Source organism: Pelophylax lessonae (assembly GCF_965119305.1).
Source record: "Pelophylax lessonae genome assembly, chromosome: 2".
NCBI classification, from domain to species: Eukaryota; Metazoa; Chordata; class Amphibia; order Anura; family Ranidae; genus Pelophylax; species Pelophylax lessonae.
The window spans coordinates 609,162,970-609,226,532 of record NC_138769.1 but is presented as its reverse complement, the minus strand read 5'-3'; the positions used below and the strand labels follow the sequence as shown (position 1 = coordinate 609,226,532).

Sequence of the window (63,563 nt, the reverse complement as noted above, 5' to 3'; positions counted from 1 at the left end):
TGCAATAGGCTGCGCACACCTATGGGCGGTGTAGGTGGAAGCGGCGGTGGAGGAGGACCAGGGCCGGATTAACAGCATCATGGGCTTGGTGCTGAGGATTTTGAAGGGCCTTAAGGGCCGTGCCTTGCCATGCACCCAGAGGAGGAAGGGTGCAGCCATGCATGCCTAATTCAACATGGGATGCTGTCTCTGAAGCCCATAAACACATCCATGCATCGCCAACTGTCCCTCCTTGTCCGGCCTTCACGCTGTGTGGGGAGGTTCTGAGGGTGCTGCCTGGGGAAGCGAGCATAGAAGCCAGACTTCTGTGTTTACAAGTGACAGAAGAGCGGTAACAGTGAATATGGCCAACCCGGGGCCAATATAAAAGGTAGGGGCCTGGAGCTGCAGCTCCAATAGCCCCTACATTAATCTGGCCCTGAGGAGGAGGACGAGGTAGCCAACACTGCTTCTTTTCAAAAATTTTAAATGAGGGTACACCCCAAAAGAGTGAGAAAGAGCAAAAATGGAACAATGGGTGGGTAAGGTCGGTATCCATTGCTATTCTGCATAAGGTACGGAAAAGTCCCGTGGGATCCATGCCTGGTTCATTTTAATGAACGTGAGCTTGTCCACATTGTCTCTGGACAGGCGGCTGCGCTTGTCTGTTATAACGCCCCCAGCCGTGCTAAATACCCGTTCAGATAATACACTGGCTGCAGGGCACGCCAGCACCTCCAAGGCGTAAAGGGCAAGCTCAGGCCATGTGCCCAATTTGGAGACCCAGAAGTTGAAGGGGGCAGACCCGTCATTCACTACATGTAGGCGTGTGCACACATACTGCTCCACCATGTTGGTAAAATGCTGCCTCCTGCTAAGACGTTCCATCTGAGCTGCTGGTGCTGCTGTTTGTTGTGGCGTGCTGACAAAGCTTTTCCACATTTCGGCCATGCTAACCCTGCCTTCTGAGGTGCTGGCGGTGCCCTGGTTGCGTTGGCGACCTCCTCCTCCTCCTCCTCTGCCTTGTGCTTCCACTGTGGCCCCGCTGTCAGATGGGAATGCCAGCAGCATGGCGTCTACCAGCGTGCGCTTGTACTCGCGCATCTTGCGATCGCGCTCCAGTGAGTGAATTAAGGACGGTACGTTGTCCTTGTAACGGGGATCCAGCAGCGTGGCCACCCAGTAATCAGCACAAGTTAGAATGTGGGCAACTCGGCGGTCGTTGTGGAGACACTGCAGCATGTAATCGCTCATGTGTGCCAGGCTGCCCAGAGGCGACGAAAGGCTGTCCTCTGTGGGAGGTGTATCGTCCGTGTCCTCTGTATCCCCCCAGCCACGCACCAGTGATGGCCATGAGCTGGCCTGGGTGCCACCCTGCTGTGAACATGGTTCCATCTCCTCCTCCAGCTCCTCCTCCTCCTCATCCTCCTCATCCTCCAGAACTGTGCCCCTGCTGGACAATTGCGCCCCTGGCGTTTGCGTGTGCAGGAACCCACCCTCGGAGCCCCTTGCGAATGACTGCCCTGAAAGCCTTGGAAATGTTACCTCTTCATCCTCCTCCTCCTCCTCATCCTGTGCCACATCCTCTTCCATCATCGCCCGAATTGTTTTTTCAAGGAGGCATAGAAGTGGGATAGTTAAGCTGAGAACGGCGTCATTGCCACTGGCCATGTTGGTGGAGTACTCAAAACAGCGCAACAAGGCACACAGGTCTCGCATGGAGGCCCAGTTATTGGTGGTGAAGTGGTGCTGTTCCGCAGAGCGACTCACGCGTGCGTGCTGCAGCTGAAACTCCACTATGGCCTGCTGCTGCTCGCACAGTCTTTCCAGCATGTGCAAGGTGGAGTTCCACCTTGTGGGCACGTCACATATGAGGCGGTGAGCGGGAAGGCCGAAGTTACGCTGCAGCGCTGCCAGGCGAGCAGCAGCAGGGTGAGAACGCCGAAAGTGCGCACAAACGGCCTGCACTTTCTGCAGCAGCTCTGACATATCGGGGTAGTTTTTAAGGAACCTCTGCACCACCAAATTCAGCACATGCGCCAGGCAAGGGATGTGCGTCAAACCGGCTAGGCCCAGAGCTGCTATGAGATTTCGCCCGTTATCGCACACCACCAGGCCGGGCTTGAGGCTCGCTGGCAGCAACCACTCATTTGTCTGCTGTTCCATGCTCCTCCACAACTCCTGCGCGGTGTGTGGTTTGTCCCCCAAACAGGCAAGTTGTAAAACTGCCTGCTGTCGTTTACCCCTGGCCGTGCTGAAGTTGGTGGTGAAGGTGTTACGCTGTCCGGATGAGGAGGCGGTAGAGGATGAGGAAGCGGAGTAGGAGGAGTTAGGAACAGGAGGCAAACTGAAGCGCCCTGCAATCCTCGGTGGTGGAAGGACATGCGCCAAATTGCTATCCGCCTCAGGCCCATCCGCCACTGCATTTACCCAGTGTGCCGTTAGGGAGATATAACGCCCCTGACCGTGCTTACTGGTCCACGTACCCGTAGTTAGGTGGACCTTGGCACAGATGGCGTTGCGCAGTGCACACCTGATATTTTCCCCCACTTGGTTGTGCAGGGAAGGGATGGCTTGCCTGGAAAAGTAGTGGCGGCTGGGCACGACGTACTGTGGGACAGCCACCGACATAAGGTTTTTAAAACTGTGCGTCTCCACCAGACGGAATGACAGCATTTCAAAGGCCAATAATTTTGAAATGCTGGCATTCAGGGCCAGGGATCGTGGGTGGGTAGGGGGGTACTTCCTCTTCCTCTCAAGTGTTTGGGAGATGGAAAGCTGAACGCTTCCACGGGACATTGTGGAGATGGTTGTTGGTGACCCAGGTGGTGGTGTTGCTGACAGATCGTCTGTTTGCGGGGTGGCAGGTGCCGGTATCACTACAGATGTGGCTGGAGCGGCCGAGACTGCAGCAGAAGAGGAAGCAGGATGAGCCAGAGACGTTTCTTGGTTTTGAAGGTGTGTACTCCACTGCAGCTCGTGCTTTGCACTTAGATGCCTGATCATGCAGGTTGTGCTCAGGTTGAGAAGGTTTATGCCTCGCTTCAAGCTCTGATTGCACAGGGTGCAAACCACTCGTGTCCTGTCATCAGCACATTTTCTAAAGAACTTCCACGCTAGAGAACTCCTTTGAGCTGACTTTGGTGCGCTCGTTCCCTTGCTGCGTTGGGCAGTAGCGGGCGTAGTGTCTAGGGCACGGCCGCTCCGCTTCTGCACCCTGCTCCCTCTTCTGCTGTGCTGGTGGCTCTGTGCGACCACCGCCTCTTCCTCCAAACTACTCAGGTCACCTGCATGACGTTCATTCCATGTGGGGTCGAGGACCTCATCGTCCTCCACATCATCTTCCACCCAGTCTTCACCCCTGCCCTCCTTGTCGGTCTCCACAATGCTGAACGCCGCAGCAGTTGGCACCTGCGTTTCGTCATCATCGGAGACGTGCTGCGATGATCCTTGCATGTACTCATCTTGAGAAATAAGTGGTTGGGCATCGCTGCACTCAATCTCTTCCACTTCTGGGGCAGGGCTAGGTGGATGGCCCTGGGAAACCCTGCTGACAGAGTCCTCAAAAAGAATAAGAGACTGCTGTATGGCTTGGGGCTCAGACTGCTGGCCTGATTTGCAAGGGGGTGAGGTGAAAGACGGTTGGACATTGGCTGCAGGTGCCAACTCTGACCTTTCTGCAGTAGACTGGGTGGGAGACAATGTGAAGGAACTGGAGGCACTGTCAGCAGCAAACCAATCTACTATCGCCTCAACTTGTTCTGGCCTCATCACTTCTAGGGGCGTTTGATGCCCTACCAAATACTGATGCAGGTTCTGTCGCCTACTCACACTTGAGGAAGGTGTTTCACTTGTGCGTGTAGCTGGCACAGATCGACCACGTCCTCTCCTTGCAACAGGAGCTCTACCAGCAGCACCACGACCCAGGCCACAGCCCTTATTTGACGGTCTCCTCATATTTCTGTAATTTAAGATCTTGCCCTAGAAAGGTTTTTATTGAATAGCGGAATAGGAAATATGATCCAAAAAAGTGTATGTATCTCGCAAGTACAAAACCACACTAGGCCCCAATTACTATTGTTTCTACCCCTAAAAGGATGGATGAGGAGTAGGAGGAGTATGGAACAGACAGCACCCTCAAATCTTCAGAAGTATGAGATGAACCCCAAAAACTTGGAAAGGTGGATCTCACACGTACCGACACAGACTATCCCGCAATTCAATTGATCCTCAAAGGTTTTTATTGAATAGCGGAATAGGAAATATGATCAAAAAAAGTGTATGTATCTCGCACGTACACAACCACACTAGGCCCCAATTACTATTGTTTGTACCCCTAAAAGGATGGATGAGGAGTAGGAGGAGGAGTATGGAACAGGCAGCACCCTCAAATCTTCAGAAGTATGAGATGAACCCCAAAAACTTGGAAAGGTGGATCTCACACGTACCGACACAGACTATCCCGCAATTCAATTGATCCTCAAAGGTTTTTATTGAATAGCGGAATAGGAAATATGATCAAAAAAAGTGTATGTATATCACACGTACACAACCACACTAGGCCCCAATTACTATTGTTTGTACCCCTAAAAGGCTAGATGAGGAGTAGGGGGGGTATGGAACAGGCAGCACCCTCAAACCTTCAGAAGTATGAGATGAACCCCAACAACTTGGAAAGGTGGATCTCTCTCACACGTACCAACACAGACTATCCCCCAATTTAACTGATCCCCAAAGGTTTTTGATTAAATAGCGGAATAGAAAATATGATCCAAAAAAAGTGTATGTATATCACACGTACACAACCACACTAGGCCCCAATTGCTATTGTTTGTACCCCTAAAAGGCTAGGAGTAGGGGGAGTATGGAACAGGCAGCACCCTCAAACCTTCAGAAGTATGAGATGAACCCCAACAACTTGGAAAGGTGGATCTCTCTCACACGTACCAACACAGACTATCCCCCAATTTAACTGATCCCCAAAGGTTTTTGATTAAATAGCGGAATAGAAAATATGATCCAAAAAAAGTGTATGTATATCACACGTACACAACCACACTAGGCCCCAATTACTATTGTTTGTACCCCTAAAAGGCTAGGAGTAGGGGGAGTATGGAACAGGCAGCACCCTCAAACCTTCAGAAGTATGAGATGAACCCCAACAACTTGGAAAGGTGGATCTCTCTCACACGTACCAACACAGACTATCCCCCAATTTAACTGATCCCCAAAGGTTTTTGATTAAATAGCGGAATAGAAAATATGATCCAAAAAAAGTGTATGTATATCACACGTACACAACCACACTAGGCCCCAATTACTATTGTTTGTACCCCTAAAAGGCTAGATGAGGAGTAGGGGGAGTATGGAACAGGCAGCACCCTCAAACCTTCAGAAGTATGAGATGAACCCCAACAACTTGGAAAGGTGGATCTCTCTCACACGTACCAACACAGACTATCCCCCAATTTAACTGATCCCCAAAGGTTTTTGATTAAATAGCGGAATAGAAAATATGATCCAAAAAAAGTGTATGTATATCACACGTACACAACCACACTAGGCCCCAATTACTATTGTTTGTACCCCTAAAAGGCTAGATGAGGAGTAGGGGGGGTATGGAACAGGCAGCACCCTCAAATCTTCAGAAGTATGAGATGAACCCCAAAAACTTGGAAAGGTGGATCTCTCTCACACGTACCAACACAGACTATCCCCCAATTTAACTGATCCCCAAAGGTTTTTGATTAAATAGCGGAATAGAAAATATGATCCAAAAAAAGTGTATGTATATCACACGTACACAACCACACTAGGCCCCAATTACTATTGTTTGTACCCCTAAAAGGCTAGATGAGGAGTAGGGGGGGTATGGAAAAGGCAGCACCCTCAAACCTTCAGAAGTATGAGATGAACCCCAACAACTTGGAAAGGTGGATCTCTCTCACACGTACCAACACAGACTATCCCCCAATTTAACTGATCCCCAAAGGTTTTTGATTAAATAGCGGAATAGAAAATATGATCCCAAAAAAGTGTATGTATATCACACGTACACAACCACACTAGGCCCCAATTACTATTGTTTGTACCCCTAAAAGGCTAGGAGTAGGGGGAGTATGGTACAGGCAGCACCCTCAAACCTTCAGAAGTATGAGATGAACCCCAACAACTTGGAAAGGTGGATCTCTCTCACACGTACCAATACAGACTATCCCCCAATTTAACTGATCCCCAAAGGTTTTTGATTAAATAGCGGAATAGAAAATATGATCCAAAAAAAGTGTATGTATATCACACGTACACAACCACACTAGGCCCCAATTACTATTGTTTGTACCCCTAAAAGGCTAGGAGTAGGGGGAGTATGGAACAGGCAGCACCCTCAAACCTTCAGAAGTATGAGATGAACCCCAACAACTTGGAAAGGTGGATCTCTCTCACACGTACCAACACAGACTATCCCCTAATTTAACTGATCCCCAAAGGTTTTTGATTAAATAGCGGAATAGAAAATATGATCCAAAAAAAGTGTATGTATATCACACGTACACAACCACACTAGGCCCCAATTACTATTGTTTGTACCCCTAAAAGGCTAGGAGTAGGAGGAGTATGGAACAGGCAGCACCCTCAAACCTTCAGAAGTATGAGATGAACCCCAACAACTTGGAAAGGTGGATCTCTCTCACACGTACCAACACAGACTATCCCCCAATTTAACTGATCCCCAAAGGTTTTTGATTAAATAGCGGAATAGAAAATATGATCCAAAAAAAGTGTATGTATATCACACGTACACAACCACACTAGGCCCCAATTACTATTGTTTGTACCCCTAAAAGGCTAGATGAGGAGTAGGGGGAGTATGGAACAGGCAGCACCCTCAAACCTTCAGAAGTATGAGATGAACCCCAACAACTTGGAAAGGTGGATCTCTCTCACACGTACCAACACAGACTATCCCCCAATTTAACTGATCCCCAAAGGTTTTTGATTAAATAGCGGAATAGAAAATATGATCCAAAAAAAGTGTATGTATATCACACGTACACAACCACACTAGGCCCCAATTACTATTGTTTGTACCCCTAAAAGGCTAGATGAGGAGTAGGGGGGGTATGGAACAGGCAGCACCCTCAAATCTTCAGAAGTATGAGATGAACCCCAAAAACTTGGAAAGGTGGATCTCTCTCACACGTACCAACACAGACTATCCCCCAATTTAACTGATCCCCAAAGGTTTTTGATTAAATAGCGGAATAGAAAATATGATCCAAAAAAAGTGTATGTATATCACACGTACACAACCACACTAGGCCCCAATTACTATTGTTTGTACCCCTAAAAGGCTAGATGAGGAGTAGGGGGGGTATGGAAAAGGCAGCACCCTCAAACCTTCAGAAGTATGAGATGAACCCCAACAACTTGGAAAGGTGGATCTCTCTCACACGTACCAACACAGACTATCCCCCAATTTAACTGATCCCCAAAGGTTTTTGATTAAATAGCGGAATAGAAAATATGATCCCAAAAAAGTGTATGTATATCACACGTACACAACCACACTAGGCCCCAATTACTATTGTTTGTACCCCTAAAAGGCTAGATGAGGAGTAGGGGGGGTATGGAACAGGCAGCACCCTCAAACCTTCAGAAGTATGAGATGAACCCCAACAACTTGGAAAGGTGGATCTCTCTCACACGTACCAACACAGACTATCCCCCAATTTAACTGATCCCCAAAGGTTTTTGATTAAATAGCGGAATAGAAAATATGATCCAAAAAAAGTGTATGTATATCACACGTACACAACCACACTGGGCCCCAATTACTATTGTTTGTACCCCTAAAAGGCTAGATGAGGAGTAGGGGGAGTATGGAACAGGCAGCACCCTCAAACCTTCAGAAGTATGAGATGAACCCCAACAACTTGGAAAGGTGGATCTCTCTCACACGTACCAACACAGACTATCCCCCAATTTAACTGATCCCCAAAGGTTTTTGATTAAATAGCGGAATAGAAAATATGATCCAAAAAAAGTGTATGTATATCACACGTACACAACCACACTAGGCCCCAATTACTATTGTTTGTACCCCTAAAAGGCTAGATGAGGAGTAGGGGGGGTATGGAACAGGCAGCACCCTCAAACCTTCAGAAGTATGAGATGAACCCCAACAACTTGGAAAGGTGGATCTCTCTCACACGTACCAACACAGACTATCCCCCAATTTAACTGATCCCCAAAGGTTTTTGATTAAATAGCGGAATAGAAAATATGATCCAAAAAAAGTGTATGTATATCACACGTACACAACCACACTAGGCCCCAATTACTATTGTTTGTACCCCTAAAAGGCTAGGAGTAGGGGGAGTATGGAACAGGCAGCACCCTCAAACCTTCAGAAGTATGAGATGAACCCCAACAACTTGGAAAGGTGGATCTCTCTCACACGTACCAACACAGACTATCCCCCAATTTAACTGATCCCCAAAGGTTTTTGATTAAATAGCGGAATAGAAAATATGATCCAAAAAAAGTGTATGTATATCACACGTACACAACCACACTAGGCCCCAATTACTATTGTTTGTACCCCTAAAAGGCTAGATGAGGAGTAGGGGGAGTATGGAACAGGCAGCACCCTCAAACCTTCAGAAGTATGAGATGAACCCCAACAACTTGGAAAGGTGGATCTCTCTCACACGTACCAACACAGACTATCCCCCAATTTAACTGATCCCCAAAGGTTTTTGATTAAATAGCGGAATAGAAAATATGATCCAAAAAAAGTGTATGTATATCACACGTACACAACCACACTAGGCCCCAATTACTATTGTTTGTACCCCTAAAAGGCTAGATGAGGAGTAGGGGGGGTATGGAACAGGCAGCACCCTCAAATCTTCAGAAGTATGAGATGAACCCCAAAAACTTGGAAAGGTGGATCTCTCTCACACGTACCAACACAGACTATCCCCCAATTTAACTGATCCCCAAAGGTTTTTGATTAAATAGCGGAATAGAAAATATGATCCAAAAAAAGTGTATGTATATCACACGTACACAACCACACTAGGCCCCAATTACTATTGTTTGTACCCCTAAAAGGCTAGATGAGGAGTAGGGGGGGTATGGAACAGGCAGCACCCTCAAACCTTCAGAAGTATGAGATGAACCCCAACAACTTGGAAAGGTGGATCTCTCTCACACGTACCAACACAGACTATCCCCCAATTTAACTGATCCCCAAAGGTTTTTGATTAAATAGCGGAATAGAAAATATGATCCCAAAAAAGTGTATGTATATCACACGTACACAACCACACTAGGCCCCAATTACTATTGTTTGTACCCCTAAAAGGCTAGCTGAGGAGTAGGGGGGGTATGGAACAGGCAGCACCCTCAAACCTTCAGAAGTATGAGATGAACCCCAACAACTTGGAAAGGTGGATCTCTCTCACACGTACCAACACAGACTATCCCCCAATTTAACTGATCCCCAAAGGTTTTTGATTAAATAGCGGAATAGAAAATATGATCCAAAAAAAGTGTATGTATATCACACGTACACAACCACACTGGGCCCCAATTACTATTGTTTGTACCCCTAAAAGGCTAGATGAGGAGTAGGGGGAGTATGGAACAGGCAGCACCCTCAAACCTTCAGAAGTATGAGATGAACCCCAACAACTTGGAAAGGTGGATCTCTCTCACACGTACCAACACAGACTATCCCCCAATTTAACTGATCCCCAAAGGTTTTTGATTAAATAGCGGAATAGAAAATATGATCCAAAAAAAGTGTATGTTTATCACACGTACACAACCACACTAGGCCCCAATTACTATTGTTTGTACCCCTAAAAGGCTAGATGAGGAGTAGGGGGGGTATGGAACAGGCAGCACCCTCAAACCTTCAGAAGTATGAGATGAACCCCAACAACTTGGAAAGGTGGATCTCTCTCACACGTACCAACACAGACTATCCCCCAATTTAACTGATCCCCAAAGGTTTTTGATTAAATAGCGGAATAGAAAATATGATCCAAAAAAAGTGTATGTATATCACACGTACACAACCACACTAGGCCCCAATTACTATTGTTTGTACCCCTAAAAGGCTAGGAGTAGGGGGAGTATGGAACAGGCAGCACCCACAAACCTTCAGAAGTATGAGATGAACCCCAACAACTTGGAAAGGTGGATCTCTCTCACACGTACCAACACAGACTATCCCCCAATTTAACTGATCCCCAAAGGTTTTTGATTAAATAGCGGAATAGAAAATATGATCCAAAAAAAGTGTATGTATATCACACGTACACAACCACACTAGGCCCCAATTACTATTGTTTGTACCCCTAAAAGGCTAGATGAGGAGTAGGGGGAGTATGGAACAGGCAGCACCCTCAAATCTTCAGAAGTATGAGATTGTGTTCACTGTACCCCACAAAGATTGAGTTCACTGCACCCCACAATGATTGTGTTCACTGCACCCCACAAAGATTGTGTTCACTGCACCTCACAAAGATTGTGTTCACTGTACCCCCCAAAGATTGTGTTCACTGCACCCCACAAAGATTCTGTTCACTGTACCCCACAAAGATTGTGTTCACTGCACCCTAAAAGGATGTTGTTCACTGCACCCCACAAAGATTGTGTTCACTGCACCCTAAAAGGATGTTGTTCACTGCACCCCAAAAAGATTGTGTTCACTGTACCCCCCCCAAAGATTGTGTTCACTGCACCCCACAAAGATTGTGTTCACTGCACCCCAAAAAGATTGTGTTCACTGTACCCCCCAAAGATTGTGTTCACTGCACCCCAAAAAGATTGTGTTCACTGTACCCCCCAAAGATTGTGTTCACTGCACCCCACAAAGATTCTGTTCACTGTACCCCACAAAGATTGTGTTCACTGCACCCCAAAAAGATTGTGTTCACTGTACCCCCCCAAAGATTGTGTTCACTGCACCCCACAAAGATTCTGTTCACTGCACCCCACAAAGGATTTTGTTCACTGCACCCCAAAAAGATTGTGTTCACTGCACCCCAAAAAGGATTTTGATCACTGCACCCCAAAAAGGATGTTGTTCACTGCACCCCAAAAATGATTTTGTTCACTCCACCCCAAAAAGATTGTGTTCACTGCACCCCACAAAGATTGTGTTCACTGCACCCCAAAAAGATTGTGTTCACTGTACCCCCCAAAGATTGTGTTCACTGCACCCCACAAAGATTCTGTTCACTGTACCCCACAAAGATTGTGTTCACTGCACCCCAAAAAGATTGTGTTCACTGCACCCCAAAAAGGATGTTGTTCACTGCACCCCAAAAAGGATGTTGTTCACTCCACCCCAAAAAGATTGTGTTCACTGCACCCCACAAAGATTGTGTTCACTGCACCCCAAAAAGATTGTGTTCACTGCACCCCAAAAATGATTTTGTTCACTGCACCCCAAAAAGGATTTTGTTCACTGCACCCCAAAAAGGATGTTGTTCACTCCACCCCAAAAAGATTGTGTTCACTGCACCCCAAAAAGATTGTGTTCACTGCACCCCACAAAGGATTTTGTTCACTGCACCCCAAAAAGATTGTGTTCACTGCACCCCAAAAAGGATGTTGTTCACTGCACCCCTAAAAGGATTTTGTTCACTGCACCCCAAAAAGATTGTGTTCACTGCACCCCACAAAGGATTTTGTTCACTGCACCCCACAAAGATTGTGTTCACTGCACACCAAAAAGGATTGTGTTCACTGCACCCCAAAAAGATTTTGTTCACTGCACCCCAAAAAGATTGTGTTCACTGCAGCCCAAAAAGATTGTGTTCACTGCAGCCCAAAAAGATTGTGTTCACTGCAGCCCAAAAAGATTGTGTTCACTGCAGCCCAAAAAGATTGTGTTCACTGCAGCTCACACACAGAAAAATGGATGTGGATCACTGACACCTGCCTATCTCCAATCCCACACCACACAGCAATATCGATTGTAGTTTGTAGAACACAGTTTCCCTAAAATTCAGCAGACTCTGTCCCTAACAGGATTGAGAAGAGATCGTAGATCAGGATTGAGTGCAGATTCACCCCACCCCCCACACAGCAATATCGATTGTAGTTTGTAGAAGACACTGACCCTATAATTCAGCAGACTCTATCCCTAAAATGCCTACAACTCGCCCTGCCTAAACACTCCGACCTGTCCCTCAATTCTATCCGGACACAAATGGTTTTTTCCTGCCTATCTTTCCCTAATCAGCAGCCAGCACATTGATGTGTGCTCTGTCCCTTAGCTAAGCAGCAGAATGACGCTGCTGCGGCGGCTGCCTCGAACTTATAAAGACTTGGTCACATGCTTCAGACGGCCAATCACAGCTACTAAGACATTTGCAGGCATGGCTGGGATGGCTTAAGGCACACCAGTTAAACGATTGTTGATTGGCTGTTGAAAGCCCGCCATGAAAAGAGCGCCAAAGCATGCAAAACCCGGAAATAAAACGACCGAACACGGATTTTTACCCGAACATACAGTAAAGTGTCCGTGTCCGTGTTCGGGTAAAAAAAATCCAATTATTCGGTACGAACACGAATAATACAGTCCGTGTTCGCTCAACACTAATCATATTTCCTATTCCGCTATTCAATAAAAACCTTTGGGGCTCAATTAAATTGCGGAATAGTCTGTGTCTGTACGTGTGAGATCCACCTTTCCAAGTTTTTGGGGTTCATCTCATACTTCTGAAGCTTTGAGGGTGCTGCCTGTTCTATACTCCTCCTCCTCCTCATCCATCCTTTTAGGTGTACAAACAATAGTAATTGGGGCCTAGTGTGCTTCTGTACGTGTGAAAAACATACACTTTTTTTTGATCATATTTCCTATTCCGCTATTCAATAAAAACCTTTGGGGCTCAATTAAATTGCGGAATAGTCTGTGTCGGTACGTGTGAGATCCACCTTTCCAAGTTTTTGGGGTTCATCTCATACTTCTGAAGCTTTGAGGGTGCTGCCTGTTCTATACTCCTCCTCCTCCTCTTCCTCATCCATCCTTTTAGGTGTACAAACAATAGTAATTGGGGCCTAGTGTGCTTCTGTACGTGTGAAAAACATACACTTTTTTTTGATCATATTTCCTATTCCGCTATTCAATAAAAACCTTTGTGGCTCAATTAAATTGCGGAATAGTCTGTGTCGGTACGTGTGAGATCCACCTTTCCAAGTTTTTGGGGTTCATCTCATACTTCTGAAGATTTGAGGGTGCTGCCTGTTCCATACTCCTCTTCCTCATCCTCCCTTTAGGGTAGGAAAAAATTTAATCGGGCCTAGTCTGTGTTTGTACGTGTGGGATACACAGTTTTTTATCCTATTCCTCTATTCAATACACACCCTTTTGGTGTAAAAAACATTAAATTGCGGCATAGTTTGCATATTTGACATTTGCATATATTGTGCCTTGTTGCGCTGTTTTGAGTACTCCACCAACATGGCCAGTGGCAATGACGCCGTTCTCAGCTTAACTATCCCACTTCTATGCCTCCTTGAAAAAACAATTCGGGCGATGATGGAAGAGGATGTGGCACAGGATGAGGAGGAGGAGGAGGAGGATGAAGAGGTAACATTTCAAAGGCTTTCAGGGCAGTCATTCGCAAGGGGCTCCGAGGGTGGGTTCCTGCACACACAAACGCCAGGGACACAATTGTCCAGCAGGGGCACAGTTCTGGAGGATGAGGAGGAGGAGGAGCTGGAGGAGGAGATGGAACCATGTTCACAGCAGGGTGGCACCCAGGCCAGCTCATGGCCATCACTGGTGCGTGGCTGGGGGGATACAGAGGACACGGACGATACACCTCCCACAGAGGACAGGAGCACCCTTTCGTCGCCTCTGGGCAGCCTGGCACACATGAGCGATTACATGCTGCAGTGTCTCCACAACGACCGCCGAGTTGCCCACATTCTAACTTGTGCTGATTACTGGGTGGCCACGCTGCTGGATCCCCGTTACAAGGACAACGTACCGTCCTTAATTCACTCACTGGAGCGCGATCGCAAGATGCGCGAGTACAAGCGCACGCTGGTAGACGCGATGCTGCTGGCATTCCCATCTGACAGCGGGGCCACAGTGGAAGCACAAGGCAGAGGAGGAGGAGGAGGAGGTCGCCAACGCAACCAGGGCACCGCCAGCACCTCAGAAGGCAGGGTTAGCATGGCCGAAATGTGGAAAAGCTTTGTCAGCACGCCACAACAAACAGCAGCACCAGCAGCTCAGATGGAACGTCTTAGCAGGAGGCAGCATTTTACCAACATGGTGGAGCAGTATGTGTGCACACGCCTACATGTAGTGAATGAGGGGTCTGCCCCCTTCAACTTCTGGGTCTCCAAATTGGGCACATGGCCTGAGCTTGCCCTTTACGCCTTGGAGGTGCTGGCGTGCCCTGCAGCCAGTGTATTATCTGAACGGGTATTTAGCACGGCTGGGGGTGTTATAACAGACAAGCGCAGCCGCCTGTCCAGAGACAATGTGGACAAGCTCACGTTCATTAAAATGAACCAGGCATGGATCCCACGGGACTTTTCCGTACCTTGTGCAGAATAGCAATGGATACCGACCTTACCCAGCCATTGTTCCATTTTTGCTCTTTCTCACTCTTTTGGGGTGTACCCTCATTTAAAATTTGTGAAAAGAAGCAGTGTTGGCTACCTCGTCCTCCTCCTCAGGGCCAGATTAACGTAGGGGCTATTGGAGCTGCAGCTCCATGCAGGCCCCTACCTTTTATATAGGCCCCGGGTTGGCCATATTCACTGTGACCGCTCTTCTGTCACTTGTAAACACAGAAGTCTGGCTTCTATGCTCGCTTCCCCAGGCAGCACCCTCAGAACCTCCCCACACAGCGCGAAGGCCGGACAAGGAGGGGCAGTTGCCGATGCATGGATGTGTTTATGGGCTTCAGAGACAGCATCCCATGTTGAATTAGGCATGCATGGCTGCACCCTTCCTCCTCTGGGTGCATGCCAAGGCACGGCCCTTAAGGCCCTTCAAAATCCTCAGCACCAAGACCATGATGCTCTTAATCCGGCCCTGGTCCTCCTCCACCGCCGCTTCCACCTACACCGCCCATAGGTGTGCGCAGCCTATTGCATTAGGGTGTGCACCCCAAAGTTGAAATACACATGCATGTGTTTGCCTACATGTACATGGCCCCGATACATTACTCTCCCTGCTGGCAAAGAGAAATAGAGCAGAGCAGGTGCGAGGGAGATCTTTCCCATCTCCTCACTGGCAAACAGAGCGATAATGCTATGTGCCCTAGGTGATTAGGGTGTGCCCAGGTACACCAGGCACACCCTGTGCGCACGCCTATGACACCGCCACATCCACCACCACCTCAACCTCCCTCCTACTCCATATGGGCCTCGTCCTTCAGAGATGAAGAACATTGTTTTATTTTTCTGTTTTTTTTGTTGTTTTAAGTTATTTCCCTATCCACATTTGTTTGCAGAGCACTTGCCATGCTCTTAACTACGTTTTGCTGCCATTTGCAGCACTCTAGCCCTTTCCATTGGTGTTTTAGAGCCATTTTAGTGCCTTAAAGTTCGGGTCCCCATTGACTTCAATGGGGTTCGGTGTCCGGGAAAAGTTCGGTAAAAGTCCGGGACACGGACCCGGACTTTTTTTTAAAGTTCGGCCGAACCCGTCGAACACGGACATCTAGGTGTCCGCTCAACCCTAGTGAGCATGCCTCATGAAGTCATAAAGTGCAAAGAAAGCCTCACAATGAACTTCTCTTACTTCATGTTGGTGTGCACAATATTAGGTTGAAAGTGTTTGGCTATATCTGTTCGATAACTGAAAAAAAGTTATGTTGGTTATGCCAGAAATCCAGTGAGCTTGTTGTTCCAGTGCATTCCGCAATGTTATATCCTTCATTGCTATCAGCCCTGTCTGGTTCACCTTTGTGAAAACCAGAACACCCTATCTTTTAGAGATAAAAGGGGGGGGGGGGGGGTTCTGTAGTCTTAACATACTTCTTGTCCTTGGGTGACAGTGCTGCTCCTAGAGAGATACAGAAAAGCCTAAAAAAAAAAGGAAACAAACAGAGCCACGAAATCTAAGTAATGGTAAGTGGCCATATAGTACATTTTTTCCTGGGTTTGGATACACATTAAATGTTTAGTCTTATTAAATTATACAAACAATGTTTTATATGTAAAAAAAAGCTTATCAACATGTTTGAAGGTTTTAAAAAGAGTACCTGTATCTATTGCTTGTCTATATACCTGAACATAAAGGCAGCTAAGTATATTTGCTCATAACATACACATAAACATAACATTCTACTGGTTTAGCAATATTTAACAATGATTGGGCCTTGTATAATTTTTTTCATAGGATTATATAAAGATTGCCTTGCACCTGCACAGGAAAGGCAGAACCTGGCTGGGATAATTTTATAGAAAAGGGTGGCTGTTCAACTTGCAGGTGCACAGTGAAGATCTCAGTAAAGCAAGGACAGATAAGTATGACCTTTTTGAAGGGGCGCTTGGCAAGGGCGATGTACCAGAAAGTTATCTTTTAACTGATTAAACATGTAAGATATTATGTTTTTGTCTTGAGTATAATTAAATGAACATAATAATATGTATATAAATACAATGTAATCCCTTCAAACAAACAATGCTGTTTACAAGGGTGGGAATAAATTAATCGATTATAGGAAATGGGTTTCATTTCACAGATATAATATTTGGGGTTGATTGACCAAAGGATTCAAGAAATGTTTATTTTAAAATTATCCACCTAGATTAATGAAAAATGGAAGGCTATGTTCACTTTGAATATCTAATTGTGTGTAAGGGAAATTAAATAAATACATTTTTACTTGTACAAGATTGTATGACTTAAGTGACCACAGCTGCACCACATTTAACAAGTGAAAGTTTTCTATTTTCCTGAATTAATCTCTTTGTTATTAGAAATTGGAGGGAGGTGAATTGATACTTCCCTGCAGCATTTAGTTAATATCAAGAGCAGTTGCTCAACACTACAGTGATGCATTACAATTTTGCAGATTTGGAGTCTTGGGTTCACATTCAACTTTTTCTTTGTCAGTATGTAATTTTACATATTGTCTTCAGGCTTCCTCAGGTTTCTTTTCACAGTTAAAAAAAAACATACCGGCAGGCCTGAATCAGCAGTCTGACAATTCTGAAATGTTTCAGAATTCCTGGGCTGGTTAGACCCATGATCCTATACATTAAAAAAAAAACTAAAATAACATAATAAATGACATGCTGTATATTTATGTATTTCCCGCTTAATATGAAATGATGTTACTGAGCTGAATCCCTATTGCTATCGCTGTTATTAATATTTCATACAGACAGTTGCTAGTGTGCTTTATATTCTTGGGCAGTCTTTCTCCACTTTTTTTTGCCCCGGGGAAATCCTTCAAATATTGTTCTGGTTTTGGGGAACCCCTGCTAAAAATAATTATACCTGTAGGGTATTGCAAGCAACTTGATATGGTCAAAAAATTGCAAAAAGAATAAACAATGTAACCTACCCATCATATCTGACATCTAGGGAAGACCTAGATGTACATTAACATTATTTTCAGTAATAATCTTAAAATGGAAAGAATACTAGTAACAGAAAAATAACTGCAAAAAGGTGGCATTCCCTAACATAGTAGTTGGTGAAAAAAGTGCATCCTTGCATTGGTGGTCAATGTAACAATATCCTTCTTACAATGGTGGTTAGTAGAGGTGAGAGATCAATACCCCATTGCTCAAAACTTTATGAACCATTCCCAAAGCAATCTTAGCAGGAATTTTAGGGTGCCACGGGAACCCTGGTAGAGAAAGGTTGTTCTAGATCTAATTGTTAGCCCCATTCTGGTCCAGCTGGTAGGTTAATTTGCATCTACCAGGGCATGCACTAAAGTGTGTGTGTGAGTGGGACATTGAAAAGTAGATTTTACTGAGGCAGGAACTACTGGCAATGGTAAAATATGATCAGCAAACATGCATAATGTGTGTTTTCTGTATTAATGAGGGTAATATAAAGGCAGAATTGTCTGAGCTTTTCTCTTCATCCATTTTTATACTCCCAGTGGTCAAAATTAGATTTGCAAATCATCAACTACTGTAAATATTCTGTGGAAATGTAATTAAAGCTATTGTCAGTATTTATAACTACAGCCGATGCCAGAACATGTATTAAGGTTTATTGAAGCATTTTACAGCATACAATCACAAATATACATAGCAAATATTACAGTATATTTATACTACACTAATATGCAAGCCAGCACCCCTAATTCATATATAGACATAATATGAAAAGGAGATTTCTACATTTCTATGTAAGCTTTTACGCCATGCATTGACTGAGCAGCTTCATCATATCTCTATACAGTGGGGAAAATAATGATTTGATCCCCTGTAGATTTTGTAAATTTTCCCTCTTACAAAGAAATGAAGGGTCTATAATTTTTATCATAGGTATATTTAAATGATAGAGACAGAATATCAACCAAAAATCCTAAAAAAACACATAATGTGAATGTTATCAATTGAGTTGTATTTCAGTTAGTACAATAAGTATTTGATCACTAAGCAAAACATGACTTTGTACTTGGTGGAAAAACCCTTGTTGGCATGTACATAGGTAGGACGTTTCTTGTAGTTGGTTACCAGGTTTTCACACATCTCTGGAGGGATTTTGGTCCACTTTTCTTGACAGATCTTCTTTAAATCCTTAAGGTTTCTTGGCTGTCGCTTGGCAACTCTGAGTTTGCTATAGGATTAGGGTCTGGAGACTGGCTATGCCACTCCATGACCTTAATGTGCTTTTTCTTGGGCCACTCCTTTATTGCCTTGGCAGTATGTTTTGGGTCATTGTCATGCTGGAAGACTCACCTTCAGTGTTCTAGCTGAGGGAAGAAGGTTCTCTTCCAAGATTTTACAATGCATTGCCCCGTCCATTGGCCCCTCAATGCAGCACAGTCAGCCTGTACCTTTAGCAGAGAAACAGTCCCAAAGCGTAATGTTTTCACCTCCGTGCTTGACTGTAGGGATGGTGTTCTTAGGGTCATAGTCATAATTTTTCTCAGTCTGAGAATTAATGGCAAATAGCTAAATTTTCTCATCTGTTCACAGCACTTTCTCCCAATCCTTCTCTGAATCATTTTGATGTTCATTGGCAAACTTCAGATGGGCCTATACATGTGCCTTCTTGAGGAGGGAGACCTTGCCGGCGCTGCAGCATTTCAACCTGTGGCTGCCTATTGTGTTACCAATGGTTTATTTGGTGACTGTGGTCTCAACTGCCTTGAGATCATTCACAAGCTCCTCCTGTGTAGTTATGGGCTGACACCTTACTTTTCTCATGATCATCCCTACCTTATGAGGCGAATACTTGCATGGAGCTCCAGACCAAGGGCTGTTGATGATTATTTTGTATTTATTCCATTAGTGAATAATCGCTCCATTGGTTGTCTCCTTTTTACAAAGCTTCTTTCTGATGGTCTTGTAGCCCAATACAGCCTTGTGCAGGTCTTCAATCTTGTCCCTGACGTCCTTTGACAGCTCTTTGGTCTTGCCCATGATGCTGGGTTTGAATGGAAGGATGAGATTCTGTGGACAGGTGTCTTTTATACACATAATGAGCTGGTATTAGGAGCCCCTTCTTAAATTGACAGGACTAATCTGTGTACCGCATGAGCACATACTGTAGCCAGTCTGTGGAAGCCAGAATTATTGTTGCTTTTTAGAGGATCAAATACTTATTTACTCACTGAACTGCAACTAAATGTGTAACATTTGTATTATGTGTTTTATTCCTGGATTTTTGGTTGATATTGTGTCTCTATCATTTAAAATACACCTATGATAGAAATTATAGACCCTTCATTTCTTTGTAAGTGGGCAAACTTACAAAATCTACCGGGGATCAAATAATTGTTTTTCCCACTGTAAATAGGTCTTCACTTTAGCAGTGATGTCCATGGCTGGAGTGATGCTTGCTTATGGGGACATGGCTTCTAGAGCTGAATCCTCCCTTATGATGATGGTGGTGCTGGTGGTGGTGGTGGCCACTAGATTCATGGGACTTTCCTGAAGAATGGTGTTTTCCTCCAGTGCTGGAGTGCAGGACAGCTGAAACAAATAGAAAGGTTATGTGATGTCATTATGGTTAGCTTTGCCATTCCAGGCAATATGTAAATACATGTTCAGGCAATGTCAATCGGAACATAATGCGCTATTATAAAGCCAGCAAGTCTACTCAAATTTTCTTCAAGGGTAAGTATACATTAATTAAAGATTCATTATCCACTTCTGGACTCTAAGGATTTGCCCCCTTAATGACCAGGCCATTTTTTGTGATTCTGCACTGCGCTACTTTAACTGACAATTGCCCGGTCGCACGACGCTGTACCAAAATAAAACTGATGTCCTTTTTTTCCCACAAATAGAGCTTTATGTTGGTGGTATTTGATCAGATTACCTGTGCGAGTTTTATTTTTTGCGCTATAAACAAAAAAAGAGGGATAATTCTGAAAAAACAATATTTTTCACTTTTTGCTATATAACATTGCCAAAAATGTTCATCCTTTAAGGTCATTTTGTATTATGCTACATGTTTTTGGTAAAAAAAATCACAATAAGTGTATTTTGATTGGTTTGCACAAAAGTTACCGCGTCTACAAACTAGGGGAAAGATTTATGTCATTTTTATTCATTTTTATTTTTTTTACTAGTAATGGCAGCGATCTGTGATTTTTAACGTGGCTGTGACATTGGTGGACAGATTGGATCCCTAACTGACATTTTTGACACTTTTGGGGGGACCAGTGACATTACTACAGTAATCAATGCTAAAAATATGCGCTGTTACTGTAAAAATGACATTGGCAGGGAAGAGGTTAACTTAGTGGGTGATCAAAGGGTTAAATGTGAGCCTAGGGGTGTGTTTACTAACAGTGGGGGGAGAGGCTTGTGAAATTACCATAGAGACCTGTGATCCTATATAGAAGGATCACAGGCGCTCTGTGATAATATCAGAGAGAAGAACAGTCGGCTGTGTTTACAACAGCTGACCTTTCTTCTCTCTGAGTGGGGAGCGATGTGCGCTCATCCCCCTGCAGCACCAAGCATTCGACTGACGTAGGGCTATGTCGGTTCACGCAGGAGGGCCAGCCTGCTGCTGTAAATGTGCGGCGGGCGGTCCGGAAGCGTTTGACCCACCCTTTCCTAGTCCTCCTATCTCTATATTTTAGAATAGATAGGTGAAGTTAGTTTCAGATGGTCTCTGGTTGCTTGAAATTAGAAACTGGATATCATAATCTTTGTACAGTATTATTAACCCCAAAAACATTAACTCATAATAGTTTTGGGTATAGTATCTGTGGTAAAAATAAATAAAAGAAATGAATAAGTATTCATTAGTAAACAATCTATATTCTAAATATTTCCACACTAAATGTGGGAGGTGTATAATCCATATCAATACTGTATGTGAATTTGCACTGTAGGTTTTTATTATATATGGAACAAATTGTTTTACTTACAAATGTTTACATGCCCCTCTGCACCTATCCTGAAAAAGAGAAACATGAACAGAATTTTAGCATGAATTTCATTTTGTACATTTTTTTTCTTACACCTATGATCATAACTAGTAAATAAGATATGAAAAGATTATTAGGCAGAAACTAGAGAACTAAAATGTATTTCTTACATATAAAGAAAATGCAGACTCCTCGGTTCTGACCCTTACATACAGTAACTGTCCATTTGAATATCACTGCCCAATTGTGACAGAAGAGCACAAATATTTATGTCTGAAGAAATATACAACTTTTGCAGACCTCCAGTCTAATAATACTCTTGAGGCCCATACTGAAATATACACTCTGGCTCTGCCACACAGCACAGCCATCCTGGTGATCTGACTTTTCTCTGATGCAGCTAAATAACCCAGCTAGGCCACCTCCATACCCCAAGCCTGGCAATGGATAGTAGAAGAGCAGCAGCAGACTGATGAGGTAATCTCTTTGTTTTATCATCCATTAAGCATGTTCCTTGCCTGACATCTGAAATATATACCTGTGCTCTTCTCCTTCCAGCATTTTCCTATAAGTAGCAATCTCAATATCCAGAGCCAGTTTAACATTCATCAGTTCCTGGTAGTCTCTTAGTTGGCGAGCCATATCCTGCTTGGCCTTCTGTAGGGCAACCTCCAATTCGGACAATTTATGCTTGGCATCCCTGACAGCAGCTTCACCACTTTCCTCAGCTTCCCTGATAGCAGCTTCAAGTGCAGCACGCTAAAAATAAATTAAAAACATGCATTTTTTTTTATCTTGTAAATTGAGTATCTCCTGCTTTGTTTTAATTGAGTTCAATAAGCTTGACAAAATATAGAGGAGCAAAAAGGATCCTAATGAAACAAGTGCTGAAAATGTTCTATTAAAATTAATAATAAAAAAATGATTTACATATTACAACCAAATTATACTTTAAGCAAGGTGATCCAACATAAAAATTTAAAAATGGGAAGCAAAAGACATTTCTGGTCAGTCTAAATCTGAAAAAAGATAATATTAAACATTCATCTAAACAAGGTCTATGGAACTGTTAAAAACCCTAATCAGCAGTGCTAACAATATTGTAAAGTTGGTCATAAAATTATAAAAAACACTCGATTCATACCTGGGATTTGGCACATTCAATTTCACCTTTAAGCTTCTGAATTGTTCTATTGAGATCTGCAATCTCATTTTTGCTGTTCTGCAGATTGTTTCCATTTCTTCCAGCTGCCAATCGCAGGTCTTCAAACTGTACATAATAAAAAAAAAAAGAAAATTCGGAATATTTGTAGACACCAAATATTTAAATTTTGTTTGTTATTCCATGCACCATTTTATTTGAAGGCTTATGTCTCATATCCAACTGAATTTGTTATTATATCAAGATATAAAATTACTATTTTAATATGAATTATCAAGTAGAAGATAATGCCAGAAAAAAATAATTAACACAGATGTTTAAATAATATCTACCAACCCCCCCCCCCAAAAAAAAAAAAAAAAATCAGATTACCAGTACTCTGATGTGGTTGCAGTATTATTTTCCTTTTTCATGCTAACATTTTCAGTAAGTAAAGAAAATATGTGTTGAACAATGTTTGCATTCTTATGTAAATTTAAAATACTAATCCCAACCACTAACATAATAGAGATGGAGACGAAGACATATTTGAAGTCATGGTAAAAACTATGATAAAAGGAGTATAAGAGGACCAATGCGCTACCTGAGGGGTAGAACTAGTGACTAAGAACAACAAATGGTGCCAAAAAAATTATATAACAAAAAATATATTATAGAATAGAATAGTGAAGAAAAAGCAGCCAATTCTATTCAGTGTCACCACTGTCACCACTGTTCAGTATGGTAAAAACTATGGCTCTCTACAGAGATACAGTAGAGTGAGGGAAAAGAAGTGTGTTTTTTGCAGAATTACCAAGTGAAAAAGCAGAAAAAAGGGCAAAAAAGAAAACTAATACAGGCACCACATCTAAGCAGCTGTAAAATGTAGTATATTATATTTTTTGGGGAGGGAAGAGATGCTATTTAATGCATTTTAACTTTAGGCTGAACTATACATAGCATATTATGTCGTTTTCAAGGAAAAGAGATGGCTGAAATCAAAATCTAAAATTATGATCTATTATACAGATGGCTTCAAGCTAGCCGGGTGGCAGTTTAATGGGAGTGGTTTCATAATTATCAATCAGCTGCAGCAGCTGCAGGGCACTAATGGGGAAAATTGCAGGGCCTGCGTCCCTTTAGACATGTTCCTATTGGGTGTATCTCACTAAAAATGACATTTTTGTTGCAGAAAATGCCTGAAATCTGAATTGCATCTTAGTGCAGACTTCTGGGAAAATCAGTGAGCCAATCACACAAGCAGGGAATATTTTTTTCTGTGAGGTGTGCTGTACACATTCTGTGTACAGCACACCTCCAGGTAGCCATATTGCATTGCATTTTCAGAAAATTACAGCAGCTGCAGATTGAAAAGGAAAAGTAATTGTTTAATAACATTCAATTACAATATGACTTCTGTCTCAGTTGTATACGCTATATCATTGTTTCTTTATTTGCTATTTATTTCCCCCACAAAAGTGGAGTAACCCTTTGAATCAATATATTGTTTTAAAATATACCTTGGCAGAATATCGGCTGGGGTGGACATATAACAATTCCTCCTAATGACTTATTCAAACTCTTCATGTCTAGCTGCTTACATATATTCTGAATTACAATGCATGATGATACCCGTGGCCTTGTAGCTCTAATGATAACACACTCACCCTGGATTGGTACATGGCTTCTGCCTCTGCTCTGCTTCTGTTAGCAATCTCTTCATATTGAGCTCTGACATCAGCGATTATACCATTGATGTCTAGGTCTCGGCTGTTGTCCATGGACACAAGAACTGAAGTGTCTGAAATCTGAGCTTGGAGTTGATTGATTTCCTGCAAATTTAGAAAATATATACATCAACTACTGTACAGCATTATAAATCAATTAGGGAATTTATTTATGGCCCAAAAGGAGCATTATTTACCGCATCATACAGGGTCCTAAGGAAGCTGATCTCATCGTTCAGGGAGTCGGCCTTGGCCTGAAGTTCAGCTTTGTTCATGAAAGCAGCATCAACATCCTAAAGTTAGAAATACAGGTATTAGTGTTGTTTTAACAGACAATAAAGAAAACTTTGACTCATTTTAAAATGTTTACCCTCTTCAGAGAAACAAATTCATTCTCGGCTCCTGTTCTTCTGTTGACTTCATCTTCATATCTGTAAAAAGACATGTTTTTATTTTCTCATATGTCCTTTACATGCTAAACACTCTGTAAATTGTTAACTGTCTTTTTATCTATTTTTTGTAATATTTCTATTGCTAATCTTTATGCCTTGAACCCTTGTTTAGTTTTATTAAAATTCTAAACAACTTGAGTCCCCAGTGCCAATTTAAAATGGTGTGAGTAGAGTGGTTAATTATCCCAGTGCTGTTTTTAAAATGTCACTGGGAATTAATTGTTCCTGTGCGTTCCAGCGGGGATTTGAAACCGAAGGCTGTCAATGTGGATCCGGTCTCTACTTAATATTTTCCCTTTCAAAATCCTCAAAAACATGATGTTGGATGTCAATAATGTTGAATGATTGGGACGATGTTTGCATTAATTGCTAATGTGAGTAAACACAATGTCATCACAATTTTTATTGGTGGCAAAGATGAATAAGTTGTCATTGTAATCATTTGTGTCACGTCAACAAGATTTATTCTTATTGTAATGCGCAAATTATTTCTTCAAACCACCCCCCCCCCCCTGCGTTCATTGAAGCATCAAAAAAGAATTAAGCTCTCCTAAAATGCATATGTTCACTTTGAGTTTTACCATATTGCTAGATTACCTAAAAGCTGCACTGTGATATGATTTTATTCAGCAGACTTTAATTATTATATCTTGTGGTAAATATCTGGGAGTTCCCAAATTCTGTAAATGTTTTGTTTGAAAAACTTATAGGAAAATGCATTTTTTCTCATTTCTGTAATATTTATTTCCAATAAAAACCAAGGAGATAAGAAATATATATATGTTTAAATTTGCTACCAAATTAAAGCTCTACCGGTTCCTAAAACGCTAAATACAGTATCATAGCAAATTTATACCCTTCTATGCTTTTGCAGCTGAAGAAGGTGCAATCTTTGCCTTTATTTAGATCTGCAGTTGCCATGGTGCTATACAGCTATAATACCAGCCATTTGAGTGAAAGTTCTGGTGAGAGCTGGCATAAGCACACTGGCAACTGTGAAAGTTATCACCAGAGGCGTGCCTTAAATGTAGCATACACTGTATGTGTTTGATTTAAGGATTTTTGATTAAGGATTTAATACACAAAAATAACTTTTCTAACTTGAGCTTTATTTTGAGAAACAGTTTAATTGTTAGCTTTGTTCTGCTTTAAGAACTAGATGCAAGGATTTATGGATTAATATTCAAACTTCCATATTGCCAGTCTGTGCCTGGCCCCAAAACATGGAGAGGGTAAAGCTTTACTGTTAGATGCAGGGTACTCCATAAATTAATGCATTAGTGAGAAATAGTATTGGTACCTTCTCCTTATTTCTTCTACAGTGCCCTCCATGCTGTTCCTCTCTGTATCCAGACGAGCTCTCTCACATTCTAGATTCTCCAGCTGTCTCCGGAGGTTGCCAATAAAAGCCTCAAACAGAGGTTCAATCTGACACCTGGCTGTCTTCTGCTCCTGTAGAAAAGACCATTTGGTCTCCAGCATCTTGTTCTGCTGTTCCAAAAACCTTACCTGTGTTGGGAGTATAAAATAATTGCTTATGGGTATAGAAATGGGGTAACATACAGTAATATACGTGCTTTGAACCTAAGCCAGATTGGATTGGCAAACACATTTTTTTGGAATCTTTTCCATGTTCTTTGACTTTTACAGTATAATTTAGTATAGAGTATGCACATGTATTTTTCCAATAATACCACAGGTCACTAGAATGAACTGCATATCACTCATGTGGAAATTGGTTCATTAAGGAAGCTAAAGAACCTATGCTTTCATACTTTAATTTAAAGTCAATGAGGCTGATTTACTAAAGGAATTAAAAATCTTCACTAAAAATTTGTGTGAATATTTACTTCAATTTTTCAATATTGCAAAGGGCAAATTCCAGTTACTTATGAATATAAAATCATGTGCAGGTGCTTTTCACCTGTCTGGATAATTGAGGTGAATATTCACACGACTTTTGAATTCTCTAACCCTTTAGTAAACCAACCCTATTGCATTCATAGTCACTATACTAAGTGCGAAATATTTTCATAGACATCCTGTGTATGACATTTTAAGTAAAGTATATACTAGGAGATAATGTTTTCAGAAACCTGCAGATCATTGTGAGGACAGTCATACATGATAACATCAAACTGCACTGGATGTTCATGCAAAATAAATTGTACATTTAGGGACACAACTTTAGTACTTTAATTAAACGCAACATAACATATGTGCTTTGATGATGTGTTCTTTTTTACCTTATAAATATTGTCGGCCACTTAATCATATGTACATATACCTTTTCCTTTTCTTATATATACATTTGACAATTCTCACCTTGTCAATGAAGGAGGCAAATTTATTATTCAGGCCTTTAATTTGGTTCTTTTCTTCTGTTCTAACTCTTTGGATATTTGGGTCAATCTCCAGATTGAGAGGAGCCAGAAGACCCTGGTTTACAGTAACTGCTGTGATCCCTCCAGAACCAGACATTCCTTTAAAGCCATGACCATGTCCAACAATACCAAATCCTGATCCATGTCCATGTCCACTTTTTCCTAAATGGAAACTCCCCGCTGAAATCTTAGGTCCCTTTGACCCAACATAATGGTCACTCTTGCTGCTGAAACAATGCTGGGTCTGGCGAACATTTTTAGATGAGTGTGATAAGAAGCTGTGTGAGCTGGAAAGTTTGGGTAATGAAACAGAACCAGAACTGAAGTGCTTGTGTCCAGATGAAGCTAGGATGGAGCGGTGAGACATGATGGATCCTCTCTTGGAGTTGATACACAGAGAATCTAAGGTGTTGTCTACTCTCCAGAGCAATGTTCAATGCACTGACACTTGCTAGGCTCTTTTTATACTAAACTAGGTGTAGTTAGTACTATTAACATTTTTATGACTCCCTATGATTTCAGCTTGATAATAATAGGTCATTCGTTTGTCACAAAAAATAAAACAGTAACCCACCTATATTTTCAAAGCTGTGACACTTTTACTAGTGGCTAATACTGTAATATATTAAAACAATGTTTAATTAGTATAAGCAATATGAGCCAATGCTATTAAACGAAACAATTACCATGTCTTGTATATGTCCCAGTAATGCCTTAAAAGTTATTTCTGGAATTGCTCAATATTTTAAAAAAAATTAGGATATTGAATTTCAGGGATTTCAGCTATATTCATGGTAAGGTTATTTATGCTATTACTCCCTGCAAAAGTCTTCCACACTGACTATTTTACAGCTTTTATGGTACAATTGTCTAGTCTATTTTAGAATCATTTACAAAAGCCATTGGGGTTGATTTATTAAAACTGGAGAGTGCAAAATCTGGTGCAGCTCTACATAGAAACCAAACAGCTTCTAACTTCAGCTTGTTTAATTAAGCTTTGACCAGAAAACCTGGAAGCTGATTCGTTTCTATGCAGAGCTGCACAAGATTTTGCACACTCTAGTTTTATTTTAGTAAATCGACCCCATTGCATCCCCAAATTCTCACTGTTGCAGGTCAGCTTATCTTTAAATCAGGAATTGGTTTATTATGAAAATAAAAAAACAAACACAACAATGCACAATTTCTAGAGTAATTATGGCATGATACAATCTGCATAATCAATGGTTATATTCATAATGGTTATAATCATAATGGTTATATTATCAAAAAAAGCTATAGGTTGTTAAGCATCCAAACAATTACAGTGTACCTGTAGGTGTAAGGTGCACACCAAAAGAAGCAAAGGAAAGAATAATACATAACTAAAAGAAAAATCAATATCGGATAGCATGTATTCCCTGTCAAAGAACAAGCCTGTTCATCACTAAATCGAGAGGGCTCAGTCCCAGTGTATTTAGCCATGAAGACCAACCCCTCTCAAATTAACCTGGACACCCCCTTGTTAATATATATATATATATATATATACACAGTATCTCACAAAAGTGAGCACTCCCCTCGCATTTTTGTCATTATTTTCTTATATCTTTTCATGTGACAACACTGAAGAAATGACACTTTGCTACAATGTAAAGTAGTGACTGTACAGCTTGTATAACAGTGTAAATTTGCTGTCCCCTCAAAATAACTCAACACACAGCCATTGATGTCTAAACTGCTGGCAACAAAAGTGAGTACACCCCTAAGTGAAAATGTCCAAATTGGGCCCAAAGTGTCAATATTTTGTGTGACCACCATTATTTTCCAGCACTGCCTTGACCCTCTTGGGCATGGAGTTCACCAGAGCTTCACAGGTTGCCACTGGAGTCCTCTTCCACTCTGAGCTGGTGGATGTTGGAGACCTTGTGCTCCTCCACCTTTCATTTGAGGATGCCCCACAGATGCTCAACAGGGTTTAGGTCTGGAGACATGTTTGGCCAGTCCATCACCTTTACCCTCAGTTTCTTTAGCAAGGCAGGGGTCATCTTGGAGGTGTGTTTTTGGGTCGTTATCATGTTGAAACACTGCCCTTCAGCTCAGTCTCCAAAGGGAGGGGATCATGCTCTGCTTCAGTATGTCACAGTACATTTTGGCATTCATGGTTCCCTCAATGAACTGTAGCTCCCCAGTGCCGGGAGCACTCATACAGCCCCAGACCATGACACTCCCACCACCATGCTTGACTGTAGGCAAGACACACTTGTCTTTGTACTCCTCACCTGGTTGCCGTCACACAGGCATGATACCATCTGAACCAAATAAATGTATCTTGGTCTCAGCAGACCACAGGACATGGTTCCAGTAATCCATGTCTTTAGTCTGCTTGTCTTCAGCAAACTGTTTGTGGGCTTTCTTGTGCATTTTCTTTAGAAGAGGCTTCCTTCTGGGACAACAGCCATGCAGACCAATTTGATGCAGTGAGTGTGTGGCGTAGGGTCAGAGCACTGACAGGCTGACCGTCCCACTCCTTCAACCTCTGCAGCAATGCTGATAGCACTCATATGTCTATTTCCCAAAGACAACCTCTGGATGTGACGCTGAGCATGTGCACTTAACGTCTTGCGTTGACTATGCCGAGGCCTGTTCTCAGTGCAACCTGTCCTGTTAAACTGCTGTATGGACTTGACCACCGTGCTGCAGCTTAGTTTCAGGTCTTGGCAATCTTCTTATAGCCTAGGCCATCTTTATATAGAGCAACAGTTTATTTTTTTCAGATCCTCAGAGAGTTCTTTGCCATGAGGTGCTATATTGAACTTCCAGTGACAAGCATTAGAGAGTGAGGGCGATAATATCAAATTTAACACACCTGCTCCCCATTCACACCTAAGACCTTGTAACACTAAAGAGTCACATGACACCGGGGAGGGAAAATGGCTAATTGGGCCCAATTTGGACATTTTCACTTAGGGGTGTACTCACTTTTGTTGCCAGCGGTTTAGGCATTATTGGCTGTGTGCTGAGTTACTTTGAGGGGACAGCAAATTTACACTGTTATACAAGCTGTACACTCACTACCCACATTGTAGCAAAGTGTATTTTATTCAGTGTTGTCACATGAAAAGATATACAATATTTACAAAAATGTGAGTGGTGTACTTACTTTTGTGATATATATATCTTTCCAGCCTGAGCATCTCTCCCATTTGTTTTATCCAGTCTACATAAGTGGGAGGTTCTGCTAAATTCCAAAGCAGCAGAGGTAATCTATGGGCCTGGAACAAATCCCTAGCTATGGCTTCCCTGCATAGATATTGGACTATAGATTACTAAGGATACCTAGTAAGCATTATTTGGGGCCTTCCCTAACAGTGGTTTGAAATACCCCATCCAATGTATGTTCATTTTAGGACATCACCACAACAAAATAATCTGGTCTCCATTATTCATTTTACATCTAATACATAGTGGTTCAGTTAGTACGCCAATTTTATGTAACTTCGAAGGAGTATAATGGACTTGGAGGAGAATATACACCTGAAATTATTTTTGGGTTACAGTAAGTAAAGAGCTTTTTACTGCCTGCATAACATCTTCCCACCTGTCTTCCTCTAAAATACCAACATCTTTTTCCCAAAGAATCTCCACATAAAAATGATCATGTACAAGATAGTAAGGCAGAAACATTCCATAGCACATGGAAAAAAAGCCCTTTAGTGGGCCTGTAGTTTTGCATAAAATAAAAAAAAAAAAAATTGTGTGGGATAAAGTTGGGAAAAGTTAGAGTTGGTGTCAAACGTTTTTACATTTGTCTTTACTAGGGATGGGCTTGATGTTTGAGTCGAACATACACGAACAGCCAGGGCGCTTGGCGGGAAGCCCAGAAGGGGCCCAGCGACGAGATTGCAGTGCATTGATTGCTGATGATTGGCCAAAGCATGCACCTGACCTGTATGCTTTGGCCAATCACAGCAGGATGTACTGTGAGAACCATTTGGCCAATCGTGGCTAAGGGGCTAAGTCGACACCCCACACTTCTTAAGGCTGCATGCTTACACGGTAGCCCTGTATAGTGGGTTTGTGGAGATTAGGCGGGGTAGTCAGTGGATTGTGTGTTCAGTCAGTTTTGTGCAGTCAGTGTAGTGTAGTGCTGTGATTCTTGTGTAGCACAGCGTAGTGGTGCCACTGAAGTGTTGGTGTGTTTTCAGGTAAGGCCATTCCAGCTCTGTACCATCATGTGGAAGGCAATGTTTTGACTTTGTTGGTCAGAGCGGTCAGCAGCAAGGTTCACATTACTGCTGACTTGTGGTCCAGCATGCATGGTCAGTTACATTACCTTTCACCAAGCGCACAGTCAATAGGTTGTTAAGGCTTCCTTGCTTAGAGCCGAATAAAAAAATAAATAAAATGTAAATAAAAATACATCCTCTGCTCCCCCTGTGGGGATGGGATGATTTCCGAGACTTTCCCTTGATCCTTCTCCTTGAGGCCACGTATTCTTGAGTCGTTTCGCAAGCTTTGAAGAATGAGGGAGCCCAGGCACTGCAAGTTTGCGGAGGCATGGGAAGCAGACTCCTCTGAGTCACTGAAGATTACAGTTCCTGGAACTTCCTCCTCATAGCCATGTACTACTCCCAAGGTGCCATAAATCTGCAGTAATGTTTCATGCCCTGACTGTCTGCTTACCTCTCTGGTCTGTGTATCAGCTTTACGGAACATGCTCCCACATCTGTGTGTTTAAAAAAATCTTCTTTCAGCATGGCTCTACCCCAGCCTCTAACAGGAAACATTATATTAACCCGCACACTGCAAACCATCTTTGTACGAGCAACAATTGTGTGAAGGCTTCCCTGTGTGTTTCTTGCTATGTGCTCTACATCTGATTTCTTTGTGCCAACTTTGGCTTGCTCACCTGACTATCCCTGTCTGCATGTTGCCCCGACCTTTGGCTTGTCCTTCTGACCATCAATGTCCGCTTGTTGCCCTGACCTTTGGCTTGTTCTCCTGACTATCCCTTGTGACCTTGTACTGCTGCTTCCTCTCCATCCAAGAGCCAGCCGTGAGCGTGAGCTGGGAGACCCTGGGGACCTGTAATCAGCTGCAGCCAAGTCCATCCTTACCATCAGAGGCTCTGGTGTAAACCTGCTGGCCCTTAGACTCCACGCTCTGGGGAATATTATGCTCTAGCTCCCTGTCCAGGACCGTAACTGCGATCCTGTGTAGCTGCTTCTCTGGACCATCAGCAGTCAGCTGTTGGGTTCACAACCTCCGTGGTGTGCACCCCGTCACTTGCTTCCACAGGGGATGCTGACATAAGGGTTCTGGCGATGGAAAACCATCTATTAAGGGTTGACGCATGTCTTGCTCTGCTTTAATGCCTCCAAAACTGCCAGAATCCTCCTCCTCCTCCCTCTCCTTTTGTGTGTTCTGTGGCGTAAAAAGAATGGTGTCTGCATAAAGCAGGCTTTGAATGGAAAGGAAATCCTCCTATTTCTCCAGCTGCTCTGCCTTGAGTGCCCTGCCCATAATGCCACGCAGAGTCAGCAGGAACACAACAGAGATTGTGTCACTGATACATGCATTGTCACGACTCACCATCCTCGTGGCCTCCTCAAATGTTGACAGTACAGTGCATGCATCCTTTGTCAGCAGCCATTGGCGTGGGGAAAAAAAGCTGAGCTGACCTAAGCTTGTCGTCGTGCCATACTGACACAGGTACTTGTTAATGGCCCTCTGCTGCATGTGCAATACCAAAATGGAGTTTCACCTGGTGGGCATGTCACAATTCAGGCCAACCAAGCATTGGCTGTGCATGACCGCCTGAAATGGCTACAGAGTCTTCTGGCCTGCTTTAGCAAATCTAATATAGTGACCCCCTAATAAGGAAGGTTACATTCACTTTGTTTAACAAATGGAAGCAGAATCCAAGTTTCTGAGAAGAAGCTCCCTGAATCAGACACAATATGGCAACATCCGAATCCCTCGTTCATGAAATATACCCAAGGATCGTTACGATGACCAGGAAATCATGCAAATAAAATGACCTACATAGCGTAATCTTGTTTAAAATTTCATATAGTGCAAAAAAAAAAGGAACACTCACATATTGAAAGCCTTAGGAGAAGCATGTAATAGATACATCCTTTTTTCCAATAATTAAAATGGCCGAAATCGACCGTGCATGCGTAGTAGCGTGTGTGCGTAACTAGGTCTGCCGCGTTTCGTCATACCTGATGGCAATCTACTTACCTACTGGTTTTGAACAAGAGATATTTGCCTTCTTGGAGACAGTTTCATCTACACTCTCATTAGAACACATTAGCTGACCTGAGCTACTGTATAAAACAGGTGAAATAATATTTTGAGCCATACCCCCCATACGGTTACTAGATATAGCTGGAGACCATTATTGGCTTCTGGGTACTCTACCTCTTCTGATCTCCATCCAATGCCAATCTCCCTTGTTCTCACCTATGGTCTGATGCAAAGTAAACTTTGTTCCTGTTATAGCTATATGCTACAATGCTTATGGTAGGACATCTCAATTATAAGACAGTTGCTAGAATTATTTGCTGAATGTTTTTGTTTTACTGTTTTGTTATTACAAGGTTCCCTTTATGACTAAAATGTGAATTCCTATTTTGAATATTAAATATGTCTCTACTTAATATTCAATAAGACATGGCATCACTCTTAATTCCCGCAGATACTAAGACATACCAAAACTCATCTGACATGCAATTTGACACCGGTACCAGTGTGCTTAAATATAACCCCATTACCACACCTCACGCTGAGTATAGACCAAATTCTACTGATGAGGTCGCCCTCTCACATGATAGTGTTCCCTAACTGGCCACAGCTACCTAGTACCCCTATATACAGACTATGCTTACCCACAGTGGTCAGTGACTCCAGGACTTACCTCACTGACTTCTTCTAGAATTTCCCAACTTTCCTTACTTTAGGACAGGTTAGCTGGCTCTTCACTGTCACCAGAATACCTCCTCCCACCGCTTCCCAAACCCCCTTCCCCACCTCACTGTTTCTGTCCTGGTATTGGCTAGATTACAAATCTATAACTGTCTTCACTGATCAGTTCCTACTCCTACTCTACTAATGGAGGCCCCAATTCAGCCCTCTAAAACTTCAACACTTGTCTCTGGATGACAAAGAGGAGAGATTCATATTTAGCTACCTTCCAAACAGGCATATTATTGTTTGTTAACATCCCCTTACAACCCCTACTGGACACCTCTACTAGCACTTCTTCAGTACCCTATAAGGCCCTTAAATGTATTAATCTTCTTGCAGATCTCGGTTTCCTTTTAAAATGTACCATCGCACCAATGCACTATCCCCGATTTCTTTATAGGAAGCACACAAATGTGTTATCAGGGGAGAGCTCATAGCTTTAGCCATGCATAGACTGAAGGAAAAACAGGTCCATGTAGAAAACCTAATGAAACTAATCCAGACCCTAGAAACAACACATAAACAAACCTAGGCTATACAAACACTACAGGAGCCGATTTTAGTTAAAAAGGAACTCCTAAATGAACCAGACCGTATAGTTAGAAGTAAATATGTTCTGACCAAAAAATTGTTTTAAGAGCAAGGTAACAAAAGTGGTAAATTGCTCACCTGAGCTCTTCAATCCAAAAAAGCTGCCATTACCATTCGCCCCATCAAATACCCAGAGGGTAACCTTTTCTCATCTACAGATGAGATTGCCACACAAATAGTTTGATAATCTTTGGACCTTTATCACTCCCGAACCCAACAGGACCAAGTCTCTAGACAACAACTCGTCAGTGACTTCCTCACCCAATACAACCCCAAACCGACATCTCTAACAGAATCTCAAAAACTAGACCAATCGCTTATAGTTGAGGAATGGACATCAGCCTTAAAACAACTAAAAATAGGAAAGAGCCCTGGCCCTGACGGGTTCTCCGAATCATACTACAACACTTTTGCTGACAGTCTCTTTCTTCCCTTCCTATCAGCATTAGTGATGTCGTGAACCTAAAATTCGCCGTTCGCGAACGGCGAACGCGAACATCGGCAAATGTTCGCGAACCGGGCGAACCGCCATAGACTTCAATAGGCAGGCGAATTTTAAAACACACAGGGACTCTTTCTGGCCACAATAGTGATGGAAAAGTTGTTTCAAGGGGACTAACACCTGGACTGTGGCATGCCGGAGAGGGATCACGCAAAAAAAAGTTCTTAAAAATTATAATTTTTTGATAGAGAGCCAATTATTGGAAAAATTAAAAAAAAAATAAAAATAAAAAAATTCTTTGGATTTAGCATCTGGGGGGTCTAAAAAGTGTACCTGTCAAGTTTCAGCTCTGTAGCATGTCCAGAACCCCTAAAAAACAGCATTTTTCTTATATTTTCAGGAATACGGCTTCTCTGCGGCTGGCTTTTTCTCTTGCAGGCATTTAGCGGGCATTTTTTTAGGCAGGCATGTCATTTTTTGTATTTAGTGTCTGGAGGGTCTAAAAAGTGTACCTGTCAAGTTTCAGCTCTGTAGCATGTCCAGAACCCCTAAAAAACAGCATTTTTCTTATATTTTCAGGAATATGGCTTCTCTGCGGCTGGCTTTTTTTCTTGCAGGCATTTAGCGGGCATTTTTTTAGGCAGGCATGTCATTTTTTGTATTCAGTGTCTGGGGGGTCTAAAAAGTGTACCTGTCAAGTTTCAGCTCTGTAGCATGTCCAGAACCCCTAAAAAACAGCATTTTTCTTATATTTTCAGGAATACGGCTTCTCTGCGGCTGGCTTTTTCTCTTGCAGGCATTTAGCGGGCATTTTTTTAGGCAGGCATGTCATTTTTTGTATTTAGTGTCTGGGGGGTCTAAAAAGTGTACCTGTCAAGTTTCAGCTCTGTAGCATGTCCAGAACCCCTAAAAAACAGCATTTTTCTTATATTTTCAGGAATACGGCTTCTCTGCGGCTGGCTTTTTCTCTTGCAGGCATTTAGCGGGCATTTTTTTAGGCAGGCATGTCATTTTTTGTATTTAGTGTCTGGGGGGTCTAAAAAGTGTACCTGTCAAGTTTCAGCTCTGTAGCATGTCCAGAACCCCTAAAAAACAGCATTTTTCTTATATTTTCAGGAATATGGCTTCTCTGCGGCTGGCTTTTTTTCTTGCAGGCATTTATCGGGCATTTTTTTAGGCAGGCATGTCATTTTTTGTATTTAGTGTCTGGGGGGTCTAAAAAGTGTACCTGTCAAGTTTCAGCTCTGTAGTATGTCCAGAACCCCAAAAAAACAGCATTTTTCTTATAATTTTTAGTAGAAAACTAATGCAGTGTCTTTCCAGCTGTCTTTTTTTCTTTCTGGCAAGCTGAAATATGATATGCCAAGGCAAACATGCCTATCAGTTGAGCTATGACACAGACAACACTGCACACATGGGGAAATATGTAAAACAAAAAACAGGAAAAGGAAATTAGTTGACGGTCACAAAACATGATATTGTGATTGGCCAAATAAAAAGTCGCCTCGCGATGAGGTCGCGCCAAAGTCGCGCTAAGTCGCGCCAAAGTCGCACTGGAAGCGACGCTACTTTAGTGGTAGCGGCAGTGTAAACCAGCACTAAAACATCCAGTGTGTGAATACGATCATGTATGATGTTTTATCGGTCAAGTAGTGTAAGGGTTACGCCCGTCGCCCGCTTCACAGTGACAGACCAAACTCTGACAGACCAAACTCCCCGTTTAACAGTCAGTCAGTCCATTTGCACAACCGCAAACTCCCCATTTGCACAAGGTTGGATACCAGCTAGCCATGTCCCGTTCCTTGTCCTCACTGACATCATTGAAGGTCTCTTCCTCCACCCAGCCACGTACAACACCAAGGGTCCCCGAAAGGTGAAAACAAGCCCCCTGGGACGCCTGCTGTGGCTGGTATTCCACCTCCTCAAAGCCAACATCCTCCTCTGACTTCTCTTCTTCAGACTCCTCTCTCTGCGTTGCCACAGGTCCAGCAATTGACAACAACAAGGCTGCTTCTGGTGGTGATGGGGACCACAACTCTTCCTCTTCATGCTCATCTACAGCCTGATCCAGTACTCTTCGCAGGGCACGCTCCAGAAAAAACGCATATGGGATGAGGTCGATGATGTTGCCTTGGGTTCGACTGACCACCAGGGTTGTCACCTCCGCAAAAGGACGCATGAGCCTACAGCCATTGTTCATGAGCATTCAGTAACGCGGCCAAAAAATACCCAGCTCCGCAGAAAGAATGAAAGAAAATGAATGTTTTTTCTATGAAAAATTATCCTGCGGATCGCTTTTGGTCTGTTCACAATGAAGCAACGACCTTATCATCTGGGGTGTGCCAACACAATCCTAGAGGTGATCGCTTCATTGTGATGCGCAAGCCCCTTCACCACGACAAGGTAACGATCACGAAGGGGAATTGACACATGTATGTGCCTTTTTTTTTGTTTTTTGTTTTTTTGCAGCCACAGTGTAGCACCAGAGGCCAGAAAAATTAGGCATGTACACATGCATGAAAAAGCAGGTATTGTTGCAGCCGCTGCTGTAGCAGCGGCCTGAAAAATTGAGGTTTTAAGGCAGAAAGTGCACTAAAAAATTGCGGCTTGAACCGTAGTTGGTGGCGGAGACGTCACGTAAGTCATCCGGCATGCAGAGAATGATTATATACAGCAGCGTGTGGACCATTTTTAGGCCAAGGCATCTCAGTCATCACCAGGCCTTTTTTAGTCAAATGCATCCCCCACTGTCAGTCCCTTCGGGATCCATGCCTCATTCATCTTAATAAACGTGAGGTAATCAAGACTTTTTTGACCTAGGCGACTTCTCTTCTCAGTGACAATACCTCCTGCTGCGCTGAAGGTCCTTTCTGACAGCACACTTGAAGCGGGGCAGGCCAGAAGTTCAATGGCAAATTGGGATAGCTCAGGCCACAGGTCAAGCCTGCACACCCAGTAGTCAAGGGGTTCATCGCTCCTCAGAGTGTCGATATCTGCAGTTAAGGCAAGGTAGTCTGCTACCTGTCGGTCGAGTCGTTCTCTGAGGGTGGACCCCAAAGGGCTGTGGCGATGCATAGGACTAAAAAAGCTCTGCATGTCCTCCATCAACAAGACGTCTGTAAAGCGTCCTGTCCTTGCCGGCGTGGTTGTGGTGGTAGGAGGAGGATTACTTTCACCTCTTCCCCTGTTGGATTCCCGTTGTGCTGTGACATCACCCTTATATGCTGTGTAAAGCATACTTTTTAACTTATTTTGTAGCTGCTGCATCCTTTGCGACTGCCGGTAATTGGGTAACATATCACAGACTTTCTGCTTATACCGGGGGTCTAGTAGTGTGGCCACCCAGTACAGGTCGTTCTCCTTCAGCCTTTTTATACGAGGGTCCCTCAACAGGCATGACAGCATGAAAGACCCCATTTGCACAAGGTTGGATGCCGAGCTACTCATGTCCAATTCCTCGTCCTCACTGATGTCATTAAAGGTGTGTTCTTCCCCCCAGCCACGTACAACACCACGGGTACCAGATAGGTGACAACGAGCACCCTGGGATGCCTGCTGTGGTTGGTGTTCCTCCTCCTCAAAGCCACATTCCTCCTCTGACTCCTCTTCCTCACACTCCTCTTCCAGTGTTGCCGCAGGTCCAGCAATCGATGGTAAGGCTGTTTCTGGTGGTGGTGATGGTGACCACAACTCTTCCTCTTCCTCTTCACGCTCATCTACGGCCTGATCCAGCACTCTTCGCAGGGCACGCTCCAGGAAAAAAACATATGGGATGATGTCGCTGATGGTGCCTTCGGTGCGACTCACTAGGTTTGTCACCTCCTCAAAAGGACGCATGAGCCTACAGGCATTGCGCATGAGCGTCCAGTAACGTGGCAAAAAAATACCCAGCTCCGCAGAGGCTGTCCTAGCACCCCGGTCATACAAATACTCGTTGACCGCTTTTTCTTGTTGGAGCAGGCGGTCGAACATTAGCATTGTTGAATTCCAACGTGTCGGGCTGTCGCAAATCAAGCGCCTCACTGGCATGTTGTTTCGCCGCTGAATATCTGCAAAGTGCGCCATGGCCGTGTAGGAACGCCTGAAATGGCCACACACCTTCCTGGCCTGCTTGAGGACGTCCTGTAAGCCTGGGTACTTCTGCACAAAACGTTGCACAATCAGATTCAACACATATGCCATGCACGGCACATGTGTCAACTTGCCCAAATTCAATGCCGCCAACAAATTGCTGCCGTTGTCACACACCACTTTGCCGATCTCCAGTTGGTGCGGGGTCAGCCACTGATCCACCTGTGCGTTCAGGGCGGACAGTAGTGCTGGTCCGGTGTGACTCTCTGCTTTCAGGCAAGTCAACCCCAAGACAGCGTGACACTGTCGTATCCGGCATGTGGAATAGCCCCTGGGGAGCTGGGGGGGTGCAGTTGGTGTGGAGCAAGACGCAACAGCAGAAGAGGACTCAGCCGAGGAGGTTAGCAAAGAGGATGGAGTAGGAGGAGTAGAGGAGGTGGCAGCAGGCCTGCCTGCAAGTCGTGGCGGTGTCACCAACTCCTCTGCAGCAGAGCCACGCATTCCATGCTTGGCAGCCGCCAGCAGGTTTACCCAATGCGCAGTGTAAGTTATATACCTGCCCTGACCGTGCTTTGCAGACCAGCTATCAGTGATCAGATGGACCCTTGCCCCAACACTGTGTGCCAGACGGGAAATGATTTCCTTTTCCACAATAGAGTACAGGTTGGGGATTGCCTTTTGTGAAAAATAATTTCGGCCGGGTACCTTCCACTGCGGTGTCCCAATAGCGACAAATTTTTTGAAGGCCTCAGACTCCACCAGCTTGTATGGTAAAAGCTGGCGGGCTAAGAGTTCCGACAAGCCAGCTGTCAGACGCCGGGCAAGGGGGTGACTCTGTGAGATTGGCTTCTTACGCTCAAACATTTCCTTCACAGACACCTGACTGTGGGCAGGTGACGAGCAGGAACTGCTGAAGGTGAGAGGCGGAGGGGCGGGTTGTTGATAGGGGGCATGGAGGACAGCAGTGGTTGACGTGGCTGAAGATGCTGGACCAGGAGGAGGATGGTGGCTTTCAGTTTGTGTGCTGCTTTTACTCATGTGTTGATCCCATAGGCGTTTGTGATGTGAGATCATGTGCCTTCGCAAAGCAGTTGTACCTAGGTGGGTGTTGGACTTCCCACGACTCAGTTTCTTTTGGCACAGGTTACAAATGGCATCGCTGATATCAGAGGCAGACACACAAAAAAAATGCCACACTGCTGAGCTTTGCAAGGACGGCATTCTGGTGGTGGCAACAGCTTGCGTTGATTGGCGTGCTGTCTGGCTGACCCCGGGTGCCGAATCTACATGCTGTCTGACTGCGCCACTAGCTCCTTGCGATGACCTCCTCCCCCTGCTTCCAACTCGTCTCCTCCTCCTCTCTGTCTCCCCATCTGAACTTTCCCCCTCTTCTTCTGCTCTTCGAGCAGGCACCCAGGTGACATCCACAGACACATCGTCATCATCAGCCGCTTCACTTGACAACTCAGCAAAGGCAGCAGCAGCAGGTACAACATCATCATCATCATCATCACAATGTACGTCCATGTGTATAATGCTGCCTGACTGAGACATATCCCCGTTATCTACATCCTCTGGCACTAATAGTTGCGCATCACTTATTTCTTCCAACTGATGTGAAAATAACTCCTCTGATGGATCAAGTGAAGCGGCTGTGGTGCTAGTGTTGGTGGTGGTGCCGGCGGGCTGGCGAGTGGTAAATTGAGAGGTGCCCGAAGCTGAGCTGGAGGAGGATGGTACATTAAGGTTCCGAGCGGAAGCTGTAGATGATTGGGTGTCCTGTGTAAGCCAGTCAACTATGGCCTCAGAATTTTTTGAGTTCAGGGTCTGTGGTGGCCTCTGAACACTGGGCATTATTCTAGGGCCTAAGGAAATCACAGCACCACGACCACGACGGCCCTTGCGGGGTGGCCTGCCTCTGCCTGTCATTTTTTTTAATGTGTTGTTACTGTTGTACTATGAGTGCAAGCTGCTGTGCCACCTTATATATCAGTGGTGGGTGGGCAGTGGCACAGTACACTCTCTGTGGACCTGACAGCAGTCACTGGCACCCAGGCAACTGCAATTTAAAAAATATATATATTTTTTTTTTACTTTGCAAGCTGCTGTGCCACCTCATATATCAGTGGTGGGTGGGCAGTGGCACAGTACACTCTCTGTGGACCTGACAGCAGTCACTGGCACCCAGGCAACTGCAATTTAAAAAATATATATATATTTTTTTACTTTGCAAGCTGCTGTGCCACCTTATATATCAGTGGTGGGTGGGCAGTGGCACAGTACACTCTCTGTGGACCTGACAGCAGTCACTGGCACCCAGGCAACTGCAATTTAAAAAAATATATATTTTTTTTTACTTTGCAAGCTGCTGTGCCACCTTATATATCAGTGGTGGGTGGGCAGTGGCACAGTACACTCTCTGTGGACCTGACAGCAGTCACTGGCACCCAGGCAACTGCAATTTAAAAAATATATATATTTTTTTTTACTTTGCAAGCTGCTGGGCCACCTTATATATCAGTGGTGGGTGGGCACACAGTGGCACTGCAGTGGGCACAGTACACTCTGTGGACCTGACAGTCACTGGCAGCCCAGGCAACTGCAATAATAAAAAATATTTTTTTTTTTCAATTTATTGCAACAAGATGCTGTGCCACCGTATATATATCAGTGGTGGGCAGTGCACTGCAGTGGGTACAGTGCACTCTGTGGTGTGCACACAGTACAGTCTGTGGTAGGTCTTTGGCCTCTCACACACAGCGGGCAGGCAACTGCAGTGTACAATAGATATATATATATATATATATATATATATATATATATATATATATATATATATATATAGGAAAAACTCTATTACCAGTTACCAGCCCTTAAAAGGGCTTTTGGGGACGCTAAATATATATATATATATGTATATATATAAATAAAAAAAAAAAACCTCAATTACCAGCCCTTAAAAGGGCTTTTGGGGACACTAGATAGATAGATATATATATATATAAGAAGAAACAACTCAATTACCAGCCCTTAAAAGGGCTTTTGGGGACGCTAGAAATATATATATATATATATATATATATATATATATATATATATATATATATATATATATATATATAAAAAAAATTACACAAATACCAGCCCTTAGAAGGGCTTTTTGGGGTGCTGTCCTTACAGCAGTAGTGGACCAAGAACACTGCAAGACCAGGAACACTGACTAACTGTCCCTAGCTTAACAGCAGCAGCAGCAGCAGCAGCTCTCTCCCTACTCTCACTACACACACTGCTTCAGAATGATCTAAGATGGATGCTGCCCTTGCTTATTTATAGGAGGTGGGAGGGTGTGGGAGGGAGGTATGCTGATTGGCTGGAAATGTGTCTGCTGACTGTGAGGTTCAGGGTCAAAGTTTGCCTCAATGATGTATTATGGGGGGCGGACCGAACATCGCATATGTTCGCCCGCAGCGGCGAACGCGAACATGCGAAGTTCGCCGGGAACTGTTCGCCGGCGAACAGTTCTATACATCTCTAATCAGCATTCAACTCCTTGGCTTCAAAACTATTAGGTCTCCAAGGCCTCCTGGAAGCACATACCACAGTGATTCCCGAGGATGTCAAAGATCCCCCACAAGTAACAGACTTCATCATCTCATTGATAAACGTCAATACACATGGATATCATTTTCGCAAAAATCTTAGCAAATCACCTTTCCTCTCTTATACCACAACTCATGAACAATGATCAGGTAGGCTTGCAGAGATGCCAGGGAGAATACTATGAAGGCCCTAAATCTACATTACTGGCTATCTAAAATCAAAAATAAGGGACTCTTTCTGTTTCTGAATGCGGAAAAGGCACTTGACAGAGTGACCTGGTATTTTATGAAAGCAGTACTGACTCATATTGGAATACGACACAACATGCTCGACTTTATCCTCACACTATATGTTACTATGCCAAAGTTAGGGCCAATGTCGAGTGCCTTCTCCATATCTGATGGCACTAGGCAAGGATGCCCTCTCACGCCACTTTTATTCATGCTCACGCTGGAACCCCTACTAATCCGACTCAGGAACAAGCACAATATCAAGGGGATTGATGTTAAGGGACATACATATAAAATAGCGGCATTTGCCAACGATATCCTACTTTTCTTCTCTAACCCACAACTTACGATCCACAATCTACTCAATGACTTTACACACTATAACACCTTGTCTAATTTGCAAATCAATTTTTAAAAATCACTTACTTTGAATTTGACGTTTTTGAAATTTGAGGTGATAGCATGCAAATCTAGTTACCCCTTCATATAGCAGAAGAGGTCCATCACCTATTTCGCAATCCAGCTTCCATCCCCTTTATCTGACCTATACGTGCTTAACTATCTGCGTTTATTGTGGGATATCCAACATAACTTACAGTCATGGCATAAGGGGCTGTTGGTTAGGAAGGGCAGGCAATATAAAAACAAATGTACTTCCCCGCCCCCTATGTTTTACAGGCAATCCAGATTCTCCTGCATTCTTTCAAGCCTACCGCAGAGCTTGCATTCTTTTTGTCTGGGGTCAAAAACATCCTAGAATTAGCAATGATACACTTACACTGCCAAAACTGAAAGGCGGTATAGGTTTGCCAGATGTCCACAAATATTACTTACTGTAGCATGCTACCTTACGAGAATAGTTGACTGAAAACTTTCAAATACCAAGAAAGCATGGGTCCATATAGAACAAGCAAATTCGATAGTTCCCCTGTGCCTGGTCCCCTGGCTACCTAAGGGACACACTCCTCGAGACTGTATGGATTAGCCGATGGTAGGACCATCTCTGCTCTGCTTTAGGTTAGGAATTAAATCATTCGTCCTCTCTTCGTCCCCTGGCCTGCTCACCCCTATTCAACATAACCATGATTTTTCCCCGGGTCCATCACCTCAGTTCCTAAAGGACATCTGGCCTCATGAGCAGATCCACTTTCCCATCTGGACTTACGTACAGCAATTCTTTTATTATCCACAAACATCCCCCGAATGGTCCCACCAGTGTACCCATTTCGAGGCTATATGTACCAGTTCTACACCACAACATCATATGCCCTCCTTTTCTCAGACTGCTCCCCGAAGGCCAGTAAAATGTGTCAAAAGTGGGAACACCAACTTTATCTCAACATAGATGGGACAAGATCCTCTATCAAACTAATAAGAAGTGATGCGCCATATAAATGCTCAAACAATATTATAAATATTATTATAAGTAAAATCAGGTGTCTTATATAGTGCTGAATGATCCGTGAAAATAGGTCATAAGTGTCCAACAGAATGGGGAAAAAATCCCAAGGGGAACTCCAAAAAACACCGCTGTGTGTGAATCCCACCACCGAGTAGATTGGTCTCTCACCTCAACCACAGACCCACAACAGGTCAGTAATCACATTAATCAGCTATGAAGACCAGAGGACTCCCTTCCTCTTTTCACCAGGTCAGCTCAGCATGAATCAACAGGGTAGAGACACAGATCCGAGGGAACTTGCTTCAATCTTGCACCTCAGAACTCGGGATAGGCACATATGTGTAAACACATAAAGGACAAATATAGTGCTCTCCGTCTGTTTCTAACAGTTTATTTAAATGTAAATGATGGTACTCACATTCGGCGGCACTCAGCGGTGCTCGCTTGTATGGCAGACACAGATAATCACACTGAATCGGGACAGAGGGAAGCGTGGCATCAGGTACGCAGGCTCCGCCCCCTATACGCGTTACCTCAGAGCTTCAGTAGCATTTGACTTCTTCAGTAGGGGTGGAGTCTGCGTATCAAGCCCTGCATTAAGAAAGTAAAGCCCCCTCAGAGAGCACATTCTAATTGGTTATTACATGTACCATCCGCCCACAGATCACACAAGGCTATGGGACACCGGAACCACAGATCAGGCAACCCGATCTGCAGTGTCACTTTATAGCCCTGCATAGTTGGGCTCAATTACAAGCCAAATTAACCTATTCTGGTCCGCAACATGAAAAATAAATAAAAAGGCCCGGAGGCCGCGTACCTGAGCCGCCATTTTCACTGTGCCTTACATAACATGGTGAAATAATAAAAAGTGAATACCATCCCTAAAACCATCCTAAATATAAATACTGAAAACCTAATTCCTATTAAATACAATAGACATAAGATTTAATAGCATAATTCCTGTTAAATACAATAGACATAAAATTTATTAATAAAAAAAAACAAAAAAATTGGTTTTAAAACTTGTTCAAACATATTTCATCTTATTGTAACAAACCCCAAATGTCAACCTATGTCAAAACAACTGACAATCAATCCAAAGAGGAGAACATCGTCAGTATGGGGAACCCTAAAAATATTATCCAGAAAAAACCTATAAAAATTCCAAAGATATACTTAAAAAATTAAAAACCCTCAAAAAATTATTATTTTTTTTTTTTTAATTTTAATTTTTTTTAAAAAACCGAATGTGTATTATTTATTACTGATAAAGCAGTTCAAGTCAAAGTCTATATTGAGTCCTCTGGGTGACAGTACCTTAGCCTCATACACCCAGAAGGACAACCTTTGCTTAATTTTTAATATGCTCGGCTATTCTTACAGTCAGGGGTCTCGAGGTACGGCCCACAGCACGCATACGCATTCCAGCATATGGACTACTCCTATCGTAGAACAAGTAATCAGGTCTTTGATTTGATACTCTCTGCCCGTGCTATTAGATGTAAACTTTTTCCTTTTTTTAACATTATTTCTTGCGTGACGGCACTGCCCACATTTCCCGCAGGCATGAAACCCTGACAGGAACTGGAATAAAGTATTCTTCTTAGGCTTTGGAGGGTCAATGACCCCGGGTGCCAATCTATCTTTCAGGATAGGTGCTCTTTTATATACAAAACCCGTTTTTTCCGGAAGATGAGGGCCAAGGATTCTGTCTGGTTTCAAGACTCCCCAATGTTTCCTAACAATCCTTTCGTTCTGTTTATGTTGTATATTAAAATAAAAAATTAGTCTAAAATCATTCGCACCCGAAGCGGTCCGTCTATTGTTTGTCAGGAGTGTATCCCTATTGAGCGCTGATACATACTCCAGATCAGATGCCACTTTGTTCATATCGTAACCCTTCACACGAAATCAATCCACATATATCCCAGATTGAGAGATAAAGTCATCCTGGTTGGAACAATTCCTTTTAACCCGAATCAGTTGTCCTTTAGGGATATTGAACAACCAATTCCTATGGTGACAGCTGTCCATAAGTAAATATGAGTTTTGGTCGATCGGTTTAAAATAATTTTTGGTGTGTATACTAGGGATGATCGAACTTTTGAAAAGTTTGTTTTCGACTAGAACACCCGAACTTCCCAAAAGTTCGGCCCGGATTTCAGAACCCCATTGAAATCAATGGGACCCGAACTTCGGTAATCAAAAAACACAATTTTGAAGCCCTAAAACCCAATAAATGCCCCTAAAAAGTGCCTAGGGTTCTGGGTCATGCCCCAGGGACTATTAATCACACAAAAAAAGTTCTTAAAAATTGTCATTTTTGATAGAGAGCCAATTATTGAAAAAAAAAAGAGATTTTTTGATTTTGGATTTAGTGTCTGGGGGGTCTAAAAAGTGTACCTGTGAAGTTTCAGCTCTGTAGCATGTCCAGAACCATAAAAAAAAGATTGTTTGTATTATGTCACTTATAGAACAGGGATATGGCTTCGCTATTTTCACACCTTGCCGGTTCTGTAGCAAGCGTTTTTTTGGGCATTTTTTGGGGGTTATTGGAGGCAGGCATAACATCAGAACTTCTGTGTAGGGGTATATATACACACACTTATATGTATTTTACACATACACATATATAGGTGTGATAGGAGCGTAACCATATTGGTGTTAATTATTTCATTAACATAGAAACATAGAATGTGTCGGCAGATAAGAACCATTTGGCCCATCTAGTCTGCCCAATATATCTGAATCCTATGAATAGTCCCTGGCCCTATCTTATATGAACGATAGCCTTATGCCTATCCCATGCATGCTTAAACTCCTTCCCTGTATTTGCAGCTACCACTTCTGCAGGAAGGTTATTCCATGCATCCACTACTCTCTCAGTAAAGTAATACTTCCTCATATTACTTTTAAACCTTTGCCCCTCTAATTTAAAACTGTGTCCTCTTGTGGTAGTTTTTCTTCTTTTAAATATGCTCTCCTCCTTTAGCGAGTTGATTCCCTTTATGTATTTAAAAGTTTCTATCATATCCCCTCTGTCTCTTCTTTCTTCCAAGCTATACATGTTAAGGTCCTTTAACCTTTCCTGGTAAGTTTTTTCCTGCAATCCATGTACTAGTTTAGTAGCTCTTCTCTGAACTCTCTCTAGAGTATCTATATCCTTCTGGAGATATGGCCTCCAGTACTGCGCACAATACTCCAAGTGAGGTCTCACCAGTGTTCTGTACAGCGGCATAAGCACTTCTCTCTTTCTACTGCTTATACCTCTCCCTATACATCCAAGCATTCTGCTGGCATTTCGTGCTGCTCTATTACATTGTCTTCCCACCTTTAAGTCTTCTGAAATAATTACTCCTAAATCCCTTTCCTCAGATACTGAGGTCAGGACTGTGTCAAATATTCTATATTCTGCCCTTGGGTTTTTACGCCCCAGGTGCATTATCTTGCACTTATCCACATTAAATTCCAGTTGCCAGAGTTCTGACCATTCTTCTAGTTTTCCTAAATCCTTTTCCATTTGGCGTTTCCCTCCAGGAACATCAACCCTGTTAAATATCTTTGTGTCATCAGTAGTGTTGAGCGAACACGGACTGTATTATTCGTGTTCGTACCGAATAATTGGATTTTTTGTACCCGAACACGGACACGGACACTTTACTGTATGTTCGGGTAAAAATCCGTGTTCGGTCGTTTTATTTCCGGGTTTTGCATGCTTTGGCGCTCTTTTCATGGCGGGCTTTCAACAGCCAATCAACAATCGTTTAACTGGTGTGCCTTAAGCCATCCCAGCCATGCCTGCAAATGTCTCAGTAGCTGTGATTGGCCGTCTGAAGCATGTGACCAAGTCTTTATAAGTTCGAGGCAGCCGCAGCGGCGTCATTATGCTGCTTAGATTCAGGGACAGAGCACACATCAACGTGCTGGCTGCTGATTAGGGAAAGATAGGCAGGAAAAAACCATTTGTGTCCGGATAGAATTGAGGGACAGGTCGGAGTGTTTAGGCAGGGCGAGTTGTAGGCATTTTAGGGATAGAGTCTGCTGAATTATAGGGTCAGTGTCTTCTACAAACTACAATCGATATTGCTGTGTGGGGGGTGGGGTCTGCACTCAATCCTGATCTACGATCTCTTCTCAATCCTGTTAGGGACAGAGTCTGCTGAATTTTAGGGAAACTGTGTTCTACAAACTACAATCGATATTGCTGTGTGGTGTGGGATTGGAGATAGGCAGGTGTCAGTGATCCACATCCATTTTTCTGTGTGTGAGCTGCAGTGAACACAATCTTTTTGGGCTGCAGTGAACACAATCTTTTTGGGCTGCAGTGAACACAATCTTTTTGGGCTGCAGTGAACACAATCTTTTTGGGCTGCAGTGAACACAATCTTTTTGGGGTGCAGTGAACAAAATCTTTTTGGGGTGCAGTGAACACAATCCTTTTTGGTGTGCAGTGAACACAATCTTTGTGGGGTGCAGTGAACAAAATCCTTTGTGGGGTGCAGTGAACACAATCTTTTTGGGGTGCAGTGAACAAAATCCTTTTTGGGGTGCAGTGAACAACATCCTTTTTGGGGTGCAGTGAACACAATCTTTTTGGGGTGCAGTGAACAAAATCCTTTGTGGGGTGCAGTGAACACAATCTTTTTGGGGTGCAGTGAACACAATCTTTTTGGGGTGGAGTGAACAACATCCTTTTTGGGGTGCAGTGAACAAAATCCTTTTTGGGGTGCAGTGAACAAAATCATTTTTGGGGTGCAGTGAACACAATCTTTTTGGGGTGCAGTGAACACAATCTTTGTGGGGTGCAGTGAACACAATCTTTTTGGGGTGGAGTGAACAACATCCTTTTTGGGGTGCAGTGAACAACATCCTTTTTGGGGTGCAGTGAACACAATCTTTTTGGGGTGCAGTGAACACAATCTTTGTGGGGTACAGTGAACAGAATCTTTGTGGGGTGCAGTGAACACAATCTTTGGGGGGTACAGTGAACACAATCTTTGTGAGGTGCAGTGAACACAATCTTTGTGGGGTGCAGTGAACACAATCATTGTGGGGTGCAGTGAACTCAATCTTTGTGGGGTACAGTGAACACAATCTCATACTTCTGAAGGTTTGAGGGTGCTGCCTGTTCCATACTCCCCCTACTCCTCATCTAGCCTTTTAGGGGTACAAACAATAGTAATTGGGGCCTAGTGTGGTTGTGTACGTGTGATATACATACACTTTTTTGGGATCATATTTTCTATTCCGCTATTTAATCAAAAACCTTTGGGGATCAGTTAAATTGGGGGATAGTCTGTGTTGGTACGTGTGAGAGAGATCCACCTTTCCAAGTTGTTGGGGTTCATCTCATACTTCTGAAGGTTTGAGGGTGCTGCCTGTTCCATACTCCCCCTACTCCTAGCCTTTTAGGGGTACAAACAATAGTAATTGGGGCCTAGTGTGGTTGTGTACGTGTGATATACATACACTTTTTTGGGATCATATTTTCTATTCCGCTATTTAATCAAAAACCTTTGGGGATCAGTTAAATTGGGGGATAGTCTGTGTTGGTACGTGTGAGAGAGATCCACCTTTCCAAGTTGTTGGGGTTCATCTCATACTTCTGAAGGTTTGAGGGTGCTGCCTGTTCCATACTCCCCCCTACTCCTAGCCTTTTAGGGGTACAAACAATAGTAATTGGGGCCTAGTGTGGTTGTGTACGTGTGATATACATACACTTTTTTGGGATCATATTTTCTATTCCGCTATTTAATCAAAAACCTTTGGGGATCAGTTAAATTGGGGGATAGTCTGTGTTGGTACGTGTGAGAGAGATCCACCTTTCCAAGTTGTTGGGGTTCATCTCATACTTCTGAAGGTTTGAGGGTGCTGCCTGTTCCATACTCCCCCTACTCCTAGCCTTTTAGGGGTACAAACAATAGTAATTGGGGCCTAGTGTGGTTGTGTACGTGTGATATACATACACTTTTTTGGGATCATATTTTCTATTCCGCTATTTAATCAAAAACCTTTGGGGATCAGTTAAATTGGGGGATAGTCTGTGTTGGTACGTGTGAGAGAGATCCACCTTTCCAAGTTGTTGGGGTTCATCTCATACTTCTGAAGGTTTGAGGGTGCTGCCTGTTCCATACTCCCCCTACTCCTAGCCTTTTAGGGGTACAAACAATAGTAATTGGGGCCTAGTGTGGTTGTGTACGTGTGATATACATACACTTTTTTGGGATCATATTTTCTATTCCGCTATTTAATCAAAAACCTTTGGGGATCAGTTAAATTGGGGGATAGTCTGTGTTGGTACGTGTGAGAGAGATCCACCTTTCCAAGTTGTTGGGGTTCATCTCATACTTCTGAAGGTTTGAGGGTGCTGCCTGTTCCATACTCCCCCTACTCCTAGCCTTTTAGGGGTACAAACAATAGTAATTGGGGCCTAGTGTGGTTGTGTACGTGTGATATACATACACTTTTTTGGGATCATATTTTCTATTCCGCTATTTAATCAAAAACCTTTGGGGATCAGTTAAATTGGGGGATAGTCTGTGTTGGTACGTGTGAGAGAGATCCACCTTTCCAAGTTGTTGGGGTTCATCTCATACTTCTGAAGGTTTGAGGGTGCTGCCTGTTCCATACTCCCCCTACTCCTAGCCTTTTAGGGGTACAAACAATAGTAATTGGGGCCTAGTGTGGTTGTGTACGTGTGATATACATACACTTTTTTGGGATCATATTTTCTATTCCGCTATTTAATCAAAAACCTTTGGGGATCAGTTAAATTGGGGGATAGTCTGTGTTGGTACGTGTGAGAGAGATCCACCTTTCCAAGTTGTTGGGGTTCATCTCATACTTCTGAAGGTTTGAGGGTGCTGCCTGTTCCATACTCCCCCTACTCCTAGCCTTTTAGGGGTACAAACAATAGTAATTGGGGCCTAGTGTGGTTGTGTACGTGTGATATACATACACTTTTTTTGGATCATATTTTCTATTCCGCTATTTAATCAAAAACCTTTGGGGATCAGTTAAATTGGGGGATAGTCTGTGTCGGTACGTGTGAGAGAGATCCACCTTTCCAAGTTGTTGGGGTTCATCTCATACTTCTGAAGGTTTGAGGGTGCTGCCTGTTCCATACCCCCCCTACTCCTCATCTAGCCTTTTAGGGGTACAAACAATAGTAATTGGGGCCTAGTGTGGTTGTGTACGTGCGAGATACATACACTTTTTTTGATCATATTTCCTATTCCGCTATTCAATAAAAACCTTTGAGGATCAATTGAATTGCGGGATAGTCTGTGTCGGTACGTGTGAGAGAGATCCACCTTTCCAAGTTGTTGGGGTTCATCTCATACTTCTGAAGGTTTGAGGGTGCTGCCTGTTCCATACTCCCCCTACTCCTCATCTAGCCTTTTAGGGGTACAAACAATAGTAATTGGGGCCCAGTGTGGTTGTGTACGTGTGATATACATACACTTTTTTTGGATCATATTTTCTATTCCGCTATTTAATTTAACTGGGCCTCCATGCGAGACCTGTGTGCCTTGTTGCGCTGTTTTGAGTACTCCACCAACATGGCCAGTGGCAATGACGCCGTTCTCAGCTTAACTATCCCACTTCTATGCCTCCTTGAAAAAACAATTCGGGCGATGATGGAAGAGGATGTGGCACAGGATGAGGAGGAGGAGGAGGATGAAGAGGTAACATTTCCAAGGCTTTCAGGGCAGTCATTCGCAAGGGGCTCCGAGGGTGGGTTCCTGCACACGCAAACGCCAGGGACGCAATTGTCCAGCAGGGGCACAGTTCTGGAGGATGAGGAGGATGAGGAGGAGGAGGAGCTGGAGGAGGAGATGGAACCATGTTCACAGCAGGGTGGCACCCAGGCCAGCTCATGGCCATCACTGGTGCGTGGCTGGGGGGATACAGAGGACACGGACGATACACCTCCCACAGAGGACAGCCTTTCGTTGCCTCTGGGCAGCCTGGCACACATGAGCGATTACATGCTGCAGTGTCTCCACAACGACCGCCGAGTTGCCCACATTCTAACTTGTGCTGATTACTGGGTGGCCACGCTGCTGGATCCCCGTTACAAGGACAACGTACCGTCCTTAATTCACTCACTGGAGCGCGATCGCAAGATGCGCGAGTACAAGCGCACGCTGGTAGACGCCATGCTGCTGGCATTCCCATCTGACAGCGGGGCCACAGTGGAAGCACAAGGCAGAGGAGGAGGAGGAGGAGGTCGCCAACGCAACCAGGGCACCGCCAGCACCTCAGAAGGCAGGGTTAGCATGGCCGAAATGTGGAAAAGCTTTGTCAGCACGCCACAACAAACAGCAGCACCAGCAGCTCAGATGGAACGTCTTAGCAGGAGGCAGCATTTTACCAACATGGTGGAGCAGTATGTGTGCACACGCCTACATGTAGTGAATGACGGGTCTGCCCCCTTCAACTTCTGGGTCTCCAAATTGGGCACATGGCTTGAGCTTGCCCTTTACGCCTTGGAGGTGCTGGCGTGCCCTGCAGCCAGTGTATTATCTGAACGGGTATTTAGCACGGCTGGGGGCGTTATAACAGACAAGCGCAGCCGCCTGTCCAGAGACAATGTGGACAAGCTCCCGTTCATTAAAATGAACCAGGCATGGATCCCACGGGACTTTTCCGTACCTTATGCAGAATAGCAATGGATACCGACCTTACCCACCCATTGTTCCATTTTTGCTCTTTCTCACTCTTTTGGGGTGTACCCTCATTTAAAATTTTTGAAAAGAAGCAGTGTTGGCTACCTCGTCCTCCTCCTCAGGGCCAGATTAATGTAGGGGCTATTGGAGCTGCAGCTCCAGGCCCCTACCTTTTATATAGGCCCCGGGTTGGCCATATTCACTGTTACCGCTCTTCTGTCACTTGTAAACACAGAAGTCTGGCTTCTATGCTCGCTTCCCCAGGCAGCACCCTCAGAACCTCCCCACACAGCGTGAAGGCCGGACAAGGAGGGACAGTTGGCGATGCATGGATGTGTTTATGGGCTTCAGAGACAGCATCCCATGTTGAATTAGGCATGCATGGCTGCACCCTTCCTCCTCTGGGTGCATGGCAAGGCACGGCCCTTAAGGCCCTTCAAAATCCTCAGCACCAAGCCCATGATGCTGTTAATCCGGCCCTGGTCCTCCTCCACCGCCGCTTCCACCTACACCGCCCATAGGTGTGCGCAGCCTATTGCATTAAGGTGTGCACCCCAAAGTTGAAATACACATGCATGTGTTTGCCAGCAGGGAGAGTAATGTATCGGGGCCATGTACCTGTAGGCAAGGAGAAATAGAGCAGAGCAGGTCCCAGGGAGATCTTTCCCATCTCCTCACTGGCAATGCTATGTGCCCTAGGTGATTAGGGTGTGCCCAGGCACACCCAGCACACCCTGTGCGCACGCCTATGTCACCGCCACATCCACCACCACCTCAACCTCCCTCCTACTCCATATGGGCCTCGTCCTTCAGAGATGAAGAAGAACATTGTTTTATTTTTCTGTTTTTTTTTTGTTGTTTTAAGTTATTTCCCTATCCACATTTGTTTGCAGAGCACTTGCCATGCTCTTAATTACGTTTTGCTGCCATTTGCAGCACTCTAGCCCTTTCCTTTGGTGTTTTAGAGCCATTTTAGTGCCTTAAAGTTCGGGTCCCCATTGACTTCAATGGGGTTCGGTGTCCGGGAAAAGTTCGGTAAAAGTCCGGGACACGGACCCGGACTTTTTTTTAAAGTTCGGCCGAACCCGTCGAACACGGACATCTAGGTGTTCGCTCAACCCTAGTCATCAGCAAAAAGACAAACCTTACCATCAAGGCCTTTTGCAATATCACTTATGAAGATATTAAACAAAATTGGTCCCAGTACAGATCCCTGAGGTACCCCACTGGTAACATGACCTTGTTCTGAATGTTCTCCATTGACTACAACCCTCTGTTGTCTGTCACTCAGCCACTGCCTAATCCACTCAACAATATGGGAGTCCATGCTCAATCACTGCAGTTTATTGATAAGTCTTCTATGTGGGACAGTGTCAAAAGCCTTACTAAAATCTAGATATGCAATGTCTACTGCACCTCCACTGTCTATTATTTTAGTCACCCAGTCAAAAAAATCTATAAGATTTGTTTGACATGATCTCCCTGAAGTAAACCCATGTTGTTTTTCATCTTGCAATCCATGGGATTGAAGATGTTCCACAATCCTATCCTTTAATAGGGTTTCCATTAATTTGCCTATTATTGATGTCAGACTCACTGGTCTATAGTTGCTCGATTCCTCCCTACTACCCTTCTTGTGAATGGGCACGACATTTGCCAATTTCCAATCTTCCGGGATGACTCCTGTTACTAATGATTGGTTAAATAAATCTGTTAATGGTTTTGCCAGCTCACCACTAAGCTCTTTTAATAATTTTGGGTGTATCTCATCAGGACCCAGTGACTTATTTGTCTTCACTTTAGACAGCAATCTTAGAACGTCTTCCTCTGTAAAGACACATGCATCAAACGATTCATTAGTCATCCTTTCAAGTGAAGGTCCTTCTCCTTCATTTTCTTCTGTAAAAATTGAACAGAAGTATTCATTAAGGCAGTCCGCTAGCCCTTTATACTCTTCTACATACCTTCCGTCCTTTGTTTTTAATTTAGTTATTCTTTGTTTTAATTTCCTTTTTTCATTTATATATCTGAAGAATGTCTTATCCCCCTTTTTCATAGACTGGGCTAGTTTTTCTTCTGCCTGCGCTCTAGAAGTTCTTATAACTTGCTTGGGCTCTTTCTGCCTAATATTGTAGATTTCCTTATCTTCATTGCTCTGGGTTTTTTTATAATTACAAAATGCTAGCTTTTTATTTTTAATGATTTGGGCCACTTCTGCTGAGTACCACAGTGGTCTCTTCCTTTTTTTGCGCAAGTATAGTGTTCTGCTACTTTCACACCTATATATGTGTATGGGTATATATACATATAAGTGTGTGTGTATTTATACCTTATACAGAAGTTCAGATGTTTTGCCTGCCTCCAAAAAAATGCCCAAAAAAAGGCCTGCGCCAAAAAAAAAAAACGCCCAGTTGTGTTATTGCAGGGTTTTTTTTGGGCATTTTTTTGGGTTCTTTGGAGGCAGGCATGACATCTCAACTTCTGTATAGGGATATATATACACACACACTTATATGTATTTTACACATACACATATATAGGTGTGATAGGAGCGTAACCATATTTGGTGTTAATTATTTCATTAGTGCAAGTATAGTGTTCTGCTACTTTCACACCTATATATGTGTATGGGTATATATACATATAAGTGTGTGTGTATATATATCTTATATAGAAGTTCAGATGTTTTGCCTGCCTCCAAAAAAATGCCCATAAGAAGTGATGCGCCATATAAATGCTCAAACAATATTATAAATATTATTATAAGTAAAATCAGGTGTCTAATATAGTGCTGAATGATCCGTGAAAATAGTCCATAAGTGTCCAACAGAATGGTGAAAAAATCCCAAGGGGAACTCCCAAAAACACCGCTGTGTGTGAATCCCACCACCGAGTAGATTGGTCTCTCACCTCAACCACAGACCCACAACAGGTCAGTAATCACATTAATCAGCTATGAAGACCAGAGGACTCCCTTCCTCTTTTCACCAGGTCAGCTCAGCATGAATCAACAGGGTAGAGACACAGATCCGAGGGAACTTGCTTCAATCTTGCACCTCAGAACTCGGGATAGGCACATATGTGTAAACACATAAAGGACAAATATAGTGCTCTCCGTCTGTAATCCTCTATCAATTACATAAAGGTTCAATAAATATAACGACTCAGGAAGCAGGATACAAACTATTTTCAGGGTGGAATAGGACACCTTTAATCCTTCACAAATTCATGCCCTCAGCTTCTCCTCAATGCTGGAGATGTGAATCCGAACCCGGCTCACTGCTACACCTATGGTGGTTGTGCACAAAACTACACCCGTTCTGGGATACAATACAAGCTGAAATAGCTAAAATAACCACTTTTTCTCTTGACTTCACACCTGCCCAGTATTTACTACACCATTCCTCTCTATCAAAGTCAATATACCACAAGTCACTAGCCTTGCATCTTGTAAATGCTGCCAGACTATGCATTTCTGTGTACTGGAACTCCCATACCCCTCCTACACGGGCAGATTGGTATCAACGTATTTGTCAGACAGCAGAAATGGAGAAATTAATTGAAGTGTTGCGCATGATGATCCCTCTAAATTTACCCGCACTTGGTCATGCTGGCTTGATTTTCAAAAAACGCTTTCCCACCCCGTCAGGCATCTGGTGCGGGATGACCTTCCTAAATATACTAACCAGAGGTGGAAACAGTGAGGCACTGCTTTAGACTTTCCTGTCCCCACCTCTATATGTCATCATTGTTTCATTTCCCAGCAACAACAAGACTTTAACCTGCCTTATATTGTTAAGTTCTTCCCTCTTTGATTTTTTTTTTCATAACCACAGCATATATGTACCGCAAGACAAGGCTCGCCACTTCCTTTTCCGCCCTCTCTCCCATAATAAGAAAACCTATGACATTTCTTTAAGAAGATGTAAACTCCCTTGAGATGGCCTGTCATCAAAGTGCATACCCAGTTACAAATCTAATATCACTTGTGTGAGACACTCAAATTGTACTGATCAAATATATTAGCTATACATAGTGCATGAACTTGAATCTTTGCTATGATAATGTTCAACTCTTCTGTTATTGTTGGCAATTTGATGTATATAACATACTCTCCTTATTGTAGGTGACTTTGTACTTTGATTATTTCGTCATAATGACACTCTTTTTGTATTTTTTTAAAACGTGAATAAAATTCTCGGAAAATAAAGAATAATAGTGAAAAAAAGAGACAAAGAACTACAAACAGTAAAAAATGTAGTGTGTTCCCTAACATTAGTAGTTGGTGAAAAAAGTGCATCCTTGCATTGGTGGTTAATGTAAAATTATTATTTTTACAATGGTGGTCAGTATAAGTGGGAGATCAATTAGCTGTGGCTCAAAGCTTTATGAACCCATAGCAATCTTAGCAGGAATCCTAGGGTTCCACAAAACCCTGGTAGAAAAAGGTTGTTCTAGAGCTGATCGTTAGCCCATTCTGGCCCTGCTGATAGGTTAATTTGCATCTACCAGGGCATGCAATAAAGTACGTGCATCATTGGGACATTAAACAGTAGACTTTACTGGGACAAGAACTACTGGCAATGGCAAAATACACATAGCAGACAGGCATAATATGTGTTTTCTGTATAAATTAGGGTAAAATAAAGGAGGGAATGGTCTGAGCTTGTCTCTTCATCCATTTTTTTTACCCTCAGTGGTCAAAATTAGATTTGAAAATCATCAACTACTGTAAATATTCTGTAGGAAATGTTATTTGAGCTAGTGTCAGTATTTATAATTACAGCAGATGCCAGAACATGCATTACTGTTTATTGGAGCATTTTACAGCATTCAATGTCACAAATATATACAGCAAACATTATATTTATACCACACTACTAAGCAAGCCAGCACCCCCAATTCATATATAGACATAATATAAAAAGGAGCTTTCTAAATTTCTATGTAGGCTTTTATGCCATGCATCGACTGAGCAGCCTAATTATATCTCTGTATACAGGTCTTCACTTTAGCAGTGATGTCCATGGCTGGAGTGATGCTTGTTTATGGGGACATGGCTTCTGGAGCTGAATCCTCCCTTATGATGTTGGTGATGCTGGTGCTGGCCACTAGATTCATGGGACTTTCCTGAAGAATGGTGTTTTCCTCCAGTGCTGGAGTGCAGGACAGCTGAAACAAATGGATAAGTTATGTCAATATGGTTAGCTTTGCCATTCCAGGCAATATGTAAATACATGTTAAGGCAATGTCACTCAAAAAATAATGCGCTATTATGAAACCAGCAAGTCTACTCAAATTTTCTTCAAGGGCAAGTATACTTTAATTAAAGATTAATTAATCCACTCTCCCTAGTCCTCCTATCTCTATATTTTAGAATATAAAGATAAGTAAAGTTAGTTTCAGATGGTCTGTGGTTGGCTGAAATTAGAAACTGCATATCATAATCTTTGCACAGTATTATTAATCCCAAAAACATTAACTCATAATAGTTTAGAGTATAGTATCTGTGGTAAAAATAATTAATAGAAAAGAATAACTATTTATTATAAAATAAACTATATTCTAAATATTTCCACACTAAATGTGGTAGGCGTAGAATCCACATTAATACTGTATGTGAATTCGCAAATAGGTTTTTATTATATATGGAACAAATTGTTTTACTTACAAATGTTTACATGTCCCTCTGCACCTATCCTGAAAAAGAAAAAACAATGAACAGAATTTTAGCATGAATTTCATTTTGCAAGATTTTTTTCTTACACCTATGAACATTAACTAGTAAATAAGATATGAACAGATTATCAGGCAGAAGCTAGAGAACTGAAACGCATTTCTTACAAATAAAGAAAATGCACACTCCACGGTTCTGACCCTTACATTCAGTACCTGCCCACAGCCATCCTGGTGATCTGACTTTTCTCTGATGCAGCTAAATAACACAGCTAGGCCACCTCCATACCCCAAGCCTAACAATGGACAGTAAAAGAGCAGCAGAAAACTGATGAGGTCATCTCTTTGTTTTATATTGCAGTAAGCATGTTCCTTGTCTGACATCTGAAATATATACCTGTGCTCTTCTCCTTCCAGCATTTTCCTATAAGTAGCAATCTCAATATCCAGAGCCAGTTTAACATTCATCAGTTCCTGGTAGTCTCTTAGTTGGCGAGCCATGTCCTGCTTGGCCTTCTGTAGGGCAGTCTCCAATTCAGACAACTTATGCTTGGCATCCCTGATAGCAGCTTCACCACTTTCCTCAGCTTCCCTGATGGCAGGTTCAAGTGCAGCACGCTAGAAATGATTAAATAACATACAATCTTTTTTTTTTTTATCTGGTAAAACGAGTATCTCCTGCTTTGTTTTATTTGAGTTCAATAAGCTTGAAAAAAATATACATGAGCAAAAAGTATCCTAATGAAACAAGTGCTGAAAATGTTCTATTTTCATTATATCAATAAGAAAACAATAAATTACATATTAATAAAGGAATTCAAATTTTTAAAATGAGAAACAAAAGACATTCTGGTCAGTTTAAATCTGGAAAAAGATAACATTCATCTAAACAAGTGCTAAGAAGCTGTTAAAAACCCTAAATCAGAGGTGCTAACAATATTGTAAAGTTGGTCATAAAATCATTAAAAAAAACATGATTTATACCTGAGATTTGGCACATTCAATTTCGCCTTTAAGCTTCTGAATTGTTCGATTAAGATCTGCAATCTCATTTTGGCTGTTCTGTAGATTGTTTCCATTTCTTCCAGCTGCCAATCGCAGGTCTTCAAACTGTAGATAATAAATAAAAGAAAATTTTGAATATTTGTGGACACCAACCATTTTAATTTCATTGGTTATTCCATGCACTATTTTTTTTTGAAGGCTCGTGTTTTATAGCAAACTGAATTTGTTTTTATATCAAGATATAAAAAAACTATTTTAAATTGAATTATCATAGGTGGAAGATATTGCCAGAAACAAATGAACACAGATGTTTGAATGATTGGATGTGGGGTTTGAAGGAGAGTTCAGAGTCCAGGACAACATCTAAGACCTTGGCATGCGGGGATGGGCTGATAGTAATGCCATCGATATTGACAGAGAAATAAGGGGAAGGGGCACGTGGTGGAGGAAAAATTCTAAGCTCGGTTTTTGATGGATTGAGTTTGAGGAAGTGGTGAGACATCCAGACCGATATATCTGATAGTAAATTAGTGATACGTGAGGAGACTGAGGGAGAGAGCTGAGGGGTGGATAAATAGATTTGGGTATCGTCAGCGTAGAGATAGTATTGGAAGCCGTAGGAGGCTATCAACTGACCCAGAGAGGAGGTGTAGATTGAAAATAGGAGGGGTCCAAGAACAGAGCCTTGGGGGACCCCAACCGAGAAGGGAAGAGGAGAGGAGGAAGTAGAATTGTACATAACGTTAAAGGTGCGGTTGGATAATTAGGAAGATAACCAGTGAAGAGTACAGTCACGGAGACCAAAGGCATGGAGTTTTTTGAGGAGGAGGGGATGGTGAACCGAATCAAAGGCAGCAGAAAGGTCCAAAAGTAGGAGTACAGAATAGTGTCCATTGGTTTTGGCCGTTAGTAGATCGTTTGTCAGTTTTAGGAGAGCAGTTTCAGTGGAGTGTTGAGGCCGAAATCCAGACTGACGGGGATCAAGGAGGCTATTCTCAGCAAGGTGGTCGCACAGTCGGTTGTAGACTAGACGTTCGAGGAGTTTGCATGAAAAGGGGAGCAAGGAAATAGGGCGTAGGTTGTTCAGATCGGTTGGGTCCAGTGAGGGCTTTTTAAGTATGGGGCTGACTAGTGCATGTTTTAGAGAGTTGGGGAAGATGCCAAAAGAGAGGGAGAGATTGAAGATGTGGGTTAGAGAGCGTAGAATAAGGCCAGAAGGTGAACGTAGCATTTGCGAGGGAACAGGATCCAGAGGGCAGGTCGTTTAGTGAACGTTTGCAAGTAGTTTAGCAACCTCATCTATAGTGGTGGGGTTGAATGAGGGAAGTAATGATAGCACCTGGGGGCATGGAAGGTATCTGAACAGCAATGATCTCCTTACAAATTGTATCAATCTTCTGTTTGAAGTGGTAGGCAATCTCCTGGGCATTGAGTGAGTCGGTGGAAGGGGGTAATGGAGGACGGAGTAGAGAATTAAAGGTAGCGAAGAGTTGCCTGGGGCTGTTAATGAGAGTGATAAAATAGGTCTGTTTGGCAGTGTGGAGAATGGAATTGTATTTTTGGAGGGCAGATTTATATTGGTTGAAATCCTTCTGAGACCTAGTCTTACGCCATAGGTGCTCAAGACTGCTATGCTTTTTCAGACTTCTAGTGTTATCTGTTTGCCAAGGTTGAAGGGGTCAGGGCCTGATTCGGTGTGTGGTGAGGGGGGCCAGTGTGTCCAGGGAGGCTAAGAGTGAAGCATTGTAGACAGAAGTGGCTAGGCTGGTGCAGGACAGGGGTGTGATTTTGTCATAGAGGTGGTCGGTAGCAGAGTAGAGAAGAGAAGGGTTGAGATGGCGTAGGTTTCTGCGGGTAACTGTAAGGTAGCTGGAGGGAGAGGGGGTGGAGGAGAGGGAGAGAGTGAAACTAATAAGGTAGTGATCAGAAAGAGGTAAAGATTGTTTGAAAAGTTGTGCAGGGTGCATAGGTGGTAGAAAACAAGGTCAAGGATATTGCCTTCAGAGTGAGTAGAAGCATGTATCCATTGCTTCAGGTCAAAGGAGGAGGTTAGACTGAGAAGTTTGGAAGTGGTAGGAGTGTTAGTATTAATAGGGATGTTGAAGTCGCCGAGAATGATTGTGGGGATTTCGGAAGAGAGAAAGTAGGGTAGCCAGGCAGAGAAGTCATCAAGAAAGGTCGATACTGGTCCATGGGGGCGGTAGATCACAGCTATCCTTAGAGAAACAGGGGAGAAAATACAAATGTAGTGTACCTCAAATGAGGAAAGTGACAGAGAGGGAGGTGGTTGAAGTACCTGAAAGGTGCTATGTGGAGCTAGAAGGATCCCGACACCCCCTCCCTTGCATCCATTGGGTCTAGGGGAGTGAGTCCATAGAAGACCACCTTGGGATAGTGCAGCAGAAGACGCAGTGTCGCATTCGTGAAGCCAGGTTTCGGTGATGGCGAGTAGATTAAATGAGTTAGCGATGAAAAGGTCATGGAGAGAGGTGAGTTTATTACAGACAGAGCGGGCGTTCCAAAGGGCACAAGAGAAAGGAAGTCTGGTATGGGGAAGAAGAGAGATGGGAACTAGATTGTGCTGACTGCGGCTGCAGCCAGAGGGTGCAGGGTAAGTGGTGTGTTGAGCACGGGTAAATGATGGAGGCCAAGGGTTTGGGGAAATGTCTCCAGATGTTAGGAGAAGCAGAAAGGTGAGGGTGATAATATGAGAGTGTGATTTATATGAAGAGACATGCCCCAGTGTCCTGGAGGATTTGTGTGCGTGTGGATTTAGAAGTAGCAGGAGATGGTGAGTGCAGTAATAAGGTGAGGACAGAAGTGAGGGTGATATATATAAGCTGTGGAGTGGAGAAGAGGGGTGAAGCAGAGAGTTTAAGGATAGAGGACACTGCTGTCAGAAGGAGTGGTAGAGAGTGCATTTTACAAGGAGAGAGCTGAAGGGGTAAAAAAGGTCACCTGCAGTCTATGTGGTGTATATCTTAGCCTTTCCTGTGTTCATTCACTTTGTGCATTCGCTGAAGTGCAGAATCAGAAGTGCTCCCACTTATAGAAATCGCCCCACTTTGAGAAGAGAGCCCCAAAAGCAAACGTGCCAGTTGCAAACGTGCCTTTGCAAGGAGATGCTTACTTAAATACTGTTAATTGATAAGCACCCACCCCCATCACTAACTAATCAAGAGCTACAGTAATAAGGTAAAGCTAGCTAAACAGAGCAACATTTTCTCTTCTGATCAGATTTATAAGTTGAGAGCCATAAAGATAAGGGGGCAAAAAACCTATAAGTTACAACTAGAGACAGAGAAGAAAAAACATTGCAATGAGAACAGTCTACAAATGGTTGGGAAAAATAAACATACCATAGTTAAAAGACAAGAACAATAAAGAGGAGCAGTTTCAGAATCGCAGGTTTGAGTGGAATCGCATTAGTGGGAACGTACCATAGTTAAAAGACAAAAGCATTAAAGAGGAGCAGTTTCAGAATCGCAGGTTTGAGTGGAGTCGCATCAGTGGGAACGTACCATAGTTAAAAGACAAGAGCATTAAAGAGGAGCAGTTTCAGAATCGCAGGTTTGAGTGAAGTCGCATCAGTGGGAACGTACCATAATTAAAAGACAAGAGCATTAAAGAGGAGCAGTTTTAGAATCGCAGGTTTGAGTGGA

The 63,563-nt window shown here is 43.2% G+C and overlaps 2 protein-coding genes across 2 annotated transcripts in view; both read right to left on the bottom strand.

The window, feature by feature from the left end:
- Nucleotides 1–19,972: 19,972 nt before the first annotated feature.
- LOC309545301 (keratin, type II cytoskeletal cochleal-like) lies at nucleotides 19,973–27,662 on the bottom strand (the record flags this gene model as incomplete). The annotated part of the gene is made up of 9 exons (XM_082244443.1): nucleotides 27,197–27,662; nucleotides 26,172–26,380; nucleotides 24,790–24,850; nucleotides 24,617–24,712; nucleotides 24,360–24,524; nucleotides 22,696–22,821; nucleotides 22,090–22,310; nucleotides 21,552–21,580; nucleotides 19,973–20,139 (listed from the first exon to the last, which is right to left on the bottom strand). Exons 1-9 carry the CDS (start codon nucleotides 27,620–27,622, stop codon nucleotides 19,973–19,975), a joined length of 1,500 nt encoding a protein of 499 aa, XP_082100569.1. The 5' UTR covers nucleotides 27,623–27,662.
- A 30,569-nt stretch (nucleotides 27,663–58,231) lies between these two features.
- The window catches only part of LOC309545302 (keratin, type II cytoskeletal 7-like), a gene marked incomplete at both ends in the record, with an annotated part of 10,933 nt that continues 5,601 nt past the window's right edge, over nucleotides 58,232–63,563 (bottom strand). The window contains 4 exons of the mRNA XM_082244444.1: nucleotides 58,232–58,392; nucleotides 58,892–58,920; nucleotides 59,294–59,514; nucleotides 59,881–60,006. Of these exons, the coding sequence (XP_082100570.1) occupies nucleotides 58,232–58,392; nucleotides 58,892–58,920; nucleotides 59,294–59,514; nucleotides 59,881–60,006 (537 nt within the window). The remainder of the gene's footprint in view (nucleotides 58,393–58,891; nucleotides 58,921–59,293; nucleotides 59,515–59,880; nucleotides 60,007–63,563) is intronic.